This window comes from Natator depressus, chromosome 6 (genome assembly GCF_965152275.1).
Source record: "Natator depressus isolate rNatDep1 chromosome 6, rNatDep2.hap1, whole genome shotgun sequence".
Classification (NCBI taxonomy): domain Eukaryota; kingdom Metazoa; phylum Chordata; order Testudines; family Cheloniidae; genus Natator; species Natator depressus.
Window position 1 is genome coordinate 87666966 of NC_134239.1, and position 72089 is coordinate 87739054.

General features: G+C 43.9%; 2 protein-coding genes across 2 annotated transcripts; one reads left to right on the plus strand and one right to left on the minus strand.

Annotated features, from left to right (window-relative positions):
* The first annotated feature begins 11977 nt into the window (after nt 1–11977).
* Nucleotides 11978–14015, plus strand: SSTR1 (somatostatin receptor 1). Its single transcript, XM_074955884.1, has one exon. The coding sequence runs from the start codon at nt 11993–11995 to the stop codon at nt 13199–13201; it is 1209 nt and encodes a 402-aa protein (XP_074811985.1). The 5' UTR covers nt 11978–11992; the 3' UTR covers nt 13202–14015.
* A 9997-nt stretch (nt 14016–24012) lies between these two features.
* Nucleotides 24013–30044, minus strand: CLEC14A (C-type lectin domain containing 14A). Its single transcript, XM_074957104.1, has one exon. The coding sequence runs from the start codon at nt 29921–29923 to the stop codon at nt 28628–28630; it is 1296 nt and encodes a 431-aa protein (XP_074813205.1). The 5' UTR covers nt 29924–30044; the 3' UTR covers nt 24013–28627.
* Nucleotides 30045–72089: the final 42045 nt, after the last annotated feature.

Genomic DNA, 72089 nt, shown 5'->3' on the forward strand with positions numbered 1-72089 from the left:
CCAAGGTGGTTAAATCAGTGTAAAACTCTGTTTGGCTACTGTTAATTCTATTTAGATCTGGCCTTTTGAGTTAAGCTAACTAAGGCCTTGTCTACCCACTAACTTTCCCCAGTTTAACTTAAAGGTTTGATTTAAAACTAGTTTAGTTAAACCAATGCAAGTTGTATGTAGGTACTCTTATTTAAGTTTGAGAGGCTTATTTCAATTTAGCTTTATCCAGGACTAACCTAAACTAACACCTGGTCTACACTACAAAGTTAGGTCAACTAAGTCAACATGCATTGACTTATTTCTACATGTCTACACTCAAATTTGTCTCCGACCGATGTACACTCCCCATTATGGTGATGCAGTAACACCATAAGCCCAAATGCTATTAAGTCATGGCTGACATACTGTGTTTGATACAATGCAAGTCTAGACCTATGTTGACCCTAACAGTCCTCCAGCAGCTGCTCCACAATGCCCAACTGTGATTGCTCTGGTCAGATCTCTTGAGCCTGTGGGAAGAAGAGGATGTGGACATCTATGAAAAGATTGCACAGGGGATGCAGGTGTAGGGGTACAACAGGGAGCAGCAGCAGTGCTGCAGGAAAGCAAAGGAACTGTGGCAGGCATATCAAAAAGCTAAGAAGGCTAACAGTCATTCTGGTGCTGAGCCACTGAGTTGCTTCTTTTACAAGCCACATGTCATACTTGGCAGAGACCCTATCAGTAGCCTGCAGACCACCATGGATACCTCAGTGGAGCGTGAAACAGAGACCTCTGCAATGGACAGAGGAGGAGGTAAATGCAGTGGAGGCTTCAGCTATGCCATGAGCCAGGATCTATTCAAGACTCCACCCCAGTCTAGTCAGTTCCATCAGCTGAGCATGAACAAACCTGATCCAGGGCAAGGCCCCTCAGATAAGTATGTGCATACATTCTCCATTAAAATGTTTAAATGTAAAGATGGCCCAACCCCAAGTTAGGAGGACACAGGTATCTATTTTTCTTTGTTTTACTTGTACAAGAAGGGGTAGAAGAAAAGAAAATTATCTGATTTTCATTCCCTACTAGGGTTAGTGGGGCAGAGCATGTGGATCAATTTGTTTACATATATAGGAATGTCCGTTGTGTCCTCCTGAGAGATATCGATGACGCTTTCATGGCAGTACTCCGCAATCCTCTCCCGAGGGTTTCTAGGGATGGCAGTCTGTCTTCTTCTGTACTAGGACAGTTTCCCACACCAGTCCATGATGACTTCAGCAGACACAGCTGCAGAAAACAGGCTAGTGGCATATGGGCCTGGGCAGCTTCAGCAGTGTTCTCTGTGTCTTTGTAACCTTCAGGAGTGAGATATCAGCTAAAATCACCACCATCTATGGAAAATAGTGCCAGTATTCCCTGCCATTGCCCTGAACTCACACCCATGGAAACAGGGACTAGAATTTTATTGCTTTACACAACTGAAAAATTCCCTCCTCATTTTGCCCCAGCCCTGGCAACTCGTATTTACTTTGGCTGCGGCTGGGGAGCTGTGCTGTGCAGAGAAGCTCCAAGGCTGAAGTGTCAATGAGCATGTCTTATTTAAAACTCCTATGGGAATAAGGGAAAGGAATTCTGAAACTTATCTTGTGTTTTCCATTGTGACTGTAAACACAATGATACATCTGTCTGTTTTATCTGAGGCTGCTGCCATTGGGGCCTTGAATGGTGCCCCCTCCACACACAGAGGGCCTAGATGGCAGGGGTGAAAGTAAGGGGGTAGGGGCCAGTACGGTGTACCAGTAAAAAGTAGCCACCAGGACCAGCCCATACCGCTGACTTTAAAGCGCTGCCCCAGCAGCGCTTTAACGTCGCTGCCCCTTTTGCGCCCCCAGCGGGTCCCTACCAGCAGGGTTGCCAATGGGGGAGGGGCCCAAAAGGGGCAGCGACGACCCGGCTGGGGGGCACAAAGGGCAGCGATGTTAAAAAGCTGCCGCAGCAGCACTTTAATATCGCTGCCCCTTTTGCCTGCCCCCCCAGCCACTGACAGTGGGGGGGCAAAAGAAATAGCTGTCCTGGGGCCACAATTTAAAAGGGCCCCGGCCTCCGGCTGCCTCTGCTGCTACTGCGGCTGCGCCGGCCGGAGTCCCGGGCCCTTTAAATCGCGGCTGGAGCCACGGGCCAGGGAGCACAGACAGACTGGCTGGGGGATGCTGACCCCCATCCCCACACCTTCCGCCCGAAGCCTCGCCCCTTTCGGGGGGGGCCAGAGCAGCCCCGTACCAGTAAAATCTGCATTTTACTTTCACCCCTGCTGGAGGGTGAATATAGCAGACAGCCTGGAGAACTAAAGAGTGGACAAGAGAACAGCTGGGACTTCTGGGCCTGAAAAGGAGAGGGAGATGCACCAGGACATAGTGGGGCTTCTCGGGCTGCAAACACAAATGCTGCAGACTCTTGTTGACCTATGAAGGCTAGCTATAATATTCTCTCCTCACTGTATGTCCATCATTTAAATGACTGTGTAACCCCACTTTCTTCCCTGGGTTACTCGGGAGCAGGCAACACTCACCTGCGTGCCTGGGTACCTGATGTTGACATTAAAGGAGATCCTGAGTATCCCAGTGGTGATGTCGGATAAGTGGGAATCCTCTATCCACCCCTCTGCTGCAGTCCCTTTACTTCTAAAGGAAGTTAAAGTTGGCAGTGCCTGCACCTGGCTGGCCCCTGTACACACTCAATAGCATGCCTTGGGAACCTCCAGGAATAAACCCCTTCAAATAGTAATAATAATAATAATATGTGGCATGGGTCTAACTCAAATACCAATTACAAATAATGTACACCCAATATACTTAAATTAGAGCTAACATTCCTTTACTTAACAACCTAAAGAAACAGGGTATAACAGACTAAGATTAAATGTCACTACTAATTTAAATCCACAGGGGCAGTTGAATAAAATCAATTAAATACAATATACAGTAATGAAACTTATCTAACTGGCATTTACACTGCCACCATTTACCCCACCCCGGAGTGTATGCCCCTCTGGATTTCCGAGTCCTAGACACTTGCGTGGGAGGGCTTGAAGATCTGCAGCTGGAGACAGCGCTCTGTTGGTTCCGTGTATCAGCCCAGACACGGCACAAAACTGCACAACCCCTCTGACGATTGGAGCTGGCCCCACCAAATGCAGCAGCTCTGGGTCCTGGCTCGGTGGGGGGATCACTCTGCATCTCCTCAGTCTCTCTGCTATGCCCCTTCCCTTGCAAGTACTTTCCCAAACAAGAGTGGGGGTTACTCACAGTTCCTTCACTGCAGGCCCAGCACTAGGCACAGCAACAGTCTCTGCCCTGGCACCAGTGAAGCCACCAACAGCCTCTGAGGCTCCCTGCTGGATCGAAGTCCCTGCCAGCTCTCAGCAGCAGCTTCTGGCTTCCTAGCAGCAGATCCTGGTATGGACAGAGCTCCACAGCAGCAATCTCACTCCTTTCCCCAAAATGGAGCCCACTACCTGCTCTCCTTGCACGAGGAAGTCTCTCCCCCTTTCCCCAAGGCATCATGGGAGTTGTAATCTCTAAAACTAGATTGCAGCACATGGGCTTTTCTCTTGGAACGCCCCAAAAAAGTTCAGAGGCCCCTCCAGTAACAGGTGCCTACAACTACTAATAGGAATTCTGAACATGTGCTTAGTGGAGAATAAATGTGTTATTTGTTTACAGAATTCATGAGCTATAAGCATTGTCACTAAGGGGCCATGGGAACTGGTAAACAAGCCACACATGAAGTGGCACATGATAATCAGAGTTGGTACCCTGGTTAAAACAGGAGTCCTAATTGAACCCATATGAAAGTTAATAATTTAAATAGCATTTAAAAATAACACAAAGGCAAGGCGGAATTACACATAAGAGTTTTTTTCTTTACTTGGGACTGATGATTGTAAACACACTCAGCATTTCTACAGGCTCTCTGGGAGTACCACACAAGGTAATCACATCCTTTTGGAAATCCTTATAACCTAGCCCAGTCCCCTCTGGCCAATTTGTTAAAGGCATAGTCTCTATTTAAGGAAAAGAAACAAAAATAACAGCACGGGAACATATTACCCCATGCCCAACAGAAAATTCATGCTAGTGAGATGGGATTGCGAACCTTCCTTGAAGAGGAAAAGAGAAAAGTGAATGTACATAGGGGCTGGAACTAGGAGTGCTTGAAGTGGTTTCCATCATATGCAGGATTTACAGTTTGGTTCAATGGCTCTCAGCACCTCCACCATACAAATTGTTCCAGCACCTCTGTGAACATAACAAATATTTGCTGGCTAGCAGTTGAACACAGACAAAAAACTGCACACCACACCATCTAATAAACTGGCTTCTCTCATTTTCTGGATCCTGAAGACAGGCCACAGAACACAAAATCTGCAAAAAGAAGGAATAAGATGCCCCCACATATTCAGCTTCAGGAGCTCCAGGTTCAGGAACTTTTACAGCTGGGCATTTCTCATTCTCTACACAGAAACAATAATGCAAAATGGAAATCCTGTATCCCTTATTTTTTCCTACAGTTTCAGCTATCCCTCCCTTAGACAGACAACCTGATTTCATTCTCTGTCCTCTGTACCTTTCCACTGCACACACTCAATTCCTGACCTATTCTTTCTGGCTACAGTGACTCCAGTCTCTGGTGCCAAGTTCTCAACCACTGCTGCTATCATTTCCCTAGAAATTCACTCCTCTGTGCTCCACTCCTCTACCTCCTCACTGATACTGCAGCTAGTTTTCCTGTGCTTTGAGGTCTGCTTCTAACCCTTCTCCATACCCTCTGTAGTAATAACTCTTTCTCCAGGACAGGTGCCCTCATCCACTCTAGCTCCCTCCCTGCTCTCTGCGCAGTTACTATTCCTCCCCATTTATGGAGTTCCCAGTCTGCTTCCCTTACAGCTCCTGTACAGCTATCCCTCGCATAGCTAGGTCCCACACTTAATCCGATTGCAGCCATCATTTCCCAACCAGACTCCCTAATTCATCCCCATTTATTTCCCATTCCTACTGTATCCATCCATGTTCCTCACTGAGGGCCTTACATTTAGTTATAACTTACACTATGAGTTGTCACCATCATTTCAATGAGACTGTGTGGCCCTATGCCTTATTTACTGCACACGATTCAAACCCTGCACTGAAGGCAGAATTATAAATTCCCCTGCGGTGCTCATCATTATAATATCTGAGTTCTTCACAAACATTAATTAGTTTAACTTCTTGTAGGGTAAGAGGGTGGTATCATTGCCATTTTACAGTTGGAGAACTGAAGCACAGAGCTTGAGGTCAAAAACTCTACTAATTTAGGGTGCCCAATGTCAGATAACTACAACCTGTTTTTTTCATCAGATGGTACTTTGTATATTCAAAGCACAGTTCCTATAGACTTTAGATGCAGCTGAGTTTTTTCAGCACTTCTACAAATCAGACCCCAAGATATCAATTTGGGCATCCAGAAAATGAGGAACACACAATTAGTGACTCAGCTGTGAAAAGTTTAGTTTGAGTGACTTGGATAGCACCACATAGGGACTCTGTGGCAGAGGCAGGTATAGAATTGAGTTACTCCAGAGCAGCATTTAACTGCCTTAACCGTGTGCCCATTCTTTCGCTTCCTGTAATCCCCTGCCTCATTCATTGCTGGCACCAGAGGAGGTGGTAGCAGTGCCCATCTTGTAACTTTCAGCCCAGTGTTTAGTGCATTTACCTGGGATGTAGGGGACTCAAGTTCAATTCCCCAGTCTGCCTGATAGGGATAAGGATTTGAAGAGGGATCTCCTGCTGCCCAAGGCATGCTTTAATCACTTAGCTATGGGATATGCTGATGTGGGGGTGCCCTCAGTCTCTCCTGTTGAAGCTGTCCCACTATGAATAAATAGAGAGTGATTGGACCCTGGGCCTCCCACTTCTCAGGAGGGTCCCCCAAACATCAGGCTGCAAAGTCGTTCTTTTTCTGAGGCTCAATGGCAATACAGGAGGCTGCTCCTCCTCTAGCCATTATGGAGGGAGGGAGGCAGGCATCGCATCCCTACAAGAAACTACGTAGGCACCAAAACTGCCTGACTCCAGGAGATGGGTTCCCATTAGTGGAGCTCTAAGCAGAGATAGATGCAGTGATGCTACACCACATATTCTTCATAGAGAGATTGTTATGATATGAATATGGCATAACTAAAATGTGTTTTATGCAAGATGGGTCTTGTGAAATATCATTGGAAAGGTTATGATTTGCTGAATATGATTATCCTATTTGTATGTATGTATCATTTCTGTATTTTATGTTAGGAATATTGACTATGCAACAATTACAAGTGAATTTACACCTGGGGATCGCTCACCAGATAGTATGCAATCAGCCTGGAATGGGCCATTAGGGAGAACAATAGGACTTTGAAGATGCTAATCTCCCACCTTCCTGAGAAGTTTCCTGGGATGCCACAACCTTTGACTCACGGCTGCTTTGATGCTGCAGGGTCATGTGATCAAGTCACCTGGTACTGGACTCCATCTTATACTACCAGTATTTTTCCACTGGGGGCAGGGGGAACCACACTGGAAAACAAAGGGTTCCTGCCATATGTAAATCCTATTTCAGGCAGGGAAGTGAGTTAATCAGGGTTTGTTCATTCTTCCCTGAATCCCCGCCCAGGATGACTGCTGGAAACATCTAAGAAACAAAGACAAAAGAGGGGATGGAGAAGAGCTGAGCCCAGGCTGGAAAAGGTGTCCGGCTTGTGAAAGAAATGCCTAAAACACCATTTAGGATGAGAAATTATTACTTGTAACCAGTTTCTTTAGTGTCTTAAGCTTACATTGTGGTTTTTGTTTTATTTGCTGGGTAATCTGCTTTGATCTGTTTGCGATCCATTATAATCACTTAAAATCTACCTTTTGTAGTTAATAAACTTGTTTTTGTTTTTTCTAAAACCAGTTTGTGCAACTCATAACTGGGACGGGGTAAAGCTGTGCATATCTTCCTCCACATTGAGGGAGAAAGTGAATTTCAATAAGCTTACACTGTGGAGCGAAATATGATATAATTTTGGGATTGCACCCCCTGAGGGGGTGTGCACTTGAGTGCTGGGCAATTCCCTAGCTGAGTCTTCCCATGCAGAGCTGATTTCAGTGTCAGTGTCTTTCTGCAGCTGGGTGTGTCCCTACCTGTGTGTGTGTGCTGGAGGATGCTTGAGGGCCTGACCCAGCAGGACAGTGTAAGGGAGCCCAGGCTGGTGGAACAGGCGGGCTCAGTGGTACCCAGTACATCAGGTGGCACCCCGGGGGGGGGGAAGGGGAGCAACCTGTGACAGATGCCTCCCTGCAGCCCAGACTTAGGCACATATCTCAAGACATGGGAGGGGTTCAGCACACACCCTTCTCATCAGCATCCCCCACTGGCTAGTTTAAGTGGCTCCCTGTCTAGCATGCTGGCTTTGTGGATTGCATTCTTAGGCACTTACCTCTCTCGATTCATTCTGTAGGGAGCCTAGGCACCTAACCCAAGCTTTGTGGATCACAGTGGGGTTCCTGTGAATTTCTAGGCACCTAAAAGTTAGGCATCACAATGCTCAGCATTTTAACACCTTTGTGGATCTGGTCCTTAGACTTTCATAGAAGCAGGATTAGACCCTGCATTTTGGGTGAAATCTTGTTCACATGAGTAGTCCCAGCAATGCAACTACTCATGTCATAAAAATGAGCTGAATTGGGACCTTTATATATAAGAAAAAACAGATTCTTATCTAGGGCCTAGTTTTGCAGCCTTTTTTATTCAGTCAAAATTCTCATTGAGTTCAATAGGTACTTTTGAACTCAAACCTGATCCCCAGACCACTGAAAACAATGCATTTAAATTAGGCTGTATGATATTTTCTAGAATAAGGACTGCAACATCCTTTAAATTGAATAACTGTAGGCATAGTTTAAATTGTAGGGAGAAGGCATGTTTCTAAAATACTATAAAATTCTCTCACATTCTTTCATTCAAAATATACACTGCAGGTAAATTATAGCTACAACACAAGACATTATAGCCAAGATTTTCAAAAGTGATTAGTAATGTGGGTACCCTCATTTTTGGATGCCCTGAGATACCTTAAAGGGGCCTGATTTTTGAAAGTGCTGAGCACCCACCCTCTGAAAAATCAGGCAACTTGAAGGTATCTCAAATTGGGTACCTAAGAACACTAATTATTTTTGAAAATATTGGCTGAAATGCATTCTCTAATAGCCTAAAAATGAAGGAGAATTTTATTACACAGAACACTGATGTAAAAAGACTGGATGATTCAATATTACAAATATTTTCCAACATAAATGTATTGCTGGTTCCAAGAACCATAATCTGAAAACTGGAAATTCTCTCATTTCAATGTTATTTGTCTGTTGTACAAATCTGAAAAATAAAGTTTTCAATGCAATCGTACTTATTACTGTAGTCATTTTATTGACACTATATGATGTACTGCTTATGCGATTTACAACTACACATATGAACAACATGTGTTAAAATAGTCATGTATCGGGGAGAGATTTATGGCCTTCATTTTCCTCTTGCTCATATCAGTGTAAATCTGGAATAGTTCCACTGAAGCCAATAGATACACCAGAGTAAAACTGAGATGAGCAGTGAATCATACCCTATTTTTTAAGCAGTTTAGAAAAGTACCTTTGTTTCAATTAATTAAGCAACTCAATACAAGGTACTTGTTTTTGTTTGATTGATTGTTTCCTAGTACTTTCAGTGCTACCCTGAAAGTAACAATAGAGGCTTCAGAAATGAGAAACATGGCCACAAGTCAACCACAGGTATGACTATTCCAGCATTTAATTTTCCTGGGCATGCAGTGAGACCCAGCAATGCACAGGAAGTTTAATGGAATTAGCATCCTTGCAGGAGTTACAATTTAGAGATAATATATTTCAAATTGTTGCATTTAGAAATAGATCATACAATGCCCACACCTATTTCCATGGAAGTCAGAGGCAAAACTCCCACTGGAAGAAGGATCAGGCCAACTGTTAGAATTGTAAGGAATTAAATTACAGAAATTGAACAGAATGGGCCAATTTCATCCCCTGGCGTAAACCCACTGAAGTCAGGGCCTCTTTTAGGGCCTGATCCAAAACACACTGAAATCAAAGGAAGTGCTTCCATTAACATCATTCAATACTGCTCATCAATCATTTCAGATTTTAAAAGTGGCTAATAGGATATATGAACAGTTTCAAAAACATTCTCTTTCACATCATATAAACTGGTTCGGTGTTTCATGAGGTGCAGAAGGAAGTTGTGCAAAAGGAAGCATCAGGTGAAAGAGAAAGTTCTCATGAAATATGAAGGAAACTTCTAGGTGTAAGTAAGTGTGTCTGTTGGGGGGGGGGGTCGGAGGATAGAGGAACATGCTGTGAAAACATGGTGGTGATGACAGTTTTATTATTGCAGCAGCAGCTTCAGAGTTGATCCTCTTTACTGCCATTTTCGATCAAAAAGAGCTAACATTTGTATTCAAAATATTGTCATATACCACCTTATAACAATAAGAAAGAAAGAAACCCCTTAACCAATACCTCAGAATAAATAGATGCTCCTGTGTGCAAAAATAAGTTCTCATTTAAATGAAAAACTGGATGATATATGAATGATAGATTTCTAATAGACTAAATGGTCTCAAGCAACCAGATGTTCTTTTTGATGGGCTTGCAGTTATTTACTCAAACCCCAGTGCTTATCAGAGATGGAAAATTGGTTCGTGTTCTCCCGGAACAGATTTTAATGCAAATCACTTCTTCAGTTAAACTTATATAATACTAGATTTTTGAACAGTGCCATTCAGTACATTGTGAGTAATGATTTTGAAGAATGTTGTACAAATATGAACCTCTTTCCTTGTAATCTAGGTGTCCCAATGCCAACATGTTGTCCCAAATAATATGTGATCTCCAAAATCCAAATGGAAAGGAATAAGTCTCTGTTAAAACATCAAATGACGTCCACAAATGTTGTAGCATTAAGCTAAAACACTCATGTACAGCAATAGCCTATGAATATTAAGATCATTTGCAAATCCTGCTCACTAAATTCATTATTGTATTGGAACAGAAATCAAAATGAAGAAAATAAACCCACACAATTCCCAATAGTCACAGAGACTATGGTGCACACACAGAAATCATGTACAATTAGAGACATCATTGTTGTCCAACAGAAAGAGATTTTTACCATAGCATCGTTTTATATATATATATATATATAAAATCACTATGAACTACTTCTCAGTTATGAAAGGAAAATGCTTGCCAGAGTAGTGTGTGTGTGTGTGTGTGTGTGTGTGTGTTGGAGAGGGCAGACGATGATGATATGTGTATGTACTGGAGTTCATAGATGGTGGTGGTGGTGTGTTTGTTGGAGTGAGTGAATGTGTATAAACATAGTTTGTGTGTTGGAATAGGTAGGTGCTGATAATATGCATGCAAGGAAGGTAGATGGTAGTGTGGGGGTGTGCATTTGTGTGGTGATGAGTATGGTGTTTGCACCTCTGAGGTGGTTCTGGTAGGTGGCAGTAATCTATGTGTGTCTATGTAAGTGGTGGCAATGTGTGCGTAGTGGTAGTACGGAGGGTATGTGGTGGTATGTGAGGCGTCAATAGAATGGTTAGTAAGTGGTGTGTGTTTGTGTAGTTGTGGTAGGTTGTGTGTGTTTGTGTAGTATGTATGTGTGTAGGTTGTGTGGGTATGTAATGATGTGTATGTGTAGTGGTGTTGTGTCATGTCTAGTGGTGATAGAAAGGGTAGCTGGTGATGTATACTGGGGCGTGTGTGTGTGTGTACAGGTGGTAGAATGGGTATGTGTTGGCATGTAGTAGAGGTGCCAAATGTAGGGGCAGGGTGTGCGTGTGTGATGGTGGTGCTGTGTCTAAGGGAAGGGTGTGTGTGGACGTGCTGGTGGCACTGTGTGTAGAGGCAAGGTCGGTGTGTGGAGGTGGTGCAGTGTGTAGAGCCAGAGGTGTGTGTGTGGAAGTGCTGGTGTTGCTGTGTGGAGAAAGTATGTGTGTGTGTGTGTGGTGGCGCTGTGCCTAGGGGCAGGGTGTGTCTGTGTGTGGAGGTGCAGGTGGCACTGTGTGTACGGGCAGGGTGTGTACGGTGGTGCTGTGCCCAGGGCAGGGTGTGTGTGTGTGTGTGGCAGTGGCACTGTGTGTAGGGGCAGGGTGTGTACGGCGGTGCTGTGCCCGGGGCAGGGTGTGTGTGTGTGTGCGGCAGTGGCACTGTGTGTAGGGGCAGGGTGTGTACGGCGGTGCTGTGCCCGGGGCAGGGTGTGTGTGTGTGTGCGGCAGTGGCACTGTGTGTAGGGGCAGGGTGTGTACGGCGGTGCTGTGCCCGGGGCAGGGTGTGTGTGTGTGTGTGGCAGTGGCACTGTGTGTACGGGCAGGCAGGGTGTGTAGGGCGGTGCTGTGCCCGGGGCAGGGTGTGTGTTTGTGTATGGCGGTGTCAGGATGGGCTGTGGCGGGGAGCTGAGGCTGGCTCTTGGCTGGGGGCGGGGGGTCTCTGTGCGCCTACGAGCCGGGCTGGTGCCACAGCGGCCTCGGGAGCGGCCGGTGCAGGCCGGGACGGCCGGCGGCGGCTGCCAGGCAGGTGGCCGCGGGCGGGAGCTGAGCAATACGGAGCCGGGGAGGGGGCTGACTCCTGACGCTCCGCCGAGCGCTCGGGGCCGGCGGGAAGGACACCCACCTGCGTCGCCTCCTGGTGGGGGGTTTTCCCCTCCTCCTTCTCGTCGCTGCTGACGCGCCGCTGCCTATTAATCATTCACCAGCCGGAGAGCGGCAATTAACGCCGCTCGGCTCGGCGGCGGCGGCAGCCTCCTCCCTCCTCATGCCAGCCTCGGGCGGGAGACAACGCTGCGGCTCCGCCAGGGTGCCGAGCCGGGCGGGCGGCCAGCGCCGGCCGCTGTGAGCCCGCGGGCGGGGAGGGCTGGGCTGAGGATGCTCCCCAATGGCACCTGCCCCAGGCTCCCGGGCGGTGCAGGTGGCGGCAGCGGCAGTAGCGGCGGCGCGAGCGGAGGGAGCTGCTGTGGCAGCGGCAGCGCCGGCGGGGTGCTGGGGGAGGCAGCGGCGGGGGGCATGGAGGCGGGCGGCAGGAACTCCTCCGGCGCTCCGAACGGCACCCTGAGCGACTCGCAGGGCAGCGCCATCCTCATCTCCTTCATCTACTCCGTGGTGTGCCTGGTGGGGCTGTGCGGCAACTCCATGGTCATCTACGTGATCCTGCGCTACGCCAAGATGAAGACGGCCACCAACATCTACATCCTCAACCTGGCCATCGCCGACGAGCTGCTGATGCTCAGCGTGCCCTTCCTGGTCACCTCCACCCTGCTGCGCCACTGGCCCTTCGGCTCGCTGCTCTGCCGCCTGGTGCTCAGCGTGGACGCCATCAACATGTTCACCAGCATCTACTGCCTGACGGTGCTCAGCGTGGACCGCTACATCGCCGTGGTGCACCCCATCAAGGCGGCCCGCTACCGCCGGCCCAGCGTGGCCAAGATGGTCAACCTGGGCGTCTGGGTGCTCTCCATCCTCATCATCCTGCCCATCATCATCTTCTCCAGCACGGCGCCCAACAGCGACGGCACGGTGGCCTGCAACATGCTCATGCCCGAGCCCACCCAGCGGTGGCTGGTGGTCTTCGTGGTCTACACCTTCCTGATGGGCTTCCTGCTGCCCGTGGTGGCCATCTGCCTCTGCTACATCCTCATCATCGCCAAGATGCGCATGGTGGCGCTCAAGGCCGGCTGGCAGCAGCGCAAGCGCTCCGAGCGGAAGATCACCCTCATGGTCATGATGGTGGTGATGGTCTTCGTCATCTGCTGGATGCCCTTCTACATCGTGCAGCTGGTCAACGTCTTCGTGGAGCAGGACGACGCCACCATCAGCCAGCTCTCCGTCATCCTGGGCTACGCCAACAGCTGCGCCAACCCCATCCTCTACGGCTTCCTCTCGGACAACTTCAAGAGGTCCTTCCAGCGGCTCTTGTGCCTCAGCTGGATGGACAACGCCACGGAGGAGCCCGTCGATTACTACGCCACCGCCCTGAAGAGCAGGGCTTACAGCGTGGAGGACTTTCCCCCCGACAACTTGGAGTCGGGGAGCATGTACAGGAACGGCACTTGCACCTCCAGGATTACCACTCTCTGAGGAAGCGCGCAGCAGCCTTCCACCCCACCCCCCCTACGCCCCCCAGGCGCAGGGCAGCCGGGAACCGCGGGCGGGTGGAGTGGGGGGACGGGGGTTATTATTCTGTTTGGAAACAACAGAGGTTGGCACGAAAAGGAACAACAAAGTGTTCCCTGGTCGCCTGCCCCACACCCCACCCGCTCTGTATTTCAGTTGCGTTGTGTTTGTTCATGCTACTACGCCCCTAGTCAATTATTAACTAAGCGCCCCTCAGATGGACTTTAGGTTCCTCAATCTGTTGCTTCCTCCCCGTTGTGTGTGATCAGCGCGTGTGTGGGTCAGTGAGGTCTCCTGTTGACTTTCTCTGTTTCTTTTTGTGCTCGTCTCCGACTCCCCCATCCCCACCCCCCTTCCCTTTGGTTCACTTGCCATTGTGGTGGCACATCGATGTGCTGCTCTTTTCAGGGTCGTGTTGTTCGGTGTCTAATTGTTCCACCCCTTTGGAAGGTACACTGTTGACGGCAGACTTTGCCCCTTGGCAGCCTTAAAACACAAGGGGATGTTCTGTCAAAAGCTAGGAAATCGCTCAGTTTATACGCCACAGTTTAACTCAACCCCTCCTAGCTGAAACCAACACTGACCGGAAAGGGAGACAGGATTTCTGTTCAGAGTAGAACTAGGAAAGGTCCCTTTCCCCCAGCTGCAGAGAAAGAGCAGACAAGCCTTCATCCCCCACAAGGGAGAGAAAAGCTCCTCTAAAAGGGGCAGGCAAGCTCATGAAGTCATCTTGCAAGTAGGACAGAACTCCAGTTCTCTCTTTCTCTCGGGTAAGAATGTGAAAAGATAACGGGGCGGGGGGGGGGGGGGGTTGGGGGACGCAAACCACTAGAATTGAGTTCCATTGAGATTTGGCATTCAGTGGCACTCAAGGGGAAATGTCAGTCCCTATGGAAATGGAAACGAAAACGCCTCCTAAGAAAGAAACGCGATTATTTCATTATCTCAGAGCTGCCCAGCAGGCTGCTGATAACACAGAGATATACACCGCCCCGTGACTCGCATGGAGCAGGGTATTGGACGGGGAGGTGTGCAAATAATAAAGTTTAAAGGGGGCACTAGAGTGTGAAGCTATTGTCCTGTGCGTGTTACGCTCACCGTGAAACAACCCTCCAGGGAATAAAAGAGACGCAAGCTGTGAAGGACAGTCGGTGTGGCCGCTTTTGCAGTTCGAACCACATAGAATAAGGAAAGTTTATTGCGGATCCTTCATCAGGCTTTGAAATACTTATCAGAAACATACACCTGTCTGTTCAATAGTAGATGTAACCTAGCCCCACTTTGCATCGCTCCTAAACTGAAAGGGGTTTCCTGTATCAGCAGTGTAATCTACCTTCTCGGTGCTTCAATATATGTTTGATTTTGATTGTCTTTATGTGTGCGCTTAATATGTTGTTTGATTTGAGTATTTTCTTTTTTGTTACTGTGTCGTGAAAACGTTCTCTTTGAAGCAGTTCATTATTCTATGTACTGAAGTCTTAGCGGCCTCATACAAGGGAGTGCATTTTAAAAGGTTTCAGAGTAGCAGCCGTGTTAGTCTGTATTCGCAAAAAGAAAAGGAGTACTTGTGGCATCTAGAGACTAACCAATTTATTTGAGCACAAAGTTTTCCTGAGCTACAGCTCACTTCATCCGATGCATTCAGTGGAAAATACAATGAGGAGATTTATATACATACAGAACATGAAAAAATGGGTGTTATCATATACACTGTAAGGAGAGTGATCACTTAAGATGAGCTATTACCAGCAGGAAAGCGGTGGGGGCGGGGGAAAGAAAACCTTTTATAGTGATAATCAAGGTGGGCCATTTCTAGCAGTTAACAAGAACCTCTGAGGAACAGTGGGGGCAGGGGGGGGGGAATAAACATGGGGAAATAGTTTTACTTTGTGTAATGACTCATCCACTCCCAGTCTCTATGCAAACTGCTGGAAATGGCCCACCTTGATTATCACTACAAAAGGTTCCCCCCCAGCCCCCACTCTCCTGCTGGTAATAGCTCACCTTAAGTGATCAGTCTCCTTACAGTGTGTATGATAACACCCATTTTTTCATGTTCTGTGTGTATATAAATCTCCTTACTGTATTTTCCACTGAATGCATCCGATGAAGTGAGCTGTAGCTCACGAAAGCTTATGCTCAAATAAATTGTTTAGTCTCTAAGGTGCCACAAGTACTCCTTTTCATTTTAAAAGGGTGATGTTCAAGAAGGCTCCTTCTGGAGAAAAAGATTATAACCTTTTTATAGGCCTTCTTTTTCCATTGTTTCCCCACAACAATTCTTTTTCCTGTCTTTTTGCACCTTGATCATGCATATTTCAGAATCGAGAATATTTTTCTGATAGAAAAACAGTGCTTTTCTATTGGATAAATGATGGTGGAAAGCAAAATCTAACATTTCTGTTCCCCCTTTAAAGATTATCCCAACTTAGACATACCAGTAAAGATTATGGTGACAATAGCAATTCTGCTTTCTGTTCTTTATTGCATTCGTTAAAACAGAACTAATGTCAAAGACTGTGCGCTAGCGCACTTTTACCAAATCATCTCTCTAGCACAATACTGTGAATTATAGGAATAACTACTGGAGATCGGAAGCAAAAGGATAATTACCTAAAACGCCTGTAAACACTGCCTACTAATTGCTATATTACTTACTGCGTCCAACAAGTGTTAATACTTAACTTACTAATGTGTCTAGCTCTTTGGGGGGTTCAGTAAGGTTCCTGGATGAACTGTAGCATGAACTTTTCTTAGGAGCAAAAAGCATCAGGCCATTTTGCAAATCTCTGCCACCAAAACATCAAATATTGTCAAATGAATATATAAATTCTAGTATCTCTCTAAGGACCTGATCCGTAGCCCATTGAAGTGAATGGAAACTCTCCCACTGACGTCAGTGGGCTTTGGCTCATCTTCTTTTGGTTTAAAAAATAATTGCTAATATGGATGCTGTTACATCCCTATTAAAACATTTTGTGAAAGGCTTTAAAATCTGTATAGTTTTATTCCTTTTTACTTTTCAGGGGACCACTCAATTAAAAAGGACCTTCAAATAATTTTAAAGGTAATTGCTAATTTTAACCTTCATTTATAGTAAAAAGAGAGAGAGAGAGAGAGAGAAATCTCTCTTACAATCTTTAGGAACATTTCACTGAAGACAGGCATTGCATTGTTTAAAACAGACAAAAACCACAGGGTGCCATGTTTACATTTTTAGAGCTCCATTTCAAATTGTGCTCATTGTTTCCTTAAAAAGGTATCAGTCTAGTGCTTTTATACTGTCACTTCACCCAGCAATACTGTAATGCAGTGTTAGCTTAATAAACAGATATATTATACAGTACTCTGCAATCTACTTTTTACTGTTTTTCTGCAATTACTAGTTTTTTTTTAAAATAGTACAAAATTGCTACTCAGCTTTGATGAGACATTAAGCAAAGGTTGTTTATTTGTTTCCTTTGGCTTCATGCAAAGATATTGGAACTTGTGATACCATGCACTTAATTCTACAGACATACCAACTTGTGTGCTCTGATTTCAGTTCTCTCAAGCTAAGTAAAGTCAAGCTGTGCTAATACTGGGCTAGGAGACCACCCAGGGTGTTGGAGTATTGGGTGCTTAGTTACACAATAAAAGGTATTCTTTCCTCCTCCTCATTACTGAACTAATTTGTCAGCAGTCAACATGGTGCTAGGATCACTGTGTTGTTTCAGCTGGATACAACATTCTTCACTGCTTGTCCTGAACTAATGCGTGGTGCTGTCATTTTTCACCTTGAATGTGGCTACACTTTGGTGGTAAATGAAGTGATGAAAAGCTGTATAGCATTACAGTGTTGCAGCGGAAAGAAAGGTAGTCCAATCAAAGTTATTATTCCAAATAAGTGAGAAATAACTATCTGAGGGGGAAAAAATGCCTTCAGGAACTGATGTGAAATGTATAAGAAAACAAAGGTTTCAGAGTAGCAGCCATGTTAGTCTGTATTCGCAAAAAGAAAAGGAGTACTTGTGGCACCTTAGAGACTAACCAATTTATTTGCGCATAAGCTTTCGTGAGCTACAGCTCACTTCAAGTGAGCTGTAGCTCACGAAAGCTTATGCTCAAATAAATTGGTTAGTCTCTAAGGTGCCACAAGTATTCCTTTTCTTTATAAGAAAACAAAGTATTATTTCAAATGCTTTGCAAATTCTCAAATAAAATTTGTTAAAATTTCATATAAAAAAGGATTCAAACAACTTGTTGTCTTCAGCAACCACTGAAGAAAGCATTTAGCTGAAATATTTCTCTCCAGCACTCTACATAATTTTATTTATACATAACCCACTTTACCCACAAAAAGCATAAATACTGTTTACCATCAAGAGGGCATTGCTGCATGTTTTTTAGTTGTCTAACATATCACAAGTTTCATACTAATGTATATGTTGGCACAGGGTCTGACCATGCACCATTGACTTCAGTGTGAGTTTTGTCATTGACAGTAGTGGTGCAGGGTAAGGCCCATATAAAATGTGAGTGATGTTTCTCAAAAGCACTTTTAGACTTGATGAAGTGAGTAAGCATGGCCTGTGTTGTCTCATAGATCCACACACAGAGCGGACCCTCTGCACACTGATTTTCTCAGGAGGGGTGTGTACTGGGGGGAGAGCCAGACACCTCTGCAGTATTGTCTCCACCCAAACACACCACAAAGGAGGCTCAGAGTAAGTCTTGTTCCCCACCCCCCAGTAAGTCTCCCCAGGAAATACTATACAACCTAGAGCAGTATCATCTATGAACTCACATCTGATAGGTCTGAGGGCAACTTCAGGCTGGCACTGTTGGGCTGCCAGGAGTCAGAATTAATGCAGAGGCACAAGACATCTAGAGGGGTGGCAGGGCCTCCTGTGGATCCTCTGGGCATTATGTGTAATGATGGGGATCCACCAGGTTTGAAGTATTTTGTGTATGAATATAAACCCCATTTTCCTGATGGAGCCATAGGGGCGGCACTCATCTGGGGTGCAGGATCTTAACATAGATTTCCTCCACAGAAGGAGCTGAGTTGCCACGATATCAATGTTTTGAATATGACATATTCATTTCTGAAATGCCATTTCTACAACATACCTAGATAGAACAGATTTTTTTAAAAAATAATCATTTTAAAAAAGGAAAGTCTATATTTCTAGTATATGTTAATAGAACAATCGTTTGCCTGTCTGGTGTACTGTGGCAACCAGTCTCCAACAACATGCACATTTTAGCTCCAAAGCTTGGGCCAAATCTTGTTCACTTTCCTGAAATCAATTGGCCTCCAGGTGAGTAAGGCAAGCAAGACTTGGCTTTGCAATATCACTTGCCCAATAAAGCAAAGCGTAATTTAATGGGTACCTTAAAATATCACCAACATAAAAAAAGCAACCAAGCAAAAAGAAACAGGATCAAGGAATTCACTCTGTTTTCCAAAAAGAATTACTGTTTTTCAGCCTCTGTGATTTCCAACCCCACCAGTCTCCAGCGCTCTGCATTTGAGAATGTGACTCATGCTCATCACCATTGTATCTGAGCTGCATTGCAGAGTCTATCTGTGAACTACTTCAGTACCTAAGCATGGTGGAATGAGACGTGCCAAAGTTGGTAGTGTTTGGTGATTGCAAAATCAAGAGGGATAACTAGCTTTCCGAATCAGAATTAAATGGCCACCATGATGACCCCAGGACTATCCTCAGGTGGTCTTTGGCTCAGTTTACACAGCTGACCATGCTTTTGATCTAGTGTTTAGTTTGGGATTGGAGGGGAAGCATTTGAAAATTATGGGCCTGATTTTCAAGAGGTTCTGATTGCACCGCCAGCTCTAATCAATATCAGTGGGAGCTGCAGGTGTTCAGCACTTCTGAAAATCATGCCCTACACTCATTGTAGGGACTAACCACTGCCATCTTCAAACTGATGATAGGGTGCTTATTTCCTGTTGGTGTGAAAGAGCTGCTTTAAGGCTCTAGCTTTGAAAACTAAGGGAACCTGTTTGCAACAATGCTAGCTGAATTGACAGACAAGGTATTTATTGGTTAGAATGCACTGTAATGAAATGAAAAGGGTGTATCATTTATCAGAGTGCCAACTAAGGCTCAGTGGAAGCTTTAGCTGGATGAAGTGTACAAAATAAAATCCTATGTGGAGTCTACTATATTATATAATCAAGCAGAGACCAGACATGGATAAAAGGAAAATGCAGAATGCACTGATCTTTTGATTAGAAAAAAACTCAATAACCCTATTAATCACTTTCTTTCCCTAGCATCACTGCAGATTTATTTTGCATATGATCTGACTGAGGCCACAGGGAGAGCAAAAAATAAATAAATTCTAAGCTAAATTCAAAATATTATAAAATAGCTCCTTTAAAGAGTTTCTGATTCCTTTTGGAAGAGCTGGAACAACATTCTGTTTAAAAACATGTCTTTTATAACTTAGATTCTGTAGTTTCTTCCTTTGGCTTTTTGTTTGTTTAAAAACCTATATAAAAAGCTGCTAATTCACAGCCTAAACACAAGGGGCCAGACCCTCAGCTTATGTAAATTATCGATGTCAATGGAGCTACACTAATTTACAACATCTGAGGCTCTTACCCGCTGGTTCCTGCCTCAAAGAGTTTACCATCTAAACTGATCACAGCACAAGAGATGGAGGGGGGAATACAGAGAATGGGGATACTTGGATAGTACAGTACATGTCAAGTTAATTCTTAGCTGTTTGCCTCTTTTTTATAATTATGATTGGGGAGAGGTTGGTGGGATTTTTTTTTATTTCTTTTCAATTGTTCAAAGGAATGGATGAGAAGATCATTGTTTGCAGGGCAAAGGTGGGTTCTGAGTCGTGTGACTAGATAGCAAGTGTGAAAAGTCAGGATTGGGGGTGGGGGAGAGAGGGTAAGAGGGCCCTATGTAAGAGAAAGCCCCTAAATCGGGACATCTGGTCACTCTAGTTCTGAGAGGAAATTGAAGGTTAAGAAAGAATTTGGAGGGAGAACATCCCAGGCACATTGGCAGCATCGGAAAAGGGGAGACGGGGACATGAAAGGAGGCAGAATTGGTGGAATGCTGACTCTGACCAAGGGAGTGGCAGGTGACCAGGGATCACAGATAGGCAGGGACAGAGCGCTACATAGCCTTGAAAAGGGAAGGAGACGGAATTCAAAATGGAGAGAGAAGGGACACAAGGCCAGGGAAGGAACTCTTATAGAGATACAAAAAACAGTCTTTTGGATTGTGTGGCAAGGCTTGGAGGGGAAACAGAGCATCATTTGGATATTAAAAAGACCTTCCAGTAGTCACTTTATATTATTTGGGATTCCTGCACCAACTATTGAAACTTCATTCATGTTAGACAAAGGAGTCAAAATTCTGCTTTCAGCTGCACCTTTGTAACCACCGAAGACAGCTTTGGAGTTAGTGATCACATTGTGAGTGTAGTGAGCAGAAAAATATGCTGTAAATATACATTCAGACAAAGGATTTTTATTTTCCCAAGTCTTGCCCCACAATTCCAGAGAAAGAACTCTATCTTTTGAATAAAATATGTTAAGTATATGAGTGTTGAAACTGCTGCTTTCAAAGCTAGTGGTTATTTGTAAAGGTACAAAGTATCTGAGCTTTTTCTAATAACTGAGTATTACCATAAGCAGGTTGCTGGGTACCCATAAACCATAGGACAAAAGCCTAGAAACCAAACAGATGGCAGAAGCAGTACGAGAGAGAGAAATCCTAGTCTTCTCTGATTTTTTTTTGAATATTTCAAACTGTTATGATCTCAACTTTCTGGCTTTCCCTCTGCCCCTGCCTCTTTCCCTTTTATTATTCAAATAGAAAATTTTCTTACAATATTTTTGTTTGATACAGAAAGTAATGTAAATATGTTAACAAAATGGGAATGGAAAACTATTGTACTTCCCCTCACCCATACATAAGATTCAGAGATGTAATACTTTATTTTAAAAAAGCCTGTAATGTGATATATAAATAAAACAAATATACTTTCTTTTAAGAACCAGAAGTGGCTTATATCTTGCTCCCCATATGCTTGAACTAAATTCACAATTTCATCATTAAGGGCTACAATAGATCCCACTGTGCTTTATCTGATCTATAGAGGATTTCAGTTTCAAGAGCACTTGGTCCAGGGTCTTTCCTCAGAATCAAAAATTAATGAAAAAGCATGAAAAGAAGAAACCCCCAAGAATGGGAGATAAGCTCATCAAACACCTATATTTATCAAAAGTGTGTGTCACTTGTGGTCTGTTAGCTAGATCATAGGAGTGAGTATTTTACCTAGAAGAGCTGAATATATTATATTTCATTATGATGGACTATATGTAGCATGAGACGACTGTTCCTGCACAGGCAGCATTCAATTTACATAAACTATTCCCACGTTCCCAAAGTTATTTAGGGAGTACAGAAAGAGCATTGCAATCTTCTTTTTAAACCTAGCTAAACATGTGGCCACTTCAATCTTTTAACACAAAAAAGGAAGGCACATTCCAAACATAAGGTAAACTATTTTACTCCAGCAAACCTGTCTTGCTCTGATGTGCCAGCAAGGGGTTCTTCTGAGAGTTCTAGACTGAATTTGTAAAACAGCAAGATAAGTTATGTTCAGAATTTTTGAAAGCAGTGTTAGCAATCTCTGTCTGATGTGCAGGGCAATCCCTGGTCGCTGTCTCTATCTGATTTGTAAGGTAAGAAAAAGGGAATTTGCGATGAATACATTCAAGAGTTGGCTATTAAACTAAAGTCATTAAAGTATAGAACAAATTAGACTATGATGCACAATTAATACAAATAGGGTAATGCTTATGTTGCTTACTGTGTTTTAATCCTTTTTAATTTCATGATATAACAAAGAGAAGGAATAAGCACTTTTTGTTAGTGAAGAGGAAAAATATTTTATGTTAATTACTTATTCTTTTGGGAGGTAAGGGTGGTTTTGACTTCAGTGCTAAGGGTCTTCCATCAATCTTACTGGCTAAGTAGGGCTGGAGGAGAGTTCATTCAGAGCCATCATTGATACTCATTATGTAGTGTGAAGGGTTGGTGCTGAGCAATGTGTTGGACTTGCTTTCTGAACAGACCCTGAGTATACTATCTCCACAAAATTCATTGCTGGTCTAGAGAAAGCAAGATCTAAACAGAAACCAGGCTTCCAGCCTGATGAGGCAAAACGTTATCATTAGACCAACAGACCAGCCCTGCTAATTATGTTCTGGGAAACACATCATGCTGTTCTAACATATTACAAGATGTGCTGCTCCTTGATCAGCAAATGGAACTCTTGATCTATTTGAAGGCCAAGGCCTTATGAGTTCAAACACTTGAAACAACAAATGGGGAAAGTTTATGTGGTGTGCGGCCGGGGACAGACAGTTGGCTGAGTCTCTTTGCAAATTATATGTTTTATTTGTTTGTAAATTGGTTCTGATGCTGATTTGTCCCCAGAACTTCTACAACTGCAGCTAGCAGAGAAAGAAGACATTTAAAAACAAACCAAGTGCGTGGGCACAAGTGTTTCAGCCTAACAGGTTCCCCCGACCATAGGCATTAAGGGTAAAAATCAGCACTGAGCCGAGGGCCAGCGCAAGGCCATGCACAATCCTAGCACTCAATATAGGGCCTCAGTGAGATTTAAGTGTTATATTGACTTTGTACTGCCCCCTGAACAGGGTATTAATATCATCCTCAGCGCAGCATTATCTAGAACATCAACAAATGGCTATATCCTTAAGAAATAAAAAAACAGTTCTATCTAGAAGGAATTAAGTATTGTGTATCAATGATTAAGCTCCATGCAATAGCCTAAGAAAGATAAGGCAGTTTTAAAACACGAAGAAGCTTAATTAAATGATAGGGAAATTATATTTCCTGGGGGAAAACTTGAGTTTATTCATTTTTTAAATCTTCAGTAAACTGTAGTATGTGGGAACAGGACAGGGTGTTTGTTTGTTTTTTAAAATGCTTTGAAGCATTTGAATATTGTCCTTGGCCACCTTTAGATTTCACTTTACTCTCATAACACTGAAACCTTCAGTAGTTAAATTATTATTAAACATTTTTGGAAGATTAAAATGTTATTGATTATATGATGAACCTAAATCATCAAATATTCATCATACATTCATGATCAAAATGTACACACCCAAATATGTCTATAACTGTTTAAACTACCTTGGAAGGAATTAAGGGATTAGAAATGAGATTCAAGAGATGGCAAAGGGATGCATTTCTTGGACTACTGTGCTAGATGAGAGGTGTGGACAAATTTATTCCTTACATAAGTATATGGACCTTCAATTTTTTAACATAGATTCATAGATTTTAAGGTCAAAATGGACCATTATTTATTTATTGTGTTACCATAATACCTAGATGCCCCAGTTATGGACCATATGCCCATTGTGCCATGTGTTGTACAAACACAGAAGAAAAAGACAGATTGTGAGATCCTTGGGGTAGGAACTAAGTAAATCATCTAGTCTGACCTGTATAACATAGGTCATAGATATCTGATCATTTAAAACATTGAATGATATAAACATGACCAATACAATATATTTGTATCCTGTACAAACCTCACCAATACAATATATGTGTTCTAGTAGGTGATGGAGTAGTATTTTTCATGTGTCAAAAAATCATTCAAATAACACCCACTTTTAGGTGTAGTATGCCATGTTCAAAAACCATCAAGAGACACACATGCTACTGCAGTGACGTGCATGGACCAGGGCACGACATCTCTCCATCCCTCTCACATTTTGGATATATAGTTCTATTTCATTGTGGTCTCTCACATGTGGTATTACATGATAGTTAAACAAAAACTATACACAGTTTGCCCATCTCAGAAGTTTTAATATATATTTATGAATTTATCCAAACGTATGGACTTGATTCTGCTCCAATTGAAGTGAATGGCAAAACTTTAATTGACTCTGGATCAGGCATGTTTCTTCAGTGCTGACAATTGCATTGAGGTTATTGTGTTAGCAGTTATATGTGCAAAAACTGTATGTTGCAAACCAGTCACTTATTGGTTGTACATCTGAGAAGACAATGATCTAAATGTAGGGCGTTGGGGAAAAGCAAGGACTATTTACCTCTGCTCCCAAAATATCTGTTCTCTGGGTTTTAAACATTCCAGAAATTTCCAGCCAACAAAAAATTTATCTCCTTCCCCGCCCATATTTATGTGATCTGCATCGCAGGTGGATGAATTTATTTTGTACCAAAGTACAAGTTTCAAGTCCATCCAGGCATCTTGGGTTCAAACCAAATTCAAATATTATTGGGTTTGTATTTTTTTAAAGAAAAAATACATTGACATAATAAGGTAAAAACAGAGCAGAAAGTAGGCAGAGGGAAAACAAATACAAAGGGGAGAATGTGAAAAAAGGAAGAGAGAGAGAATTACTGTAAAGCAAAAATAAATACAGCATATACAATATCCAGGGTACCCACACATGCTAACTTTGCTTTTGGAGGGTTTTTTTCATCTCTGATATATAAAACACCTTCCTTTTAGGTAGGACAACTTTTTATTTATTAAGTTTCCCTTAGGAGAAAATTACAAGTCGGGGGAAGAAAAGATGTATGACCTAGTTTTGTAAACAGCAAAAATACTTTGAAAGCTTTAAGAAACCCCCGTGAACTCCATGAGCTTCACCTAACTATAAAGCCAGATTGTACCTCCATAGACATGCACAAGGGAGGATCCCCTGACCTCATATCTCCTCTTCCTCTGCACAGAAGGGACGCACCAATAACCTTGTGGAGGGCTCCCTGTGTGTTCAGGGTCATGTCAAGGGGTGGGGGAGTGAGAGGAAGGGTAACTGGAGAAATGCACATTGCCCTCCCTCCACCCCCCATGGAAGTTAGCTGGAAAAGTTAATCCAGGCCCAGGCCCTTGGAGCTTTGTGGCATTGGACCCCATGGTAGTCCAGCTCCAGTAAAGCCACAGTGCCAAGGAGTGGGGACCTGTGGAGCCAGAGCTGCTGTGTAGGTACAGCCAGATGCCCCAGGATCTGCCAACTTTGGTGTGGTTTTTCTCCAGGGCAAACCCTGTCCCAGCAGGACAATTTGAGGCCCTCTCCGTGAAAAAACCCAGCAGAGATTTCCATGTCCCCTCTCCCATGGTTTTTCAAAGGGAGGGAGGCAACCTGGCCCATTGTGACTTGCTGAATAGATATCCTGGCTCATTGTGTTTCTCGATCTGGAGACGCAAGACCTTTGTGTGGCTTTTCCTTCCCTGCAACTCTAGCAATTTCACAAATAAAATACCATGATCAGGATGTAGAAAATAAGATACTTCACTTTAGTTCATAATTTATGTTCTTGGGGCCACACATTGCCTTCTGTCCATATACTCTCAATGAAGTAAATGGAATTTGAGAATTTGCATCCACTGACCAGGAACTTATGTAAACACACAACTAACTTGAGCTTTGGGCTTATAATGACCATTATTAGGCAAATCAACCCACCCCAAAATGTATAAATTATCTAGTGGCCCACACATTCATGTCTCTGGGTGATGCCAGACTCCATGCATTTTGAATAAGTTACATCCTCTGAGTCAAATCCTGAGAGGTGCTGAACACCTGCAACTCCAAATTAAAGTGCAAGGGAATTGCAGGTGCCTAACACCTCTCAGAATATAGCCATGTGTGTGCAAGGTTCCTGGAAACAAAGAATTATAATAGTTTAGTCTTGAAAAGACAAAACTGTTTAAGCAGTTTCATAGCCCTTTTTGGAATTCCAATGTCTGAAATGGGAAAGAGATGAGGATTTTGTGTTAAAAACTTTGCAAAAGTAAGGCAAGCAAGAGTTTCCCCAAAGCTCCAAGTGACTTAAATAGCCCATTTTAGAAATATGGGTGAATGCAAAAGACCCGAGTTCAATGTGTGGACCAACAGAAAGTCCAATGTATACTGCTTCCAAGTCTACACTGGTTACTCACATTCCTGACAATGGGAATTGTGCAATGACTGAAAGCCGCATATGACCTATTAGTCACTTTTCAGAAATATGCACATCTGAATACAGACTCAACCCTCCTGGATGGCTTATATTTGAGATGAAAAGTATTTCTCTTTGTAAAGTATAACTGCAAATATATTATAAAATATGAAAATTAGGAGACAGTTTGTTTTGTAAAAACTAGTTCACCTCTGATTCTGGGGCAGGCCAATGAGACAATTATTTGAGGTACTCCAAATGTATCTCATTAACATGGGATTGCGACCCACTTTGGGGTACTGACTCACAGTTTGAGAACCGCTGTATTAGAATATGCAGCCAGCTCGGAAGGAGCTTATGGTGGACCTAGAGCCATCAGCAAAGGTTGGTGCAGCACTGCACCACACAAATATGAATTGGGCTGCAATTCCCCTACCAAAATCAAAGGACCCTTTTCACAGGTCAAAAAGATTAGACAGATGTGGGTTGAGGTAGAGGGTACTCTAAATATTTCATGATCTTTAGGGAAAAAATCACTGTGGCAAACTTTAGCCATAGCATCACTTTACATTGGTGTACATTTTCATAGCTATCTTTGCATGAAAAAAGTCTGGGAATTTACTTTGTTTTTGAAATCAAATCCTCAAAATTAGGAAAGAGGGGGGCAGAGGGAAAGAGGGAGTTAAGGCCAGGTCTGGAGAGGAAAAAAAGTGTCGGAAATGTTTAAGAAACAGACTTTTCCAAGCTCTTGCTTCTTTTAAATGAACAAAAGGTTTTCTGTGGAACATGTTTGGTGGCAATCCAGTTTATCTGTCTCTCATTGCACTCAGAAGACTTCAAATCAATACTTACCATTAATACCCTAACTAGGGTGACCAGATGTCCCGATTTTATAGGGACAGTCCTGATTTTGGGGTCTTTTTCTTATATAGGCTCCTTCTACTCCCCACTCCCTGTCCCGATTTTTCACACTTGCTGTCTGGTCACCCTAACCCTAACTGAGAATCAACAATGCCATAATTGGAAGAGAGTATCAGCATTTTGAATTGCAAAGAAAGTAAGTTGTGTGCCCAGACTGATAACTGATTTATGGGACTTCTGAAAGGAAATCACAAACAAAGGGATTGCATCACCTAGGAAGGACTCACAGAGGGCAAACCTTCCATTCTTTACTCCCAGGGGAAGCCCATTGAAATCAACACATCAAACTCATGTGACAAAGGAGAGAAGAATTTGGGCTATATTTAGACTCATGTCCACTGTTCTAACCTGAAAAATTTGGCAACATTCTGGATGTGCAACTCTGGGTATCATGGGGGTGGCTTATTTGCACTCAGGAAGTTTTGCATCAAACTGCCTTAAGTCTAAACACTTTAATAGAAAGATGGGAGTTGTAGTTGAGCAACAAAATATTCTGCACAAATGATTGCACAGAATATTTTGTTGCTCAACTACAATACAAAACTGCATATTTTATGAAGAAGCAAACTAAACAGTGATTTCAATTCTAAAACATCCATTATTTTTCTTCCATGGACTGAAATAAAAAATTAACTCCCCATTAGCCTGTCTCCCCATCTGCAGTTCAATGGTTTTCCAAATACAGCAATGAACTTAGACATTTTTTTTAAATGTTTGTCTAAATAGTGTTTGGATTTGAGTTTCCCTCAAAATTATGGAAGTGTATATCTCCAAATGTTCAAACAATTACAAATAAAATTAAAGCCTCCAAATACCACTCAACAATTCTACATCAAGGGATAATTTAGAACTTGTAAGGCACCTTGGCCAACATTTTCAAACTTGGTTGCTTCCCAGAGATGCTAAGAACCCAAACTCCAGTTGAAGTCAACAGGACCTGCCGGTGATCAGCACTTCTGAAACTCAGGCCCCATCACCCATATTTGGTCACCTAAATAAGTGACCTGCTTTTCAGAATGTGATTAAAAACTCCCAGGGAAATTACCAGAAGCTTCAGGTGCTCAGAACCCCTGAAAAACAAGCCACTTAGTTGGGTGCCTAACTTTCGGCACTCAAGTCTGACCTTTTGGCCCTAAAGCATAAATGCATTAAAGGCCACATCAAGCCCTATGTTGCAGAGATCCCAGCCAGACCCTTCCTTTGTCACTGCATTGTCCTGGGCACGTCTGCCAAGCTGGGTGGCAATTTACATGAATACGTTTAAAAAACAACAAAACTGGGCGATGAGATTTTCAAGGTTTCATTGAAACATCGCCAAAACCTTCCTCTCCAGAGAGATGCCTTGACACGAAGAAGCCTCCCTCCAAATGAGTGGGAGCTGCCAGCTCAGCCTGGGCTCACTCACAGGAAAGGAAAGCCAGGCCTGGTTCATTTCAAATTAAGCTTCCATGGGTCCATTGTGCCCTAGAGGTTCCTAATTCCCGGGTGGAGCTTCCTCCTCTTGGCTGGGCTCGCCGGGCAATCTCTCTGCCGCGTCTCCCCGGGCCTCCAGGGAATTCTCGGAACTCGTGCTGGTGGCCTCCGCATCACTCTCTGCGGCCCCTGCGGGAGCCAGCTCCTTGCCCTCCCGGCTAGCCGAGGAGGGGCTCTTCATGAAGCAGAGTTTGAAGACCCCCAGCACGGCCCCGACCAGGATCACCACCGTCACCACAGCCGTGGCCACCAGGATGAAGACATAGGTGGGGGAGGACGAGGACTTTACCTCCCCAGCTGTGCTTGGCTGAGGGCTGGAGGGAGGGGGAGGCGCACCCGAGCTGCTGCTGGGGAGAGTCCCCCCCGCAGACAGGGTCGGGTGGGGTGCCGTTGTGGCCGAGCCCCCAGCGTGCCCGGGGCGCACACAGGATTTCTTGTCGGCCCCCAGGAGGAAGCCCTGGGCGCACACGCAGAGGAAAGCGCCCTGGGCGCTGGTGCAGTCTCCGGGCTCCAGGCAGGCTCCAGTGCTGGGGCTCCGGTACCCGGAGGGGCAAGGGCACAGCTGCTCCCCAGCGCCCGTCCAGCTGTAGCCGCCCTGCCCCAGCTCGCAGCGCAGCCGCACGTCTCCCTGGGGCCCGGGGCAGGCCACCACGAGCTCAGTGCCCGGGGGGCTGAAGTCCAGGGCGGCGCTGTGCAGCTGGTAAGGGAGCGAGAAGAGGAGGCTGCGGGCGCCCTGGGACCGCGGAGCGGGGCAGGTGCCGTTGTAGGGGTACTTACACACGTAGCCCTGCGTGGTGCTGTTCTTGCAGGTCCGCTCCCTCCAGCCCCAGGGCTCCAGGTCCTGGCGCCCCGCAGTGACCTGCAGCCCCGCGCACCGCCGGGTGGTGCACGATCTGCTCGGCTCTTTCACCCACTTGTCCAACTCCTCGGGCTCTCCCTGCAGCGCCTGCTGGGTGCCCGCCAGCCAGGAGAAGCCCCGCAGCGGCCGTTCCACCTGGGTGCATTGCGGCGCTCTCCTGACCAGCCCGAGCCAGAACACCCAGGAGCCGGGCCCCGCCGCAACCACTCGCAGCAGGGCGAGGATGGCCCGCACCTCTGCCTCCCCGCTGGCCGTGCTCAGCGCTCCCCCGCGCAGAGCGCAGGCCTCCTGGGCTCTGCCGAAGGGCACTTGGGCGAGGTGGACACTGTAGCAGGCGCCAGAGCCTTCGCACCAAGTGTGGTTCCCGCGGGGCTGCTCGGCACCGCACAGCACAGAGCTGGCGTGCAGGAGGACGCACAGGGGAATCGCTCCACGCATCTTCCCTTCCCACTGTGAAGTGGGGGAGGACTGGATTCTCAAGCTGAAACCAAGCTCGACCCCAGCCAACTCTTTCTCCTTGCAGTTCCCAAGAATGTCTCTGAGCCCACCGCCCTCCGCTAAAGGAAATGTGTCAGGAGTGAGGTTTGACCTTAACATCCTTGTTTTGTTGAAGTACAAATGACAAATAGTTTCCCCCCAACCAGTATGGAAACATTAGATTAAACCGAGTTGAAGATTAAGCAAAAAAAAAAAAAAAAACCCAACCAACCAACCCACCCATATCCTTTCCTTGCCTCCATACCCCGGCAAGTGAATGGAGCCAAGCATAACAGGGCAGGGAGTATAGCCCCATTATCATCTTTCAGGTACTCCAACTCCAGTTGTGGGTGCTCATCACTGCTGAACATCGGGCCTGTATTATGTAGTTTCTCTCACACAGTTCTGCCAGTGTCTCTCAGGCTTGGCTTATCAGGACAGAAAATCAGTTTAGTTAAACTAGTGCAATTGTTAATTCCATCTAGTTAAACTGGTGCAAAGCCCTAATTAACCCCCCCCCCCACATACACACACACTCAAACCAGTTTAACTCTTTCTTAAATTTGTTTAGTTTTTGTCAATAAATTACTGAATTAAGCTAAACTGATTTAAAACAAGCATTAAAATGGTTTAAATGTGTCTGCATTAGTGGTTTCCACTGGTTTTAACTAGTTTGATTTCCAACACCTGCAGTAATATTCAGGCACTGTTCTGTTCTTTTCATGTTCTTATACCACACCCATCATTGTGGTCTCTGAGCATCTTCCCTTGATGCATTAAGCAATGTGACTAGCAAGGGGTTCCTTCTCCATTTCTCTCCCTAGAGGAGAAAAAAGCTTGTGTAGTTTTGTTTTCTTGTGTCTGATTTATTATGAGCTTCTAATGTTTGAATGCTAGGGAAAAGAACTGCATTTTGCATTTGGAATGGAAAGTGATGAAGTTTGTGGTCAGTCTTAGTTTCTGCGGAAGTGAGTTTCAAAGTCTTGGATCAGTCCCCAAGAAATTTCTGACTCCTACCCAAAGAACCATAAAAAAAGTAGACCTTGCATTAGTTTCTTTGAAGTGTAAACTCTTTGGAGCAGAGACAAATGAGGATTATGAATTGAATTGAAATGAAAATGATGGCCCCTGGGTCCACCTGTTGCAAGGTCAGGGTCTAGGTTGAGACCAAACTCATATTCACTTGTGCAAGGCAGAATTTGAACTCTGATGCCTAAAGATAAAAGGCAACCGTACTAACTCCCTGCAACATGAAACTTGGAAGGAAAACATATGTTAATAATACAGTCTAAATCTTTAATAAGATTTAAATTTCCTCTAATAGGAAGCTTTCCCAGTGAACAGAGTGTTTTAAAAATGAATTAGGGCTAAACTGAATCACATTAATAATTCTGGGCCATATTGTACCACAGATTTTGAAGCAGAGCTTTGAATTCATTTAGCTTGCACTTTGTTATTGTTGATCTTTCACTAAAGTAAAGCTAGTTCAAATATTGTCATTGCCAAGGGTATTACAATTATTTCACTAAAAGATATTAAAGTACTCAGGTGGAAAGAATTCCATATTGTAACTGGGTATATGAGGCTTGTCATCCAGATACAATTGCAATGTATTTAATAAAAAACAGCATGATGTATCAAGTAGATACTTTTGTTAAGAGGCTCAAATGGGGGAAAGGGCACCAACTTCAACAGAAGTGCTAATGGGCTAGTTTGTCACAGCTCTTAGTCAGCCCCACAGGAAAGTAAGGCCCTCCTTATTCTTGCGCTCAGCTGTTCAGATAGTGATTCAGGCTGTGGGGAGGAGAGCAAGGGTGGTGAGTGAGAGGGCAGAGAGGGGCCCTGGAAGGAGCCTTGGCTCCAATTTCCCAGCTTGCAGCCCACAGCAGCTGGTTAGATGCACAGCAGGGAGGAAATTGCTTTATGAAGAAGGGTGAAGTAACTTATTCTTTCCTCAGAACAAGTACAAAAGGGAGGAACTATGACGCTGAGTCACAGTTTGTTCTTTGGACTATTTGTGGGGCAGTGCAACTGTGCACAATCTAGTCCTATCTGAGTAAGAACTACTTGTGTGAGTAAAGAGTTCAGGACTGGGTGGTAATGTGCTACATGTCTTTACATATCCTATTAGCCACTCACTGCAATACGGTCTGTGCTCAAGGTTAACAACCAAAAATATACATGAATTTTGCCTTTTACTGTTCATTTATTATGTATGAAGGCTATCCATCTATACTATGCCCAGCACCATGGTATCTGGGCCCCTGTCACCAAAAATGTGTTTTGGTTTGTTTGTTATATGAGAAACATCAGGTCCCCACTTCTTCCTCTCTGCTGGAGGGCCTTGGCAAAAAGTTGAGAAATGTAAATCCTATTGGCATACAAGGTTGTAAACTTTTCTGCTTAAAAATGGAATTTATTTAGTTTGTAAGAGGTGCTGGACTGATGGCTCTGGGTGGATACTAGCAGCCATTATTTAGGCACAGAACAAGTAAAGCAACAGCAGCAAAAGAATTCCTTACTCCACCAATAAACCTCAAACTTGTTCTGAAGAATCTATCTTTAGGGATGAGAAGGCAATTCAGTCTCCATGCCCATTCACTCCTTGGCTTCTCTTCTGAGACTGCCAGTGAGGACAGTGATTTGGAACCAATTGTGATTGCTTAGCCACTAGGAAACTGACAGGTACTACCAATTCATTTCACATAGTAGGCCATCAGCTTTAAATTTCCTAATAACCTAGGCTGGATGTGAACCAACAGTTCAGAGATGACAGTATAATCATAACCAGTGACCTGAGCCATCCACTCCCTCATGAAAAAACAAAACTGTGAACTCACAGAATGACAGAATGCTTAAGACTTAAACCAGCACAGTTGCAAAGAGAATAATAATTAAATAAAAAAGAACTATCTCACTAAGCCCTGGTCTACACTAGGACTTTAGGTCGAATTTAGCAGCATTAAATCGATGTAAACCTGCACCCGTCCACACGATGAAGCCCTTTATTTCGACTTAAAGGGCTCTTAAAATCGATTTCCTTACTCCACCCCTGACAAGTGGATTAGTGCTTAAATCGGCCTTGCCGGGTCGAATTTGGGGTACTGTGGACACAATTCGATGGTATTGGCCTCCGGGAGCTATCCCAGAGTGCTCCATTTTGACCGCTCTGGACAGCACTCTCAACTCAGATGCACTGGCCAGGTAGGCAGGAAAAGAACCGTGAACTTTTGAATCTCATTTCCTGTTTGGCCAGCGTGGCAAGCTGCAGGTGACCATGCAGAGCTCATTAGCAGAGGTGACCATGATGGAGTCTCAGAATCGCAAAAGAGCTCCAGCATGGACCGAACGGGAGGTACGGGATCTGATCGCTGTATGGGGAGAGGAATCTGTGCTATCAGAACTCCGTTCCAGTTTTCGAAATGCCAAAACCTTTGTCAAAATCTCCCAGAGCACGAAGGACAGAGGTCATAACAGGGACCCAAAGCAGTGCCGCGTGAAACTGAAGGAGCTGAGGCAAGCCTACCAGAAAACCAGAGAGGCGAACGGCCGCTCCGGGTCAGAGCCCCAAACATGCCGCTTCTATGATGAGCTGCATGCCATTTTAGGGGGTTCAGCCACCACTACCCCAGCCGTGTTGTTTGACTCCTTCAATGGAGATGGAGGCAATACGGAAGCAGGTTTTGGGGACGAAGAAGATGATGATGATGACGAGGTTGTAGATAGCTCACAGCAAGCAAGCGGAGAAACCGGTTTTCCCGACAGCCAGGAACTGTTTCTCACCCTGAACCCACCCAAGGCTGCCTCCTGGACCCAGCAGGTGGAGAAGGGACCTCCGGTGAGTGTACCTTTTAAAATACTATACATGGTTTAAAAGCAAGCATGTGAAAGGATTACTTTGCCCTGGCATTCGCGGCTCTCCTGGATATACTCCCAAAGCCTTTGCAAAAGGTTTCTGGGGAGGGCAGACTTATTGCGTCCTTCATGGTAGGACACTTTACCACTCCAGGCCAGTAACACGTACTCGGGAATCATTGTACAACAAAGCATTGCAGTGTATGTTTGCTGGCGTTCAAGCAACATCCGTTCTTTATCTCTCTGTGTTATCCTCAGGAGAGTGAGATATAATCCATGGTCACCTGGTTGAAATAGGGTGCTTTTCTTCAGGGGACACTCAGAGGAGCCCATTCCTGCTGGGCTGTTTGCCTGCGGCTGAACAGAAATGTTCCCCGCTGTTAGCCACAGGGAGGGGGGAGGGTTGAGGGGGTAGCCACGCGGTGGGGGGAGGCAAAATGCGACCTTGTAACGAAAGCACATGTGCTATGTATGTAATGTTAACAGCAAGGTTTACCCTGAAAGAGTGTAGCCAGTGTTTTATAAAATGTGTCTTTTTAAATACCGCTGTCCCTTTTTTTCTCTCCACCAGCTGCATATGTTTCAATGATCACAGGATCTTCTCCTTCCCAGAGGCTAGTGAAGATTAGAAAGAAAAAAAAACGCACTCAAGATGAAATGTTCTCCGAGCTCATGCTGTCCTCCCACACTGACAGAGCACAGACGAATGCGTGGAGGCAAATAATGTCAGACTGCAGGAAAGCACAAAATGACCAGGAGGAGAGGTGGCGGGCTGAAGAGAGTAAGTGGCGGGCTGAAGAGAGGGCTGAAGCTCGAATGTGGTGGCAGCGTGATGAGAGGAGGCAGGATTCAATGCTGAGGCTGCTGGAGGACCAAACCAGTATGCTCCAGTGTATGGTTGAGCTGCAGCAAAGGCAGCTGGAGCACAGACTGCCACTACAGCCCCTGTGTAACCAACCGCCCTCCTCCCCAAGTTCCATAGCCTCCACACCCAGACGCCCAAGAACGCGGTGAGGGGGCCTCCGGCCAACCAGCCACTCCACCACAGAGGATTGCCCAAAAAAAAGAAGGCTGTCATTCAATAAATTTTAAAGTTGTAAACTTTTAAAGTGCTGTGTGGCATTTTCCTTCCCTCCTCGACCACCCCTCCTGGGCTACCTTAGGTAGTCATCCCCCTATTTGTGTGATGAATGAATAAAGAATGCATGAATGTGAAGCAACAATGACTTTATTGCCTCTGCAAGCGGTGATCGAAGGGAGGAGGGGAGGGTGGTTAGCTTACAGGGAAGTAGAGTGAACCAAGGGGCGGGGGGTTTCATCAAGGAGAAACAAACAGAACTTTGACACCGTAGCCTGGCCAGTCATGAAACTGGTTTTCAAAGCCTCTCTGATGCGTACCGCGCCCTCCTGTGCTCTTCTAACCGCCCTGGTGTCTGGCTGCGCGTAACCAGCAGCCAGGCGATTTGCCTGAACCTCCCACCCCGCCATAAACGTCTCCCCCTTACTCTCACAGATATTGTGGAGCACACAGCAAGCAGTAATAACAGTGGGAATATTGGTTTCGCTGAGGTCTAAGCAAGTCAGTAAACTGCGCCAGCGCGCCTTTAAACGTCCAGATGCACATTCTACCACCATTCTGCACTTGCTCAGCCTGTAGTTGAACAGCTCCTGACTACTGTCCAGGCTGCCTGTGTACGGCTTCATGAGCCATGGCATTAAGGGGTAGGCTGGGTCCCCAAGGATACATATAGGCATTTCAACATCACCAACAGTTATTTTCTGGTCTGGGAATAAAGTCCCTTCTTGAAGCTTTTGAAACAGACCAGAGTTCCTGAAGATGCGAGCGTCATGTACCTTTCCCGGCCATCCCACGTTGATGTTGGTGAAACGTCCCTTGTGATCCACCAGAGCTTGCAGCACTATTGAAAAGTACCCCTTGCGGTTTATGTACTCGCCGGCTTGGTGCTCCGGTGCCAAGATAGGGATATGGGTTCCGTCTATGGCCCCACCACAGTTAGGGAATCCCATTGCAGCAAAGCCATCCACTATGACCTGCACATTTCCCAGGGTCACTACCCTTGATATCAGCAGATCTTTGATTGCGTGGGCTACTTGCATCACAGCAGCCCCCACAGTAGATTTGCCCACTCCAAATTGATTCCCAACTGACCGGTAGCTGTCTGGCGTTGCAAGCTTCCACAGGGCTATCGCCACTCGCTTCTCAACTGTGAGGGCTGCTCTCATCTTGGTATTCATGCGCTTCAGGGCAGGGGAAAGCAAGTCACAAAGTTCCATGAAAGTGCCCTTATGCATGCGAAAGTTTCGCAGCCACTGGGAATCGTCCCAGACCTGCAACACTATGCGGTCCCACCAGTCTGTGCTTGTTTCCCGAGCCCAGAATCGGCGTTCCACAGCATGAACCTGCCCCATTAGCACCATGATGCATGCATTGGCAGGGCCCATGCTTTCAGAGAAATCTGTGTCCATGTCCTGATCACTCACGTGACCGCGCTGACGTCGCCTCCTCGCCCGGTAGCGCTTTGCCAGGTTCTGGTGCTGCATATACTGCTGGATAATGCGTGTGGTGTTTAATGTGCTCCTAATTGCCAAAGTGAGCTGAGCGGACTCCATGCTTGCCTTGGTATGGCGTCCGCACAGAAAAAAGGCGCGGAATGATTGTCTGCCGTTGCTCTGACGGAGGGAGGGGCGACTGACGACACGGCTTACAGGGTTGGCTTCAGGGGGCTAAAATCCACAAAGGGGGTGGCTTTACATCAAGGAGTATTTCAGGCAGGACTTCACGGAGGGTTCCAATAGGAAATGGTGCACCTAAGTTATTGTTCTTATTGGAACAAGGAGGTTAGCCTGGCCTCTGATTGATACATGGCTAGATTTACCTCGCTGCACCTTCTCTGTGAGTGACTGCAGTGTGACCTAGAGGAATGAGTCCCCTAGACAGGGGAGGAGGCAAATGAGTACAAAACAAATCTGGTCTATTTCTTGTTTTGATCCACTCCATCTATCTTTTACATCTTTGGCTGGCAGCAGACGGTGCAGAAGGACTGCAAGCCATCCACATCTCATGGCTGCTCGGCAGAAGATGGTACAGTACGACTGCTAGCCATCCTCATCTCTTGCCTGCCCGGCAGAAGATGGTACAATACGATTGCTAGCCATCCTCATCTCTTGCCTGCCCGGCAGAAGATGGTACAATACGACTGCTAGCAATCCGTATTGCCTGCCTGCTCACCATTAGACGGTTCAATACGACTGACTGCAGGACTAAAGAGAATGAGTCACCAAAAATTTAGTCCCTGCGCCCATGTCTGCCCAGGTGCTCCTGATCGACCTCACACAGTCGACCAGGAGTACCTCGGACATGACGAGGACGGCTACCAGTCGTATTGTACCGTCTGCTGCCACAAGGCAATGGGTTGCTGCTACTGTGTAGCAATGCCGTGCCGCATCTGCCAGCACCCAGGAGACATACGGTGACGGTTACCTGAGCGGGCTCCATGCTTGCGGTGGTATGGCGTCCGCACAGGTAACTCAGGAAAAAAGGCGCGAAACGATTGTCTGCCCTTGCTTTCATGGAGGGAGGGAGGGAGGGAAGGGGGGACTGATGATATGTACCCAGAACCACCCGCGACAATGTTTCAGCCCCATCAGGCATTGGGATCTCAACCCAGAATTCCAATGGGCAGCGGAGACTGCGGGAACTGTGGGATAGCTACCCACAGTGCAACGCTCTGGAAGTCGACTCTAGCCTCGGTACTGTGGAAGCACTCCGCCGAGTTAATGCACTTAATGCACTTCTGTGGGGACACATACACTCGAATATATAAAACCGATTTCTAAAAAAACGACTTCTATAAATTCGACCTTATTCCGTAGTGTAGACATACCCTAAGCAAGTTTTTTCATGTCCTCATCGCTCTTTTTCCAAAGTATTACTTTCTTGGATAATCTAACAACTACAACACTCAGTTACTTTTTACACAAACACTGTTATCAGTCTACATGAAAGGCCCTTAAAATATCTGGTTTATTTAGAAGACAATAGTAGATGTTATGCAGCAGTCAGCTGCATAATTTCAAATCATTCTATTCATTGGTCAAAACCTTAAAAATTACTTTAGTTGTGATCAGGAGTTTTTGTGTTATAGCAGGGGTCTCAAACTCAAATGACCACAAGGGCCACATGAGGACTAGTACATTGGCCCAAGGGCCGCACCACTGACCCTCCCCCGTTGCCCTGGCCCCGCCCCCACTCCACCCCTTCCGTGAGGCCCCACCCCTGCCCCGCCTCATCCCACCCCTTCCCGGCCCTCATTCCAACCCCTTCCCTGAAATCCCCACCCCAACTCCACCCCCTCCCTGGCCCCAGGGGGTGCAGGAGGGGCGCAGGGTGCGGCAGGGGGCTCAGGGCAGGGGGTTGGGGTGCAGGAGGGGTGCGGCACGGGGCTTAGGGCAGGGGGTTGGGGTGCAGGAGGGCTGTGGGGTGCAGCAGGGGGTTCAGCTGCAGGAGGGCTTTGGGGAGTGGGTCCAGCCCGGTGCGCACTGGGGGCAGGGCAGGCTCCCTGCCTGCCTGCCCTGCCCCCGCGCTGCTCCAGGAAGTGGCTGGGACCTGGGGGAGCACAGGGGTCTGTGTGTTGCCCTGGCTGCTCCTCCAGGTACCTCCCCCGAAGCTCCAATTGGCTGGGAACAGGGAAGTGGCTGAGAGCTGGGGGAGTAGGGGCACAGGGGTCTGTGTGTTGCCCTGGCCGCGCCTCCAGGTACCTCTCCCGAAGCTCCCATTGGCCGCGGTTCCCTGTTCCCGGCCAATGGGAGCTTCAGGGGAGGTACCTGGACGAGCAGCCAGGGCAACACACAGACCCCTGTGCCCCCCAGGTCCCGGCTGCTTCCCGGAGTGACGCGGGGGCAGGGTAGGCAGGCAGGGAGTCTGCCCTGCCCCCGGTGCACGCCGGGCCAGAGCCGCTCTAGGTAAATGCTGGGGGGACGGAGGTGCCATGGGGGGTTGGTGGGCTGCAGAAAATAACCCCGTGGGCTGCGTGTTTGAGACCCCTGTATTATAGCTTGACTCTTTATGGTAGCATTCTTCAGTCTTCCACCTACACGATTTGATCTTTTGAGAAAAACAGTGGCGAAATCAGTTTTCTTTTATTAATAGTGTGGAGCATTTTCTCCACTATAAAGGCCTTGATTACCACAGTGTCTATCCATTTTGGGTAAGACCTAATGGAAAATCGAATGAGGTTTTACTAAAACTCCTTTTTTTAGTAAGGCTTCCATCTTGCATTTTTATAGGTGAGCTTGAATTATTTTCATGTGACTGACCAAGAAACTGATCAGCTGTGTGCAGACACGTTTCACAACTGAGAGGGTTTAAGGAATACATTTTAACTAGAGGTAGACTGAAAGAGGGATTGTAGGCTGCTGGCATACCTCCCCCAACCCAGGAAGGACTAGCAGATTAGTCATGTGCCACAACCAAGTCTCTTTCAAGGCCTTCCTTCAGGATCTGGTTTATTAATTCAAACACAAAAGAAAACTAGTCCCCTGACTAGTTGCAGGGTCCCAGAGGCCTTTCCCTTTGTGACTCTCTCTGCTTCAGGACCTGGCACAGGAGCCAACCTCCTTCCTGCAGCTCTCATCTAACTGATTTCTCAGTCCTTCATAGACACCATCTGACCCTTTCCCAGCTGGGGCTGATAAGGGAACAGTGCAGGCTGACAACAGGCCCTAAAAGGGGCGGGCCTCCCTCTTGCAGGGATACACTAATCTAATCTTACTAAAAGCTATATTTTGTTTTCCAGATGCATTGGGGGAGATGCAGGAATCAGCCTACTCATGCAGGAGACAAGAAAAATGATTACTTAGAATGCCCTGAATGGTAGACAGGTAGACTAGCTAAGATGCCCAGTGGCATCCATTATCCCCAAGGTGATACGGGAAAGTGGTGTGGGGGGCACGGTGGGCTAAGCTCTTCTTTAGCAGATATTGTTTATTTTTGGACCAGCAACAAAAGAATTCTGCTGAGTTCAGTATCCCCAATTTCCCCATCTCTCCCCATTCCCTGCACAAGAAGAATAGCTCAAGAAACCTCCACTCAGCCCCTGAAGCTCTGCTGCCACTTACTCACCCAGCCATACTGCCTTGGAAAACCAACCCAGAATTTATCCCTAAAGTCCCACCACTCTGTTAAAGCTAAGGGCTAAGTAAGAATTTAGCCCTAAATTGCCTAACACGAACAGGCACTCTGCATAAGTGAGAATCACCACCATAATGCCTAAAAAGAATGTCTCTGACAGGTGATCTGTTGGGGTATGACATCACAGCTTCAGCAATCAGTGCTGCACAATACTTTCTCATGCCTGAAGCACTGCTTTATTGAAATAATAAGCACCACCCACATTCCATATATGAAATCATATACGAGCATGGAAGAATACCCACTGATTATATGGTCCATAAGTGGCCTGTAGGTATATACTTCTTCAAGAAAATGCTTAGGGTGAAATACTGACCCCACTGAAGTTAATGAGACCGATATTTCATCCTTAATCTCACTGCATTCTTACAATGAAAATAAAAGAACGAAAGATTCCACTTAGCATTTATATTCCATGCTGCAATTTTGTTATTTTACAGAAAACAGGAGAGGAAAGGAAAATGGGAATTTCTGTTCTATTGTAACAACTTGCAAGATCACAAAAATGTAATTATTCACCTTCAAAAAGGACTACAGCGATAGCAATACTGACTTACAAAGTTATGAAGAGATAACCTACTAGAGGACATGCAAGTTCCTATCTACCATAATAACTATTTCCAATGGCACTGTCTCATAGTTTCTGGATCCGCCCCCTCCCCCCCCCCAAATAAAGCATATTGCACAGTAATTATTGAATCAATGTGTATCATATACAGTTTAGCTAATCATTTGATGAAAGGTGGGACAAATGAAATGAAGCGATGGGGGGGGCCAAATCCTCGATGTGACTTTTACATATTTATTGTAACTCAAAACCCATACTGGTTCCACTATGCCTGTGTATTTGTCATGCTCCCTTTTAATAATTACATAAGAAAATCATTTGTATTGTCAACAATTCTGTTGACCTTTAATAAAAAGTCAGTAATGTAAGCTCCAACCCTGCCGTAAGCTCCAGGAAGGAGGGCTCCCAGCATCTCCACATTTAGTACACTAAATCGCGAGGAAAAAATGTACCAGTGTCTCAGTATCTTTTCCATAATAGCCTATCTATAATCAAAAAGTTAAAAAGCCAATATTTGTGAAAGCTTGGAGGGTCATAGAACTCTTATACGTTCCACCACTGACTGAAACCTGTTGAAACCTGATACATTACAATGCATGGTCTATTTTCTAGCCTGGATCTTCATGCAAAAACTCTCTCTGATGCCAATGAAGATTTTGCACAAAGACTGGAGGGAGAGTATATCCATATGATATTTTCTTTAAACTGAAAATAATAATGGGAAGAACTGCAAATGTATTTTATCATGTTAGTCATATGATTTATCTTTTCCCTGTCTAATCTCCTCCCTCTGTAGTAGGGGTGTCAAACACCCAGCCTATGGGCCAGATCTGGTCCACTTGATGTATTTTTGTGGCCCCACATGATGTACATATATCATATATACATTTTTAGCTCTTGTGGTAGCAAAGAAAACATTCCAAATGTCAGCTGAGGGCCGTCCTTAGGCATACGCACCCTCCCAGCGCTTCCTTATCCTTGTTCTGACCCTTACCGCAGGCTTCCACAGTTAGCTGCTGCAGCCTGGTGACTCTTACTCCAGAGGGGATCTAGTAAATTAAAAGTGAAAAAGCCTTCCCCTTCCAGACCTATTAGCGAAACACTGAAACTGTTAAAGAGCCATTCAAGTGGTAATAAGCCATTTAACCGGCATTTGCCAACCCTCAGGTATATACTGTCAGTTTCTGAATTTACTGACAAAAACAGTTGTGCATTAGTGTAATATTTACTCAGAACATGTTAGTCTACAGGACCTTAGTTTAAAATTTGCTTTAAAAATATTTCATTAGTGAGTTGGTGAAGATTATAAAATCACATCTCTAAAAAATCTTTGTGTAGATTTTTAGATGCACAATCATCTTTAGCCTCAAATGCTTGGATCTTCAGACATATAGTTTTTTAAATAAATCCTTCAAAAGACCACCCTTATCTAAAATACACATTTTAATTTTAATTACTGTAGTAAAAAAAGCTTGCTTCCAAAGTCTTCCTGTCCTTTCTGTCCAGCCCTTTCTTTCCCCCTCCCCCCGCCCCCCATTGAAGTGACCCCTTAAAGGAACAACACCCCTTTCCTTCTAGATAGCTGGACAAAGAGTTTCCCTTTCTTCACTTCTGAGTATCTGGTGAACTAGTTTTAAAAGAACCCTCAAGAAAAATCAGTACCGAGTAAGATATAAAATCCTTTGTTATGCCTAAAATCTTTGGAAACATATTTTTTAAAGGTTTCAGAGTAGCAGCCGTGTTAGTCTGTATTCGCAAAAAGAAAAGGAGTACTTGTGGCACCAAATTGGTTAGTCTCTAAGGTGCCACAAGTACTCCTGTTATTTTATAAAGTTGGTGGAATTTCATAAACATGTCTATTGTTATGGAGCTCACACAAAGTAAATTAGTGTTCCCTTTTTCTAAAAGCAATGAACATTGTTATGAACACACTAAACCTCTGTGACTGATTAATTTAAAATAATGCCTTTGTATCCGTGAGTTAAATATGTAGTAATCTGGAATTATTACTTTATGAAGGCTTAAGAGTACATTTAAAATATAAAATCAGCTTAGAAATACTGATTAAGAAAATGTAAAACAGAGAAGAGCTGCATCATGTATTCCATAATATTTAATGTTGTATTCAGCAAGACAGCTGACTCGCCCTTACTACAAAGGTTTTTGCAAATAAATCTCTGACAAACTTCAGGGCATATCAAAAAACCTGTGACTGACATTTTTTATTCCCAGGTTTAGTGATTTTAATTAGGTACCTTCTGTATGTCCAGTCTTCACCATCTGGCATGCAGTGGAAAACATGCTCTATTTTCTTTAGAAAGAAATTGCAGAAGAGTGGTTTTTTCAAATGTCATTTGCTTCATTTGGGTTCAGGGATTTGGCTGGAAGGGGGTGAGCAGGGTGGGGGAGGGAAGAGAGGAGGGAGACAGTGGGGAAACGGCGGGGCCTGGGCGGAGTGGGGCGGAACAGGAGTGGAGTATGGGTGGGGCCACAGGCAGAAGAAATGGACTGGGGAGCTAGCCTCTCCAAGTGTCAGCTTCACCCACTGCCCATGACAGCAGGTAAGAGCAGGTCAGCTCCCGCACACCCAGCTCACGCTGCAGTCTCCTCAGGCAGGGGCCATATTCACAGAGCTGAATGTGCCAGTGCTGCACATTCTGTGTGAGGGAGAAGGTACAGGGGTCTCCACGGGGAACTGTGACTCTCCGCTGCTGTGAGGCAGGCCGGGCATCTCAGTATCCTCTGCTGCCTCGTCCTTCCGCCTCCCCGCTGGGTTTGCAAGCCCGGGCTGCCATTGGGTATAGGGGCACCAGTTTAATAATACTACGTAGGGCCCCATAAAACCTAAGGATGGCCCTGGTCAGCTGAGTATATCCATTTGCTGTTGTCTTCCTAAGTCTGTAGACAGCCTGAAACAATGATTCAGAGGTGTGAACTCCCCTATACCCATTAATTTAATCAGAATATTTATGCTAAAACCTAATGATGATACTTAGTCAGCTGATCATTTTAGTGATAGAATGGGAAAAGGGGCTGAGCGTGAAGCACAAGGTTGGTGGGAGTTGCTACATAGAAGGAAATACAGAGAAAAAAGGAGGAGAGACACAAGCCAGGGAAGAGAAAGGAGGATGGAGAAGGAATAGAAACAAAAGGCAGAAGTAGTGGTCATTCTAAATTGAGTGGTGCCGAATCAGGTACTGAATAAATAATGATAATAAACAAACGTTTAGGCTCAGATCCACAAAGGCACATAAGTGCTTAAACCATGGTTTCAGGCTCCACTTCGAACTACAAACTCCCCACTTGGTTGCCACCTAACACTGCAAGTGCCTAAACTCACTCAGTGCCTAAATTTTCACAGTATAAGTTCCCTAGGTGCCTATGTCTTTGCCTCTGGGCATACACACTGCTGCCTGTGAACATGACTACTGGATCAGGCCCCATTCACTATCCATCCAAAAGAAGCGGTGGGGGTGCTGGCGGTACAAGTGCCCAGGTGTAAGAACATAAGAACGGCCATACTGGGTCAGACCTACAGTCCATCTAGCCCAGTATCCTGTCTTCCGACAGTGGCCAATGCCAGGTGTCCCAGAGGGAATGAACAGAACAGGTAACCATCAAGTGATCCATTCCTTGTCGCCTATTCCCAGCTTATGGCAAACAGAGCCTAGGGACACCATCCCTGCTTTTAGCTTTTAGCCCAGTGGTTGGAGCACTCACCTGGCATGTGGGTGACCCAGGCTCAACTTCCCCTCTGCCAGCTGGAGAGAAAGGCTTTGAACAGGGGTCTCCCACGTCTCTCAGGAGAGTGCTCTCATCAATGAGCTATGGGATAGTCTCTTGTTAAAGCTGTTCCATTTTGGATAAATAATGAAATAGTAATTGGAACCAGGATATTGGACCCCCGTGTCCCATGTGTGAGCCTATCCAGGAGGCCGTAGAGTCATTCTTCCTCTTTCTCTCTGGCCCAATGACTATTTCATTATTTATCTGAAGTGGAACAGCTTCAAAGGGAGAGACTGAGGAAGCCCCACATTAGAATATCCAAACTGGTTAGAGTACTCTCCTGAGAGGTGGGAGGCCCCTGTTCAGAGCCTTTCTCCCTCTCAGGCAGAGAGGGGAATTGAATCTGAGTCTCCCACATCCAAGGCAAGTATGCTAATCCCGGGCTAAAAGTTGCAAAGCAGGTAGCATAACTATCTGCTTCTCCTTGCTATTTTGTGTGGAGTGAGGCAGGTGCCTCACTCATTCTCACAAGAAAGGATTTAGCCACAGAAGCTGCCTGACTCCAGGAGAGTGGTTTGTCTGTTGAGCCTTACAACACCTATGTCCCTCTGTGGATCAAAAAAGGGCATATGCTATCTCTGAACAAACCTCCCATTGACATCAGTGGCAGATTTGCTGTGGGCTCAGGGTAGTTAGTATATGCAGTCCTTAATTTACACCATACCACACAGGCCATCATTAAAAATAGAATTCCTCTTTCTTTACAGAATTTGTTTGACACTCCTACTCTATCCCACTCCTTTTCGTGTCCATAGGGAGATTATTGGGAACCCTCCCTATTCAGACATTTCAAAGGCCTGGAAAATTTTTGTTTGCGACTCTAAATGTCCTTACACACTAGGGAAAGTGGTCAAACTACTTCCAGAGAGAGAGAAAAAGCAAGATTGACACTGACACGTCTACATCTTTCAAGAAGTGTTTTTAATCTTGTACTGGTTTTTGAGCTAAATAAACAAACTGTGTTTAAGAAATTATTGAATTTTCATTCCAAGTAAAATTCATCTTTGTTAGCTCCTTTAAAAAAAATAGCATAACAAAGTCTCCTGGGACCCCCAGGTCATTTGTGAAGAGGCAGAGTTTCCAAAGGAAACAAGATAGAATAGCAGGAAATCTGGTTGTAAATAGGTGATTTCACTTCCTGGCATTTTGCCCAGATTGACCGTTCCACTGAATGTCTTGAACCATTTGGTTAAGAGGGGGTGAAGTATGCAGAATTGGAATAATAAGCCCAACAGAAAGCAGCTGGGAGATGGGGAGGCAGCAGGTGCTTGTCTACAGGAGCAGTTAATTCAGAAAGGGAAAAAAAATAGAAGGAAGGGTGGTTTGACCTTAGTGAAATAATTGCTGTCTTGGAGGATATGGGAGGAGTACAGTGCTTTTGCAGAAACATCAACTGCTGTTCTTTGTGCGAGACTGGCCCGTTCAAAATAGGGTTTGTTTCATTCTACAGACATTATAAACACCCCTTGTTGAAGCACTTTCTTCTCTTTTTTTTAATATTCCTCATCTTTTGTTTGGAAGAGGCGGAGGTAGGAATGTAAAATTATTTGTGCATTACAAAATGGGGGGGGGGAGGGGGATTAAAAGATTCTTGTACTGTACATGGGTATTTTGCTTTCTCTTTGAATGTGGTAATATGCACGTGTGCTCTTTTGGCAATAGCATCCATATTCTACATAGTAAAACCAACAACAACAACCACAAACAAACCTGTGCTCTGCACCTGTATTTTAAAACCGTGTGCATGAGTATTCTAATAGTATATACCAAATCCACAAAGATATTTAGACTTCTAACTTCTGTTGATTTCTGTGGAAGTCAGTAGCCTAAATAACTTCATGGTCTTGGGCTTTGGACACCAAGAACTCAAGTAAATTACTGTTGTCTTTTGGAGGAAGTGCATATTAAAAGCAGAGATAGGCTCAAGCAACAAAATTAGCATCTAGAGTCCAAACACTGTAAAGTTTGAGATTATTCAAAAGTGGGATGGGGCTCTGGTCCATGTCTAGTTAAAATGGAGAAACTTAGGGTTATTTTTAAATGAAAGAACTCCCAGCTGTGCTGGAGATGGCTTAGTGATCTAAGGCACAGGTATGTAATGCCTGTGTTTCTGACAATTTGACCTTCAAATCCCAGTAGCATTGACTCAGACTTTCATCTTTCTAAGGCAAACAACTGGAGTTTCATGGATTTGAACATATGGGGGATGGGATTTTGGACAAAATCAAGTTCTATCAACACAAAGCAGACCATATTTTTAATTTTAACAGAGTATTAACCTAGCTGCTATTTTGCAAATTCATCTTAGAACGCACAATCACATATTTTGTGCATTAGCACTTACACATTCACATTACAGAATTTGCATACACAATTAATTGGCTCTAAAATGTCAAGCACAGGTAGGGTTTGGTTTATTATTATTATTATTCTTATTATTATTATGTAATGTTTGTATTACCATAATGCCCAGAGGCCCCAATCAGTATCATGGCTCCATTGTGCTTGGTACTATACAAAAAATGGTCCCTGCCCTGCAGAGTGTAAAAATCTAAGAATATATAAACCACATATCCATATATTGACTTCTGTGGAGCAATGCTAATTAACACCAGCTGAGTACCTCGTTTATACATTCTTTCATGCACACGATGAAGAGACAATACAATAGAATTGCATATTCAGAGTTTGTATAAAAATCCATAAAGTTTGTAAAGAGCTTTGTGATCCTTTGGAGTGAAAGATATATGCATTGTATCAGCATTATGAACAACAATAATAATAACAGTTTAAAAAAACTAGTTAGTGCCCAGTTTGAAAGAGACTTTAGAAATGATTGTAATAATATTTAAAATACATTAATAAAGGGCAAAAAGAAGACTCAATTCAGGAGTTAATTTAGTGTGATGATGGTTATTAATTGGCCAGGCAAGTTATTAGTAGCTCTGAAACTGCTATTCATGTTGTATAAAAAGGACCTATCACAACAGAGATAGAGTCTATACATAGTTCCGAATTTGAACAAATGTGTATTTTGGGGGGCTATATCTTTAACTTTCAATAGTACAAGAAGTTTAGTTTACACAGAGTTTTTGTTGAGTTATTCATTGCTTCCTGCTCACCAGCTGCCACATTAGGGAGAGGGCTAGAATCTACAGGAGATGTTTTTAGGCAACAATGAGTTCTGCTGGCCAAATTTACCTGGTAGCTAAGTCATACTCAGTAGAGTTTCAGCAGTTTATGCAAACAGTGGAATTGGCTCAGGGAGTGCACATTGCTAAGTAACATAAATTTAACTGGATATAGCCTTTGGACATTGTCCCAGAATCCAGCTGAAACACTGAACTGGTACTTGGGTTCAAAGTGTCTTGATATTATATTGGTTGAATAAAAAAGTCAGTAAGAGGTTTGAGGCAATCAGATGTTAATAAATGGTAAATGAACAGTGATTTGAAGCCTTTTAACCCAATGCCTGCTGCTTTCACATCAATTAGGAAAAAAACAGAAAATTATATTCTGTGAGTAAGCAGAAGATAATAAGCAGCTCAAAGATGTATTTGCAGGTGCTAAATAGAAATAAATTGAGAACAACATTTCCTTAGGGTCACAAATCACCTGACTATAAAGATCTAAATTATTACAGAATAAGGGTGTTTCCATGTGTGTTGAGATATATAAAATCCTGCCCCCAAACCCCATTTCACTCCACTCCTGTGATCACAGGAGACTTTGAAGGTAGTGAAACATGCACAGGACAGAAAAGGCAGGATACAAGGAGATTGCCCAGGGAAAGAGATGTGGTCTATTGGAGTTCTATCTGAATTAGCACACAGGGAGGTTGCGGTGGGAGAAGAAGCCAGTGGATTTACTCTGCACAGATTTTTTACTCTAATTATGTGCTGGGTCTAGTGTTTTGGTCCTGTATGTTGTGCCCACCTAGACGCCAATCCTGCAACTGAATCCTCATCAGCAGATCCCTGCACTCACACAGAAGCCCACATGGTCAGTTGCAGGATGACAGCTTTAATGCCTGATGTATCTTTACTTTTTGTGATAAGGAAGCTCCTTGAGGAAGGCTACTAATTGCATTTGTTAATGAATATTTTAAAAGTCTAAATTCACTTACACGTTCTTACACGTTGAAGGTGCAGGGAGCATTCCGCTCAACAAATTTACACCCCTTTCCCTTCCTAGCAAACGGGGGCTGATCCTGTCAAATGCTGAGTGCCCTCCACTCCCATCAACTCCAACAGGATTTGAGGGCATTCAGCACTTGACAGGATGTGTTCAGCTGGATCAGACCTGAAATTGGGCCCTGTTCACCCTTTTATAAGGAAATAACTGCAGTAAAAATATTGATAGAATATTTATAGAAGCACTGCTTTTGCTGAGTTGTTCTATGCTAGGCTTTGGTCATGTCAGGATTTGCAACTTTAAAGCCACTGAGACACATCATCTTTTTATGTATTAGTTTTAGTCTTAGTTGTACTAGTTAATGAAGGAGGGATTTTCACTCTGTATTGAATAAATATTATATTTAAGAATGCTTAGTGAAAATGGAAAATTACTACAATAGCTTCAAATACTTTATATTTCAAAGCAATCATTTTTTTAAATGGAGATCTTTAATCCCAGTTAAAATCTCAACATTGTATTTTAATAAAGATGATGGGTTAGCCTGTGGCTTCAAGCCAAGGCTCCAATTGGTGGTAGTGCTGGAGGAACTGGAAAGAAGCCACAGGAGGCATTTTGGCTGACTTGGCCAGAATCCCTCTGTGGAGTGGCACAGTGCAGCAGGTAAAGTTGCCGCGTTTGCATCCTGATGCCAGGCCAGCTCTGCTAGTTACTGCAGAGTTGGGGGGGAAATATCATGCCCTTTTGACATTTGAAATAGCTTAATTGTTGAGTTCTGATTGGCCATAAAAGTCACATTATATCGTTTTCTGTTCGGTGGCTAAGGTGAATTACCCACAATCAGGAGAAGGGTTTGAAAGAGCCACGGCAGCTTTGAATTTCTCCGGGAAAAGTAGTGGTTAAACAGGATTGGGAAATTTTAGACTATTTTAAGCATCTTCCTTTCTGGCATCATTCCTAGGAAAAGTAGGCTATTGTACTATTTATTGGCTGGAAGAAGAGATTAAATTTAAATTTGTTTTATCATATTCACACATATTAATTGCACATGTATGCACAATCCCAATTCAAAGGGTAGGTTCAAATGCCTGTCATGTTTGTTTAATTGCCTCTCTGTCGGGATTCATGCATCCGACAAAGTGGGTATTCACCCACGAAAGCTCATGCTCCAATACGTCTGTTAGTCTATAAGGTGCCACAGGACTCTTTGCCGCTTTTACAGATCCAGACTAACACGGCTACCCTTCTGATACCTGTCGGGATTATGGCAATTGGTTTGGGGAACTCCGACTCCTTGTTGTGCCCATTCCCCTATAAATGTACTAACTGCACTGCATTTACTAGTCTAATCTTCTGTTGTTGCCAACATCAATGTGCTCTCTAACTTTTTTCTGTGTGAGGGACAAATGTCTGTCTGAGCCCAAGTTTAAAACCTATGGGCCTGACTCTCCTCTGGGGGAGGAATGCAGCAGGAAAGTAAAGATAGCTTTAAGCCACCTTTGTGCTCTGAGCTGTGCAGAGGCCTACGCAGTCCTTGGTTTAAGTTAGAGCAACTTCTTGGCTGTTGCGATTTGTACTCTTCTTTTCGACATCCTTCTTTGCCTTAGGAAGCAGAGAATAGTTATAGTGCAGGGTGCTCCAACCATATCCTTGACATGCCCCCAGTTTGCACCCTGTGCTAGGGGCTGGGAGCAGGGCTGATGTATAGAGTCTTTATGCTGGTTCCATGCTGTCCAGGGAAGTCTCCTGCACAAGGGGGCCATTTGCACCCAATTATGATTTAGAACAGAATAAAGAGACCTTACTGTACCTGGGGATCAGGCCCTATGAGTGAATTCATAATGTCAAACTCAGGTAGTCATTTGTTACACTGAGAGAAAGAAGGACCAGTAGAGAAAAAGAAAAGGGGAGGAAAGGAGAACACTGGAGAGCCTCCTCCCGCTAGTTAGGAGGAGCAGCAGGCCTCCTTCTTCTCAGGAAGAGTAGCAGTGAGTGTGGGGAAGGGGGGAGAGGAAGGGAAGGAACCTTGGAAACCCACTTCTCTCAATGTCACTCAGCCTCAGGGAACCAGAGTACCTGCCCGAGCCAGGAGGAGCAGCACTGGCCAATGGGTGGGGGTAGTCTCCAAACCTCTCTTATCACCTGAGTTAGCAGTAGCAGTGCCCATGCAGGAAAGAGGGCTCCAACGCCTCCTTTCCTTGCCAAGCAGGAGCACCAGCAGCTGCTGTGGGGACAGGAGGTGACAAAAGCCCACGGGTAAGTAGAAAAAAAAGGTGACCTTAACAGAGGACTAGATGTTCGGGAAGAGGATGGAAAATCACAGCCAGGTCATGGGAGAAACAAGAGGGAAAACAGTGGGGGAATCCACTCAAAATCTTAGATGTCTATACACAAATGCAAGGAATATGAGGAATAAGCAGGTAGAACTGGAAATCTTAGTGCACAAGCTAAAATATGACTTAACTGGCATCACTGAGACTTGGTGAATAAATCTCATGACCAGAATACTGGTATAGAGGGATATAGTTTGTTCAGGAAGAACAGACAGGGGAAAAGGGAGTAGGTGTTGCATTATACATTAAGAATATATACACTTGTTCTGAAGTCCAGAAGGAGATGAGAGGCAGACCAATAGAAAGTCTCTCAGTGAAGATAAAAGGGCACAAAACAGGGGCAACTGCATGATAGGAGTCTACTGACTGCCAAATCAGGAAGAGGAAATGGATGAGGCATTTATAGAACAAATAACAGAATACCCAAAACACAGGACCTGGTAGTAATGGGGGACATTAACTACCTAGATCTCTGTTAGAAAAGTAATATGGCAAAAACAAAATGTCCAATAAGTTCTTGGAATGTACTGGGGACAACTTCTTGTTTCTGAAAGTGAAGGAAGTAAGTGGGAGGGCAGCCATTTCAGACTAGATTCTGACTAACAGGGAGGAATTGGTAGCCAATCTGAAGGTGGAAGGCACTTTGGGTGAAAGTGATCATGACATGATAGATTTCATGACTGGAAGGAAAGGAAGGAGTGAGAGCAGCAGAATAAAGACAATAGACTTCCAAAAAGTGGACTTTCAAAAACTCAGAGAACTAGTAAGTAGGTAAGGTCCCATGGGAAAAAAAATCTAAGGGAAAAAGGTATTGAGAAGAACTGGAAGTTTCTCAAAGTGACAATATTAAACGCACAACAGAAACAGTGGTGGATTAGCCACTGGGCCAATGGGGCCAATGCCCAGGGGCTCAGCAAATTGGGCGACCTCCAAAAAATGGGTGTCCCTGTGCCCCGACCCACTCTGCCTGCCAGGCGCTGCTGGGGAGTGGGGTCAGGGCATGGGGACTTGCACTGCCCCTCCCGACCGGTGCTCCAGCCAGGGCATGGGGGCTTGCCCTACTCCACCTGCTCAGTGCTCCAGGCAGGGAGCGGAGGCTTGCCCCGCTCCGCCAACCCGCCCAGCATTCCAGCCTGGGAGTGGGTTGGGGGCAAGCACCTTCATCCCATTTCCCTGGCAAAAGCGCCAGAGGGGACAGGAGGACTGCAGCAGAAGGGGTGGGGAGGGACCCCCACTTGCTCTGGCCCCAGAGCCCCACAAAACCCTAAACTGCCCCTGAACGGAAACACTCTCTTGATGTGAAGGAAAGACAGGAAGAATAGTAAGAGGCCAATCTGACTGTATCAGAAGCTCTTTAATTACTTGAAAATCAAAAAGGAATCCTACAAATAGTGGAAACATGGACAAACTGCTAAGAAGGAATATAAAATAATAGCACAAACATGTAGGGACAAAATCAGAAAGGCTAAGGGACAAAATGAGTTACACTTAGCAAGGGACATAAAAGCAAAAAGAAGAGGTTCTATACATACATTAGGAGCAAGAAAAAGATGAAGGAAAGTGGAGGTGCACTACTTAGCAGGGAAGGAGAGCTAATAACAGATGACACCAAGAAGGCTGAGGTGTTTAATGCCTATTTTGCTTCAGTCTTCACTAAAAAATGCAAATTGTGATCTGATGCTAAACACAATTAATATTAAAAACAAGGGGGAAAGAATGCAAACCAGAATAGGGAAAGAACACATTAAAGAATATTTAGATATATTAGATGCATTCAAGTCAGTAAAGTAACAAAATTCACCATAGAGTAGTTAAGGAACTAGCTGAAGCAATCTTGGAACTATTAGCAATTAGCTTTGAGAACTCATGGAAAGCAGGTGAGATCCCAGAGAACTGGAGAAGAGCAAATATTATTCCCCTTTCTAAAGATAGGTACCAAGAGTTCCCAGAGAATTAAAGACCAATCAGCCTAACTTTGACCCCTGGAAAGATACTGGAACAAATTATTAAACAAACAATCTGTAAGCACCTAGAGGACAACAGGGTAATAAATAATAGCTAACATGGATTTGTCAAGAACAAATCGTGCTAAACCAACCTAATTTTCTTCTTTGACATGTCGACTAGCTAGTAGATGGGGGGGGAGTAGTAGATATGATTTATCTTAATTTTAGTAAGGCTTTTGACACAGTCCCACATGACATTCTCATAAGCAAACAAGGGAATGTGGTCTAGATAAGATTACTATAAAGTGGCTGCACAACTGGTTGAAAGACCATACTCAAAGAGTAATTATCAATGGTTCAGTGTCAAACTGGGAGGATGTGTCTAGTTGGATCTCATAAGGGCTGTCCTGGGGTTAGTACTATTAAACATTTTCATTATTGACTTGGGTAATGGAGTGGAGAGTCTCTTAAGCGTGCAATTTTGTTCACCATCACTGGTGCATACAAATGATAGAACATATACATACAACATCTATTTTCATATGATTTGCATGTGCAAAATGGTTTTCATGTGTGTAAATTCTCATTTGAATTGTTCATGAAAGCTACATGTGGGAGTGATTGGGCAAGCAAAGTTAAGATTTAAGGTTATGTCTACACTGCAATCTGAGGTGTGACTGCACCACAGCAGTCACACTAGTTTCAGCTGTGCTAACGCAGCTAAAAATAGCAGTGTAAACATGGCAGTATGGGCTTCAGCATAGACCAGCACTCTGAGTTTGTACTTAATGCACCCACCAGGCTTAAGCAGCCTAGAATGAAGCCCGTGCTGCCTTGTTCACACTGCTATTTTTAGTGTATTAGTGCGGGTATGTCTACCCATTTTGCAATCAGACCTCCCACTGCAGTGTGGACATACCCTTTGTTTGAAAAGGTGAACCTCAGTGATTCACCCAACTATGTGCTGATGGGGGGTACTATAAAAATATAAATTCTGAGAGTAAAATCCTGAGTCCCATTTAAGTCAATGGAAATTTTGCTATTGACTTAAGTGGAGGTAGGTTGGCTGCGGAACGTTTGTGGAAGTATGTAGACATATATTTTTGGATACAGTAGTAAAAAGAAAAGTCAAGGATGTTTCCTCTAAAGAAGGAAGCTTTATAATCAAAAAAGGAAAACAAAACAACTTGTTATTTTAATTAATTTTTAAAGGAAGATCGATTTTAGTCTACAGAGTATTATAAATGTAACAATTTGGCTTGTTCTACCCATGCCAGCAGTGTTAAATTGCCTGTTACCCAAAGGCAGAATGGCAAGTAGTTGAAATTACTATGACATCAGTTTTCTAGAGTGCCTATCACTAAACGTTAATGCATCCTTAGGATAAAAAGAAAGGTTACCTGTATGTGGTACTTCAAAACAACAGAAAACTTTCCCATTTTCTCCACAGTATGAGTATATTTCCTACAGCATATTGTTGGGATTTTTTTCATCTATGCAGTGCACATGGATGGGATGGTACAGGGAACTGGTAATGGGATATGGATCATTTCTTTCCCATGAATGAAATCCTGACTCTATTGAATCAGTGGCAAAATTCCCATTGTCTTCAGTAGGGCCAAGGCTTCACTCCAGGTCACTATTTTGATTATCAGCCTAGGACTAGGATTGAATAGGCATGGAAACTACGTTACTTTTCATTCCAGAGGTAATCCTGCCTGGTCAAGGGTGAGGCATTGGTCAATGTGGGGACGTTTGCACTGTTGCTGCCCATGATGTACAAATTCTGTGGATAAAATGGGGAGTTTATTCTCTAGGACTACCAGTGTGGAACCTACCATTAGAAATGGAAGAAAGAAAGAATAAAAAGACAGGCAAGGGTAGAATTTGTCTTCTAGATATTATATGGATTGGCCCTTGACAGCATGGAATGGCAATGGAAAACAACAGTCATAAAATGAGCAAGAACTGGATTTTACATGGTTTCTACCAAAACCGTGAACCAGACTTGATTTGAGCAAAACTGAGACCTCACCAAAAGTGTTCCAGAGAAACAGCCGTGTTAGTCTGTATTCGCAAAAAGAAAAGGAGTACTTGTGGCACCTTAGAGACTAACCAATTTATTTGAGCATAAGCTTTCGTGAGCTACAGCTCACTTCATCGGATGCATATTGTGGAAAATACAGAAGATGTTTTTATACACACAAAGCATGAAAAAATGGGTGTTTATCACTACAGAAGGTTTTCTCTCCCCCCACCCCACTCTCCTGCTGGTAATAGCTTATCTAAAGTGATCACTCTCCTTACAATGTGTATGATAATCAAGGTGGGCCATTTCCAGCACAAATCCAGGTTTCCCCTCCCCCCCCGCCCGAAACAAACCCACTCTCCTGTTGGTAATAGCTTATCTAAAGTAATCACTCTCCTTACAATGTGTATGATAATCAAGGTGGGCCATTTCCAGCACAAATCCAGGGTTTAACAAGAACGTCTGAGGAACAGTGGGGGGGGGGGGGGGGAGGGAAGGAATAAACAAGGGGAAATAGGTTACTTTTTATAATGAATCAATGAGTGAGAGTGAGGGATCATTTTTCAGGATAGAGTGTAAATCTTTGATGATGCGCTGGAGAGGTTTTAGTTGGGGGCTGAAGGTGACAGCTAGTGGCGTTCTGTTATTTTCTTTCTTGGGCCTGTCCTGTAGTAGGTGACTTCTGGGTACTCCTGTTCTTTTTTCAGGGGTAACAAGGTGACTCTGTCTTGGTACCCTGGGAGAACCATCACAACCTCTTACTCATGTTTCTCTCAGTGCTGCTATTCAATGGGGCTGCTCATCTGAGTAAGGGATGCACAGTTGTGCCCGTAGTAAGCAAATTTAATACATCTGAAGTAAAATCTTTACAGTACTTCCTAAAATGGTAAGTCTAAAAGAAGTGAAGCAATTTCCTGATGAGTTAAATTTTTTGAAAAACTTGAAAATCTTTACTGGAGCCAGGTTGAGTTTAAAGCAACCTGGGATTTCTTTATGATCATAATCAATATAATGCAAGCATAATCACACTGCAAGGAGGGAAACACAACACATACACACAAAAATCCACCTACCACTTTACTACCTAGGACTGTAATTTTTAACTGTGATTTCTGAGACAGAGTGCATGATTTCAATTCTATTTTATGGTGATTAATAAAACACTGCCAGCCCTGATGAAAGAAAAGTTTTTAAAGGGCTTGTTAACATCTGTGTATCAGACAAATGTGCTAAGTCAAAGAGTATGAAAGCACTGCCATTCTTGTTTGTACTATATACCCCCCGCACACACACACACATGTTTTTAAATGGCACACAGTGTTTTTAAAAAATCTTTTATCTAACTCAGCAGATGCAACCAACTAAGATCATTTTATGATGACACCATTTTTTAAAGTTTCCCCTCTGTTTATTCTGATAATTACAGGTATATTTACAAGGGCTATTAATTTAGTTTTTATAACATCTCAAAATATTTTTTAAACGACCAAAGAAGATATTTTCAACATCTGCCTGGAGTCAATTAAGAATTCAGCTATTGGTCAATCATGGGTACAATTAATGAGAGGCCAGCGTGGTTATTGAAAGCCTGATCCTGTGAGGTGCTGAGCACTTGATTTCAGTGAGGAAGCTCACTTCTGGCATAATAAAACCCATACTGAAAATGAGGCTAAGAACCAGGAAATTGTCATGGGAATCCTGGCCTTGCCACTGACATTGTGTGACATCTCAGACAAATCACTGAGGGCCTGACCCTGTGACGTGCTGAACATCTTCAGTGTCCAGAATTGGGCAATGGGCGCATTGGCTGAGTAAGCACTGAGTGCAGACTTCCAAAGTTGGCCTGTGGTTGTTAAGCAAATGAAAATCCACAGTCAAGATTATTGGAAAGGAGGTTATTTCATTTCAAAGATAGAGCTCCTTCCTGCAGCCCATAGGAAGGCAAAACTCCCATTATGGTTAATATGATTTTGGCTTAAATGGGCAGGATGAGGCCTGTAACTGGGAAGAAGGAAGAGTTTAGAGAGGGGAAAAGAAACCTCAAACATATATGTAACAGAAAAACAGGAAAAACTCTGGTTGAGAATGCAAATAATAAATTATATATGAATGCTGCTATGGAAATTGCACCACATTGAACAAAATTTGCTACAGCATTGCAGGGGACCTTCTATAAATACCCAACATCTATGGTGTCTTTTTAATATTCAGCGTGAATATTTCCAATATCATAGTTCTTTCGACACTACTTGTGAGTTTCAGGTATACTTTCTGAACTTGCGAGGTACTCTTAATTAACACACGTTAGAGAATGCTCCAAGGGCAGCCCACAACAAAGGAGCCTTGTTCTGATTTGAAAACGATGTTGCAATTGTCAGTACTACCTTTTATTCCCAAGTGTGTTTCGATTTTGATACAATGATCAACTGTTGAAGGCAGAATAGTGACTAAGTATATCACTGGATTTGTAACGAGAGTACTAGCTGAGTCCTACAGTCCTTGCTCAGGCAAAACTCCCGTTGACATTAGTGGATCTTTATGAAACTGGGCCCTAGGCATGGTGGAAACAAATTCTGACAGAGTTTTGCGCCAGATGCCCTGTAATTACAGTTACAACATATTGTAAATCAGTAAATATTTGGTATTACAGTATAGCATTTCACTGGCATTATCACCTCATCCTCTCATTCTAGATTCAGCAAACAAGCAAATAAAAATGTTTTTGAAGTTATTACCGTTGCTCCAATTACAGAATTAGCCAATCCCTAACACAGATATTAATGGCAAGTCAACTGAGAAGCATTTAATCTTAGCTCTTGAAGCTGGATCCTGCAGGGTGCTGAGTGCCAACAATGCCCAATGAAATGAATGGGAGTTGATGGCACTCGGCACCTTTCAGGATCAGGCCGTGAAGGGTATATCTACATTGCAGGTGGGAGTGTGCCTCCCAGCCCGGGCAGACAGACTCATGCTAGCTTGGCTTGAGCTAGCACACTAAAACTATCAATGTGGAAGTTGCGCCTTTGGCACAGATCCAGGTTAGCTGCCCAATCTCAGACCCAGGGGATCCGGTGGATATGAACTCAGATCTGCCCAACTCCTTGGGTCCAAGCTCAAACCTCTGCTGGTGGTGCAATATCTACATTGCTATTTGTAGCCCACTAGCTTGAGGCAAGCTAGCACAAGTCTGTCTTTACCCAGGCTTGGAGGCTTGGTCCCGGCTGCAGTGTAGACATACCTTATCTTCTATCGACTTCAGGGGGAGTTGAAGCAGCAAAGGGTTGAACAAGAGTTACTCAGCACCTTATAGGATCCAGGCCTTAATAAGCAGCAGCAGCCACTGCCTTCTAGGCTATGAACTTTAACTGGTGGCCTGAAAAATGAACTCATTATAAACCTGCCATGCAATTAACATGCTGCAGTAGTTCAACAACAGTTGTGAGTGGACTGGTCACAACCTTTCTGAACTTCAGATTAGCCTTGTCTTGCAAAACTATGCTGAAAATCTACCAGCCTGGATAAGAAAGTACTTTCCGAGACATGCCATGATGAAGAGGATGATAATGAAAAAAAACAGGCAAATAAATATAAATTATGTGCCCTGGGCAAGTGAGCATGTAGAATTTTGCAAGACTGGCTTAGCCATTTTAAAAAGGAATTTAATAATATTCGCCTGCTGGACAGGAAAGATGTGATCATTAATGTTTAAAAAGCCCTTTGACAGGGGTCGATGAAATATATCAGTGCAAAATCTGGGCCTGATCATTTCTTTCCCCCCAAGCCCATCCTAGATCTATATGCAGCAGGGACTCTCCAAATATGGGACTGCTCCTACCTATGTAGAAAAGCTAGTGGAAGGAGGGTGGCTTCACATTCCTCCTTTCCTGGACCCCCTAGCTGCTCCGGTCTTGGATTCACACGTGAGAGGTGATGGGCCAAGATGGGGCCAATCTCACACAAGTGTGCTCCTTTTTGGCTTGCTACATAATGGCAAACAGAAAGTTATGGTTAGCTCTTATCTGGAGAGTTTCTTACTTTTCCTATTTATTTCCAAATGTTATTGCTATTGATATGAAAAACCCAGTCACATTTGAGGTAAAAATATATCCAGTAGCAGAGGGGCAGATTTTTTTCAACATATATTTTCATTTTCAAATTTCCTGCACCTATTTTCATGTTCAGATTCCCCATGGTACAGAAGCCGTGCATAAGGCTTCATAATGTTGTACTTAAATTTTGTGCTAAAGGTGCAATTGGAGCCTATATATAAGGTCTATCTGATATATATAGTTCCTTGCATGGGGTCTGTACACTGGAGTGAAATTTTGCCCATTAGGTCTAAGGGTCTGTTCTCCCCTTGATGTCTGCATGACTCCCATTCATACTAATGACGGTTACACGTGGTGACTGAGTGGACAATCGACTCCCCCATGCCCCCGTACAGCTCTACCCCAAAGAGCTTACAATGAAGCACATTACTCCCTCTAAATAATACAATTAAATAAATAATAATGAGGGTGTTAGGTGGTGAGTATATTGTTTGGCACAAGCCCTGCACACAGCGTGAATAGAGTAGTAATAAGGGTTATTTTCAGACCCATCATAAGATTTTCCAGTTGATATACTACATTTAACCTATGTTACCATGACCTCAACTCACAATTCAGGTGGAAATAATGGCTTGAGATAGTAGAAGTGATTGCGAAGTGTGAATGTCAGCCCTATAGCTGTATTTTTCTGTAAACCAAAAAAATAAATATTTTTAAAGTTTACCATTTTAAAATATTCTACAGCTTCAGAGTGTAACAATTTTTCTCAGTTTCTCTCCATTTCAAGTATATAAATAAGGAATGTATGCAATTTGCCTAATTGTCTAATTAAATACAGTGTAGGGAACAATCCTGCATTGTCAACAGACACACCAGATGGCTTAAAATGAAACATCTTTCCATGACGAATATATAATACTACAATTTTTGTGCAATATACAATATGCTGATAAGAAACATCATTCTATAACATGAAGGGAAATAAAGGATTGTGTGTTTTAGTGTTTAAATTGCTGTACAAACAGAACATTGATAGCATTCTTTATTATTTAATTTAAGTCAATACAGTACAGCAAGGAATTAAGAAAGTGACTAATCCAGTCAGAGTTAAACAGCACCTTTGAACATTCCCTTTTCTCAGTCTGCCAGTCTTTTGAGAGTATCTGTTCTGTTAAAAATGCTATTGATGGCCATGGGTTCCTTTTTTTTTTTTTTTTTTTTTAATAAAATGGCCAAGAAATTTCAAATCTCTGGTGGGAAATTCCCTGTAATATTTAAAAAAAAAAAACCAGAAAGGATTTACTGGGGTCAGTTTTCAAAAGGGCCATGCCAAATTGCATGCCTAACCTGCATACAAAAGAACTGCAGCTGCTCCCGCAAATCAAGTGTATGTGCACACGGACATCCAGTCAGACATCTAATTAGATCTTAAGGGTAACTTTTTCCAAAGCACCTAAGTCCCTTTGTGCAGAATTGAACTAGTCCCCCGGCACAGATGTGCAGAGATTCATAGGGTTCTGCTCCTATCAAAGGTTAATTTGTGGCTATCAGTGTGTGACCTTGGGCTTCTGTCCTTTTAAAAATCAGGCCTACTAAGTCTAGTTAATTATTTCATTTTCCTTTTTGGGGGAATAACATTATTTTCTCGTTCTCATTTTATTCCTTCTAAAGTAAGTAATCTTATTATCACTCTCTATTGTATCTTGTTCGTTTTGGTGATTTAAATGGCTCGCCCTATTCGGAAACACCTGTTTTCATAGATACCTTGAGCAAGACCCTCAGCTGAGGTAAATCAGTGTAGAATGGAAGTCCTTGGTCTGGAAAGTTAACTCCATGTTTGGAAATGACAATTCCAACTGCCTGCTCAGCTTTTTCATTTAGATCTATGTCTGGTTTCCTATCTGAAGTTAATTTACACTAGCTAAGCGGCTGGCCCCACATCTTTATTTTGTTAAACTGTTCTTTTTCCAACTGGCTGCCTGTGTAAGTGAATTGTGTTGGTTTAGATGTAATATGCTGTCTCTTGACAGACAGTGACCTTGATTGTTTTAAGAATGTAAATGAGATATGACACTGTGGTTAAGTGTATAATCTACATTTATCACACGGGAAGGGTATGTAAAGGTTTATATAACAAATTAAATAAGTTATTGGCTGGAATGTGACTGGGGTGTATTTGTGAGCAGGCCCTGTTCAAACCACCATTTTCGGAACAGAGACTGAAATGTGGAACATGATATTTATTCACAACTGCCACCTAAGTAGTAGTATCTCTTGTGATTACAACAATCCAAATTAGAAAAGAAACATGGATCAGAACCACAGATTTTTTTGAACAGGCAGCAAAAATCAAGACACTTTGAAACAGAGGGTACCTCTCCTGCAAAGGACTACATCTCACCTCTCCAGTGCCTCTTATTATCTTTCAACAGTTCAGATGCAATCCATCAAAAAATAACTGAATAATCAGCACTTTTATAAGATTCACAAAAAGTTCACATACATCCTAGATCATGTACAGGACTTACCAACACACAAGTTCCAGTTTTGAAAACATGTTTATTTACCCTCCAGTTTCTATTGGCTATTTTACAGCTATTACACTATGTAGTTTAAATCTTCTTGCACTTACCTCGATTCCAGCTGATTGGTTAATACACATTAATGATAAAGGTCTATATGCTGAGGATACATTGTGAGGTGTGGGGCATGCCATGTAATAGCCTTTCCTGTCTGCAAGACCCCCTTTGTTCATATTACAAATGATTAACACTCATTTGCTCCTTGCTATGCCAAGGACAGGAAGGAAGCATAGGACACAATGGAATTAAACTGCTGTATTAATTTTGGTATTCATCTCTGCATGATTAATTTTTGCCACTTGATTAAAATATAGTAAGTCAAGAGCAAGAAAGTCCAGCATAACTATACACTAAGTGCCATATGGTTGCTTCATCATTTTATGCCCCTGAGAGTTCAAGGGATAATGTCAATGTCACAGAATGTTGTGATGGTACAGTGGCCTACTGCTGCAATAATAAATGCCAAGGTGAAGCAAAGGCATTTATAGAAAAGGCAATGCTTAGAGAATTCATTTCCCAGGTCAGCTATGCCACCCAGGATAATGGTCTATTGAGTATAAAAGCACAAAATAAATTACAGCTAAAGGACCATATTGATTCAGAAAAATATATTTAGCTTTATTCAGAAACAACAGCATACATTTACGTGTGTGAATTGTGGCTGACAAAAGCAAATCCGTAATCTATTCTCCATGACAAATTCAGCTCTTTGGTCATGGCACAGTGAAGCATCATATTCCTGCACTTACTCTCTGACAATGCAAGTTTGTGGTTGGCTAGTGAAATACCCGACTGTTAATTTTATCTTCTTATTTGGCGTGACAAGCCGATTAAAGCTGAACATTATGACAGTCAAATGCCTCCACTTTGGAAGTAAAGGCCTCAATTCTGCCTTTTCTATAAATACCTTGGCATTTATATTGCAGCAGTGGAGTTTGTGAGCTGGTTACAGCATTCCTTTCCACTGTCATTATTCCTTCATTATACCAAGTGGAATTGGTGTTTGCCATTTAGAGTGCTGTAGGTGGACTCAACTACTGATGAAAGAAAAAAAACAACAACCTTGGCTGTTGTCAGCCCATAATGCATCTTTCAAAAACAGGAGATCTATGGGGGGCACGATTAAGGAGTGGAGAGAAATCCACAAATAAATGTGATTTACTAATCAAAATGCAATAAATATAGGCCCAATCCTGCAAACCCTATTCATGTGCATAAACCTTACCAGTGCAAGTAATCCCATTGATTTCCTGTGAGAAGCCATAAACTCAAAAACCCAGTGCTTCAACTTTTACTCTTCTAAATGTTCCCATTGAACACAATAAGACCACTCTTGTGAGTACAGACCTTGAATCCCAACCTACTGTTACTACTAATCATTCAATCTTGCAAACGCTTACAGAATCATTTGTTGTTTAACCATGGCACTGAGCCCAGGGTTCTATTCTTGCTTTTGCCACAGATCTACTGTGTAAGCTTGGCCAACCCACTTCGGTCAAGCCTTTCAAAAGTGACGAGTAATTTTGGGTGCCTCAACTTGAGCCAACTTCGAGGATCCTGATTTCTGAAGGCAGGTGGTCAGGGTATACAGGGACCATATACAATTTTAACATCACAGATGTATTTGTTACTATAAATTCATGAATGTATATTATCATTGGCATCAGTGAGACTACTCAGTGAGTAACGATTTCTAGGATCAGGCCCCAGACAGTAAATTCTTTGGGGCAGGGTCCACGTCTTTTATTCATCACTTAAGCACCATGCATATTTTTAGAAATTCTCTACAGCAGATAGTTATATATCATTCACTGTACTTTTAATCTCCTCTTGTAAATTTGGCATTTGGTCATTTTCTTCTTCACTAGTAAAGAATATAGACTTAGATAGTTGCACTAATTTTCCTTCTTTTGCTATTATGCTGCAGCACTTGATTTGTGCATTTTCAATTTCATGGAGGCTTAGACTATATTATTTATGTTTTTTAATAGAAGTTATCCATTGGTAAACACGGCCAAAGAAAGGTATTTGCTTCTAATTGGCTGACATCCTAATGATTACTTCAATTTTCAGTGCACTATTGGGTACTCAGAGTTAACTTTGGTAAGGATACAGTTCTGGTAAATTTTTCATAAAAATATTGCAGTGTTTCATGTCTATTGGGCAAACGAGCTGAATATTTAGATAAAAGAGAGACTCCTGATGCATACTTCAGCAGGAGACACTGCAGTGGTTCAGCCTGTTTAAATAAATACAACTGACTTCACACACTTAACCTCAACAATGTGCAGAAGAAACAGAAATACCATGCTTGCCAGTCATTTAGATGTACACTGCTTTATCTTTACTGCAGTATTAGCAACCAACTCAGAACAATTTGCACACAGAACTGGCATTATCTGCAGATTGATAAAGGTATAGGTGAACTTTGTTTAATTGATTACCAGCCTTAGCAAGCTGCTCTCAAAATAAAAAAGGATTTAGATGTACAAAGGAAATTCTGTATGTTTCATTATTCCTGAGAAATCCAACTTAATAAAGACCAGAGTCTTATGCCCCCACTCTTGTGTGTGTAACTCTTCTGCCAGGTGGAGCCGGCAACAACCAGGGCCGGGTTCAATATCTAGGGGTTCCTTTTCAATAATACAACACAGAACTGGCTTGAGCCCCACCCAGTAATCTGGGAAAATTACACACCACCTCTGGGCGCCTCTGAGAGGCCATACTTCCCCACTCACAAGCACAGAGTCTGAGTGTAGAAAGGTTCCAGAGTAGCAGCTGTGTTAGTCTGTACCCGCAAAAAGAAAAGGAGTACTTGTAGAGCCTTAGAGACTAACAAATTTATTAGAGCATAAGCTTTCGTGAGCTACAGCTCACTTCATCTGATGCATACAGTGGAAAATACAGTGGGGAGATTTTATGTACACAGAGAACATGAAACAATGGGTTTTACCATACAGACTGTAACAAGAGTGATCAGGAAAGGTGAGCTATTACCAGCAGGAGAGCGTAGTCCCCTCCCTCCTTCCCGCCCCCCGCTCTCCTGCTGGTAATAGCTCACCTTTCCTGATCACTCTTGTTACAGTCTGTATGGTAACACCCATTGTTTCATGTTCTCTGTTTATATAAAATCTCCCCACTGTATGCATCCGATGAAGTGAGCTGTAGCTCACGAAAGCTTATGCTCAAATAAATTTGTTAGTCTCTAAGGTGCCACAAGTACTCCTTTTCTTTTTGAGTGTAGAAAAGAAACGTTTAATGAAAGGAGGGAAGTCACCCGACATTAATTAGGGAAAATGCCACAAGCAGGATTCATAATCATAACACCCACCCCAGAGTGCATGGGGCAGAGTCTTCTGCCTCATGCTCTTGAGTTCTACAACCAAAAGTTCCTTTATGGTGCCCCCTCTGCTCCCTCACCATACCTCACGCATAGTGGTTGTCCTTGGTCAGTGAGAATCATAGAATCATAGAATATTAGGGTTGGAAGAGACCTCAGGAGGTCATCTAGTCCAATCCCCTGCTCAAAGCAGGACCAATCACCCACTAAATAGCCCAGCCAGGGCTTTGTCAAGCCAGGCCTTAAAAACCTCTAAGGATGGAGATTCGACCACCTCCCTAGGTAACGCATTCCAGTGCTTCACCACCCTCCTAGTGAAATAGTGTTCCCTAATATCCAACCTAGACCTCCCCCACTGCAACTTGAGACCATTGGTCCTTGTTCGGTCATCTGCCACCACTGAGAACAGCTGAGCTCCATCCTCTTTGGAACCCCCCTTCAGGTAGTTGAAGGCTGCTATCAAATCTCCCCTCACTCTTCTCTTCTGTAGATTAAATAACCCCAGTTCCCTCAGCCTCTTCTCATAAGTCATGTGCCCCAGCCCCCTAATCATTTTCGTTGCTCTCCGCTGGACTCTGTCCAATTTGTCCACATCCCTGCTGTAGTGAGGGGACCAAAATTGGACGTAATACTCCAGGTGTGGCCTCACCAGTGCCGAGTAGAGGGAAATAATCACTTCCGTCGATCTGCAGGCAATGCTTCTACTAATACAGCCCAATATGCCATTGGCCTTCTTGGCAACAAGGGCACATTGCTGACTCCTATCCAGCCTCTCATCCACTGTAATCCCCAGGTCCCTTTCCGCAAAACCCAGGTTCAGAGGTGCATCTGGGCGAGTTCACCTCCCACCCAGGGAAGAAGGCACCTTGCTTGCTCCGCCATCTGAGAACTTGTTCTGACTGGCTGCCCCGCCAGCCATGGTTCCTCACCACTTGGATGCCCCACCAGCCACTCATGCCGCTTGCAACCTCACCAGCTGCTTGTTGCCTTGCCAGCCGCTTGTTCTGCTCACTGCCTTGCCAGCCACTCGTTTGCTGGCCAACTGTCAGTCACCTTCTTCTGCCACCTGCCTCTCTGCTGTGACCTCTGCACATCTGTCTCTTAGTGATTTTCAGCTCTTTGCAGGCTGGACAGAAACACTGCTCCACCACAAGTGATTTCAGCTCTCATTTGAGCACTTTAACATAACAAAAAGTCTCCTAATGAAGCCTATTTAGCTCTACCTTTAAACAGTGGAGAGGAACAGGTTAAACCAGACTGGGGACCCTTGGGGAGAGTCCACACCTCCTGGCTAGGACACCTGTCCCCACCCCTCTTACTTTCACAGGGGTATGACATTCAAGCCCCTGGCTTAGTGATTTCCTTTCAGTGTGACCCCTCAATCGGGACAAGCTCAGCACAGTTATGCTCCCCTTTACTCATACAATGAAGATAACACTGATAACAACACTTCACTACCCCTACATTCAAAAATTTTATTAAAGCTAACGTTAAAAAATTACATAATACACAGGTTAAGAAAAGAGTATCTGTACATCTGGGTATAGTGCTCAGATTATCCACAAATACAAAGTTTGTTTTAAAAGTCATAAAATACATACAGTACATAATCAGCAATAACCCAAATTTAGGTGAATAAATTTAACAATACAGTTTAGATATTAGCATCCAAGTATCCAGGTCACCCAACACCAGACAAAGCTGATCACTTGGAGCTACACAACTCCTGTCTGCGAGATACCTAGACAAAGTAGGTGTGTTCATTTAAATACAGTTTGCTCCTGAAGTCTTTCCCCCTCCTGAACTAGCTGTCAGGGGAGAGTTTATTCAGATCCTGCTTCCATGTGGTTTCACTGTGATGATTTCCAGCAGCGCCACAAGACTCAAATTATTGAATCTTGTAAGTGTTACTTGGACAGGCTATGTTTTAAAAGAAAGACTTTTGACTGAATTGACCATGGTTAAGTTTAAAAAAAATTCTATATAGAAGTTAAAACTGTAGTACATAGTTATCAATACATAAACCAATTTAGCACTTTCATGCCTTCTTTGGAAGAAATAATCAGCTATATGAATTCTCAGTGTGCCAGGCCACCTACAGCGAGCTTCTCTTGGTTATACAATATTGTATTATGAAGCAGGTGGATACCAAGTGATGCCTTTATTATTAGTTATTTTTACAGAGCTAGTCGTACACTAGATACACCAGACACTACTCCATCCTCACAGAAGCCCTTTTGCTGGCTTTCCTCCTACTGTTACATACCTGTTCTACAGAGATGATGCATAACTGTGGATAGTGGGGGTGGAAGGCACAATTGAAAGGTTCTGCGGGGGTACATGACTGCTCCACATGTTGCCTCTACCTCCACCCCTTGAAACTTGATATGTATGTAGACAACATACACTAGCAACTACCTCCTCCTCCTGCTCTCTGTCCTGTGGCTGCCCAACCCCTTGCTGCACTTGCAGGCATTCCTCCCTGCCTGAACTGTCCTCAATCAATTTAGCAAGTGTTCAAAACAAGACCAACAAAAGGGGCAACACCGCTGGGTTGCACAGTACCCCATGTGCCATCAGGGTGGGTGGTGCCAGGGTGGGATGGTGCTTGGGGATGGATTGTTTCAGTTAACAAGAAGTTGGAGAATTATCAGTCACTTTTTGTTGGAGGGGGGAATATGACACTCCAAAATGGCCTTCTCCTTCATAGGCACATTGGACGTAGCTGCTTTTTCAATGCACCCCAGGGTGCACTGAAGCAGCAGCAGCAGGGCCCACCCCCCTTTTCCCAGTCTCCCTCCAGCTTGCTCCCCTCACTCATCCCCAGGGCTGTTGCGCTGGATGGGGCTCCACCTAAGCTGACCGGTGCTGAGCACCACATCGCAGTTTCTCTTCTCAACCTCAGAGGTGCCCCCCGACTCACCACAACAGATGGTCTGCAAAGCAGGCAGCAAGAAGCGCTGGGATTCCAGCAACCAGGAAAGAGAAGCAACCCCTTGCAATGGGGTGGAGCTCAGCCTGCAGCCAGCCACCCTGCTGTTTCCTCCCTCCCCATGCTGCAGGACACAAGGTGAGTGCCACTACCAAGGGGAGCTGCTGCCTCCCTGCTGCTGGGCATCCTGTGAGAGGCAGCCTGAGAAATCTGGTAGGGGGCACATGACCCCACACACACATGTGCTGTTCTCTTTTATGCTATGCAAATGTTGTGCTTACTGACACAATCATGGCTCAATGCAATCACAGGTTCTTTCATCCCCACCTGCTGTCCCTGCAGGTTCCATCACACCCAGAACATAGCAGCCCTCCCCACCAATACTCCCAAAGGATGTGTCATTTCCAGAGCAAGGGAGCCCTCTCCCCCTTTCAAAGCCCCCACAGGTTCCATGATCCCCAACTTGTGCCAACACAGATTTTATTAGCTCGTCTGGGATGGGCACAGCAATTCCAGGTGAAAGAGGGAAAAGAAAGTCCCCAAACTCTGATAACATCAGACCTGGAGAAGAAGCAAGTTTTAGAGCCGGGGATCTTCCAGTTAAAGTGCCCTGCCAATGGAGACTGACTGCAAGAGCAGCTGAATTGATTGAAAATGATGTGATTGTACAAAGGGAAAAATGTGTTTTGAAGTAATTCTCACCCATACATCTAGGTTGCTTTCACAATCTTATTTATAATGGTGAGCATTTGCTCACTGAAATCAATGGGCCTAGTCATACAAGTATTTGCTCATCCATGTGTGTAAAGGGTCACAAACCAGGCCAAGGTTATTTCTGGTGAAGTGCAGGGTTTTAAGGTGATTACTTTAACAGCAATCATGCCTAAAGCTGTATGATTGCGGTCAGCTAGCTCAATTCTGCTCATTATACAGTCAGTCATGGACAGGCATTGAAAATGTCATTGTTCAGTGACAGACCAGAACCCCAGCCTACATGCCTGAGTGCCAACTTTCAGAATTTAGCATCCTAGAACATTTTTCATTGTTAATTGTCCCCTATGAAAAACCTGTCCAAAGACTGGATCCTGTGAAGTGTGAGGCAACCTCAGTCGGCAGTGAAATCAAAGGGAGTTGAGGGCTCTCCCCCCTCCCAACATCAGGCCAAAATACAAAGAGCATTTTAAAGGCTGCTTTCTTTGTACCTAAATCCCATATTACAGGTCCAACTTAGATGCAACACTTTGAAAACTCTGCCTCTGGTCTGCAAGAAGTATTGATTTCACATCCTGGCTAAATTTAAATTAAATCATGAGACATTGCACTCCTGTTCTTTAATGTACAAACCAGAATGACTAATGATTGGGTATGCAGTGTAGTTGTAGCCACATTGGTAGCAGGACATTAGAGAGACAAGGTGGGTGAGGTACTATCTTTTACTGGACCAACTTCTGTTCGTGAAAGAGATGAGCTTTTGAGTACACAGAGCTCGTCTTCAGGTCTGGGAGAGGTACTCAAGCATCACAGCTAAATGCAAGGTGGAAGAGATTGCTTAGCATAAGTAGTTGGCACATATTCTAAGAGACCATTCAAAGTACAGTGGTCCGTTAACACTTTTACAGTCACAGGACTGGGAGCTTAAATTCATAACTCTGCTAGAGACTAAAAATCATGGATTGAACATAGACACTGACTTGATGACTTATTACAACAATCTGCAATCCATTAACCCCCCCTTTTTTGTCCTATGACTGCAGAGGTGTTAGTGGGCCACTGTACCTTGAATGGTCCTTTAGAATATACAGTAACTACTGTTGATAAACAATCTGTTCCATCTTGCATGAAGCTGTGATGATTGAATGCCTTTTCCAGACCCGAGGAAGAGCTCTGTGCAGTTCAAAAGTTCATCTTTCTCACCAATAGCACTTGGTCCAATAAAAGATATTACCTCACCCATCTTGTCTCTCTAATGGTTGGGTGGCAATCACAGAAATATTTATAGCTTTATTTAAAAGTTCTTATTTCATTGTAATAGGGTGACCATCCGTCCCATTTTTAATGGGACAGTGCCATATTTAATCCCTATTGCAGGTGTCCTGCCTTTTTTTAAAGCAGGCAAATTGTCCTGTATTTTCTGCTCCCCCTGCTGGTCAGTCAGTGGTCAGTCAGTGCAGCCCCAGCCATGTCTTGTTTGTGGCTGGTGAATGAGTGCGGGCATTGGGCTGGCAGAGCCCGCAGGGAATAGGGACTGCTCCCTGCACCCTGAGCTATCTCCGGCCCGCACACAGCCCCTAGCTACCCCCTCACTTCACCCTGAGCTACCCCCTGCCCATACACAGACTTAGCTACCTCCCTGCACACAGCCCCTAGCTATCCCCCTCCCTGCACCTGGAGCTACCCCCATGCCCACACACAGCCCCCAGCTATCCCCTCCCTGCATCCTGAGCTGTTTTCAAACTTTTTGAGCTGAACCCCCCACACACACCCCTTTGAGTTATAATTTTTGGTTGTGCCTCCCTCCCATCACAACCAAGACAGGCTGTGAAGGACATATCTAGGGGTAAAAGCAAAGAAACAATGAAAGTATACAGCAATGAAGATTGTCTGTCAAGTTGTTCATTTGTGTTTTAAGGCAGGCATTGGTCCCTGGGAAAGGGAGGTGGGAGGAGGCCATATCTTATACTGACATGCTTGAATCTTTCATACACTCAAGGTTGGATGTGTGGGAAGAACATCTCCCTACAGAAGAAACTAACACAACGGAAACAGGGCTTCTTTGTTCTATTTGCAACTTTGAATAAGACACAATAATTGCCTGCAACATCTGGCATTTTGCTGACCAGGCATATCTTAGCAAAAGCAAGGTTATTTTTGGTTATTCTGCTTTTTTTTAAGCTAATCACTCTTTGCTAGGCCTCTGACCTCTTGACCAAACTCTGGACTTTGGGCCTGTACACAAATTTATATACTAAGTTATTACATCAGCAATGGATTTTAACCCTTCAGGCTGGGTGGCCTTTTGAGGTGAGACAGGGGTGAAGGTGGCAGTCCCTCCCCAGACCTGCCATGTGCAGCTGGCTTAAACCCTGCTGGCCCCTGCCCCCCGAAATAGAAGTCATACTACACCTATGCCCGAGACCCGCCCCCCCCCGCCACGATCCCTGAGGCCCCCCTTTCCCTGCTGGGCTCTGGAGTTTTTATAGCATGTTGGGGGGAGGAGGGGGCTAATGCATAGTTCTGATTGATTGCTGTTGAACACAAGCAATTTTACAAGGTGTCCCGTATTCAGCATAGGGAAATATGGTCACCCTACATTGTAACATTATTTCAATGATGAGCCAGCTACAGCCGTGGCTAACAGACAGGTGTCTTTTAGCTCATGCAGTAGCAGCTCATGTATTAAGCTCCAGAGGTCCCAGGTTTGTTCCCCATTGTGGTGCTGAATTGCCTGAAATCCCCAATGAACCACCACTTGCATCATTGACCCACATGGGGCATCGGCAGCAGGGAACAAACCTGGGCCCTCTGGCGCTAAATGGATGAGCAGCTATTTCACGAGCTAAAAGACATGTCTCTTAGCCAAGGCTGTCACAGGCTTATCAATCGTTATCTAGACTAGCCACAGAGTGCCCCTCCAAGCAAGCAGGGGTTACATCATTATTTGATATTTGACTGTTTGACTTGGTATAAATGTGCAAGCAATTTGCACGTAATTATGCACTTGTCACTTACTCCTACTCTGCAGTTTTCCACACTGCTATCCAACATGAGCATGAATTGAATGATTAGCTGCACTGGATTAATTTGCTTTCTCTTATAAAGTGTTTACATCTGGTAACATTGACCAAAAAAAGTAGCAAGGCTTTAATTAAAGAAGAGTAGATTAATAATGAAAACTATTATTGATGGAGAATCCATATTTGTTATTGCTTAGAAATAACTGAGTTTCTTTTTGAAAGATAGTTTTGTGAATACAATCACAAATGATAAAAGTTTTAGTGTTTTAACTAAATACACCTGGCAAGTAAAGTCTTTTTTATTTTCTAAAACTCTTCTTATGCAAAGACCTCAGGAAATCTCAAGAGAGAGGCCCAATTTGCAAAATTCAGAACCAAACTTCGATCCTTCCCACAGATTGTAGGTGAGCTGGTAATGTGGTTTTATCTATTAGGAGGATATGGGACAGCAGAAAAATATGGATTTAGATTTAGATTCAGATCAGTTCATGTGAGTTCAGATCCAGTGTTTTGATTTGGACACATCATAAATAAAACCAGTAGAAAAATTAGAAACCATTTAACACCCTTGTTAAGATTTCCCCTTTACAGACTTTTAGGTTTGTGTCCTCATTTCATCAATAGCCCA

What these genes read in the sequence shown, in the direction of transcription:
- SSTR1 (XM_074955884.1), top strand. Translation starts at nt 11,993, where the DNA reads ATGCTCCCCAATGGCACCTGCCCCAGGCTCCCGGGCGGTGCAGGTGGC.
- CLEC14A (XM_074957104.1), bottom strand. Translation starts at nt 29,923, where the DNA reads ATGCGTGGAGCGATTCCCCTGTGCGTCCTCCTGCACGCCAGCTCTGTG.